Below are 72089 nucleotides of genomic sequence, written 5' to 3'. Positions count from 1 at the left end.
TCTCTTTTAATTTCAGTGGGACGGTACCGGCGGATGTACAGGTTGGTACTGGGAGGAAGAATACATTGAACACATTAAGAAATCTTTTGCACAGGTGGTTGAGGCTGAAGGTGGTGAGGCAGTGAGCCGACGAAAGGAGTTCAATGATGTTGATCAAGCGAATGATCTATCTATTATAGTTGGGATCGGACGCGAACTAATTATGTTGCTTAAGTGCATTTTAGTTTTGTTTTTTTTAATGCTAGTTGCGATTGTATTTGTTGTAGCCAAGCTTTTCTAAATTAATCAACTATGTATCTTAGACATGTTGTGCAATAAGATGAGAAACTATATGTGTGCATGGTTTTCATAATATATATGTTATCTTTAATGCAGATGGTAACACGTAATTGGATGTATAATGCCGATCGGCGCTCCGAAGAGTTCATTAATAGCGTGCACTATTTCTTAAGTGTGGCCGAGTCAAATAAGAGGGACGGTTTCATGTGCTGTCCATGTGCCGTGTGCAAGAATTTGATGGAATATTGTAACTCAAGAACTCTTCATTCACACTTATTAAAGTCTGGTTTCGTACCAAACTATATTTGTTGGACCAAACATGGAGAAAGCGGGATTATAATGGATGAAGGTGAAGAAGAAGAAGAAGAAGAATTGGACCATGCCAATATTATTGCTCAGTACGGTGGCTTCAATGATGTTGCAATGGGGGGAGATAATGAAGAAGAGGTGGCGGCAGAAGATGATCGGGGCGATGATGCTTTTGGTGATGCCATCCGTGATGCACAAAGAGAATGTGAAAGTGATAAAGAGAAAGCCAAGTTCGAGCGCATGCTAGAGGACCACAGGAAATCGCTATATCCCACCGCTGAAGAGGGGCAAAAAAGCTAGGTACCACACTAGAATTGCTGCAATGGAAGCCAATAGAAACAAAGAGAATGCCAGCAAAAAGGCATACCACCATCATATGGGATCAGGTGGTTATAAGAGTGCTGTTCCCAAGTGGGACCGAATGGAACAGGAGATGCTTGCTAGGGGGGTCACACCCGAGACAATAGCAAAGAATTGGAGCGAGCGCTCCAAGCATTGGTTCTACGGTCATGGGGGAAGCGTGGACCCAGACACCGGGGCGCTAGTTTGGGGCCAAGAAATCTCTAGAGCAGCAGAGAGACTAGTCCGTGCACGAGAGGCGGTTCAGTCTGGTGAGTTCAGGCCTAACAGGGAGAAGGATGAACTCACCTATGCGCTTGAAAATCCTGAGCACGGTGGGCGTACGAGAGGCTATGGGGCAGTTCCGTGGCTGCAATCATTCCAAGCCGATCAAGATACCTACAGAAGCCACCAGAGAAAGAAGGATGAGGAGGCAGAGCGGATCCGCCGCCTCGAAGCTTTTGTTCTGCAGTCACAAGAGCGCGAGAAAGCTCGTGAAGAATGGATGCAGGCAGAGATTCAAAGGCAAGTGCAAGCAGCACTTAGTCAAATGACGAAAGGGCAAGGTACATCACAGCCTGAGGTCAATGTTAGCCCCCCAGGCCAGTTGAAAAGCAGCTGCGCATCCACGGAAGTACCAACCATTCAGGATGACACGAAGCTACACTTCCCTGTGGATGATGTCACAGAGGCTTTTACTACCTGTGAGCTGCATGTACCAGATGGGAATGCCACCAAAAAGGTGGCTATCGCTGTTGTCAACCCTATCGACCGAACGAGAACTCCAAGAATCCATAATCGACCAGTACCTGGTGGATATGCTAGCGTCTCGGTTGATAGGGTTGAGAAAGGTTGTGGCAATGTGCCACTAGACATAGAAGGGGGAGACGGAGAGAAGACCTTAGGTGAAGCTGAGAAGACATTTATTTGTTGGCGCAAGCGCTTCATAATTATTCCTCAGCATAGGTTTGTGTGTGATTTTACTTCTTATATTATATATTATGTATTGAAATTAAAAAAAAGTTTACTCACAAAACTTGTAATTGTTTTCTTTGCAGGGACTCCTCCAACCTAAGTCCAGTTCTCTCCCCAGCGCATCATAGTGCTGCGGGCGGTGACAATGCTGGATCTCCTCCAACACCTGCGGCGGCCACACCGACCCCGCCACCGCCTCCACCACGGTCTCCACCTCCTCCACCGAGGTCTCCAACTCCTCCACCGCGTTCTCCAACGCCAAAAAGATCGGCCCCACCACCTCCACCGCCTGCACCGCCCTCTCCAAAGAGTGCACGGTCGGTCCCCTCGCCTCCAAAGCGAGGTAGTAAGAAGCGGTCCGCCCAAGAAGGACCGAAGTCATCGGTCCCACCTCTAAAGAAGGCTGCCTCAGCAAAGAGAGCTAAGACGCCAGAAAAATTACCTTACGAAAAGAGTGAAGAGGAGGTAATTGCTACATCCAAAGCTGAGGTCCAACAATTTTTTGATAAAATAAAGGAGGATAGAAAAAAACGGCTTAACCCAGAAAAGCCGTACTTTTATGTGAAGCCATCGGAACTGAGGCAGAAGGTGGCGGACCATCAAAAGAAGCAACGCGAAGCTCAGAAAAAGCCAGCACTTTCGGACTATGAGCGGTCTCTGGTCAAGTCTTCAAAGCCTACTAAGAAGAGAGTAGGAAAGGGGGTCCCACAGCTCGGAGAAGTATCAAAACCGGTGCCCCCTTTGATTGTGCCAAATCAATACGGCTCAAATGAAGACTTGATGCCAAAGAAATCTTTAGCGTTGTCTGAGCTAGACTCGCTTGAGCGTTACTTTGGACAGAGCGGTTTAAATATGGAAGAAATTGCCGCCATTCTTGGATGCCAAACATTTGAAAAAGCCGAGATAGTTGATCAATGGAGGGCAAGATATGAACCGGGCAGGAGTTTATTCGATCCTAAGCGTTTACACGAGCTCGGCACACAAATGTTTGCAATAAACAAATGGTGCATTGAGGCGTCTAAAAGGGGAGAGAATTGGATTTCTGTTCGTATTAGACAACATCACTACTTCCGTGGAGATGACCTCATATACGTGCAGTTCGAAGAATTGCACCAATTATGCCACCTCGACGCTCTTGACAAATCTCTTGTCAGCTGCTTTTGTCTGTAAGTATTTTTTCCTTTTATTATACTTCTAACTTCTTTAATTACATGTATATAATCCTTACACACTTAGGATTTGTATGTATATATGCAGGCACCAAATGAGAGAGCTCAGAATGAGAAATGACAATAGTATTGGGTTCGTTGACCCTTATATTGTTTTCAAGGCTCCGCAGGCAGTGTGGACAGCAGATCATGAGACAGAAGTCTGCACCAATCTTATGAGGTTCTTTGTGAACCAAAAAGAAAAACAAAAAATACTCTTTCCCTTCAACTTCGAGTGAGTTATATAGTTATTAAGTGCATGCATATTTTATTTTACATTATAGGACTGACTATATATATATATGTGTGTGTAAACAGCTTTCACTGGATACTCATGGTCATTGAAATTCCCAAGAACCGGTTGATAATCTTTGACTCAATGAGAAAACCACAAGAAAATTATCAACAAATGGTAAACATTATTCAAAGGTACGTAATGTCGATCTCAGCTACAAAAATATCATAATATGACTCTGTAATTATTAGTTCACGATATACAATGGCTGTGTATAGGGTTTGGGAAAGATTCATTGACCGTGAACATCTCAATGGATGTAAAGCGCCGCTTAACATAATACATCCACAAGTAAGTTCTACTAGCTAACAAAATTTCGCTAACTTTTAGCCTTCTTATTGTCGTGGTCGTGAATATTTTTATATATATATCGTACAGTGGTGTTTAAGACAAGAAGGGGGAACAATCTATGTGCATATTACGTGTGCAAATTCATGATGGCACAAGTCAATCAAACACCCACAGAGACGCTCAAAGTACGTTACATGTCTCTTTTCATTATCTCCTGAATTATATTGAATAACTTAGATAACTAATACCTTTTTTATTTATTTCAAATTAAAGACGGAATGGCTGAGGGAAAAGGTCCTACAACAAGACCGAATCAAAGCTATCCAAGAGACGATAGCAGGATTTCTCCACGACCAAGTGATCAATCCAAACGGCGAGTTTCACTTCAACGGCAACGAAACTCTTATTCCAAACAACGATGATCATTTGTATCGTTTGTAGACATTGGGAGAAAAAACTCTATGTATATATGTGTTACAAATTTTGTACATATAAAACTATATATATATAAAGCTTTTTACATATCTATTTAATTTTTGATGTGGTCTATTCATTTTATAATAGGCAAAGCTTAATTATTAAGCTAAGCCTATAATTTTCATTTATATATGCTTAATATGCGTGTAATATAAATATATTATTGTATCAGCAAAACATGTATTGAAAAACTTATTATTATATATTATATATAAACAATAAATAGAACCAAAGAAGTGAACCAAAAAAAAAAAGAAAAAGAAATCCTTTAACACCGGTTGGTAACACCAAAAGGGTCCTGCAACGTGGCAGCCCTGGCAGGACCCTTTAACACCGGTTGGTGGTGTTACCAACCGGTGTTAAAGGGGGAGGCTTTAGCCCCGGTTGCCCGAACCGGGACTAAAGGGTAGGCCTTTAGTCCCGGAAGGGCAGCACCGGCTCGGGAACCGGGGCAACAGGCCCTTTCCGACCGGTGCTAATGCCCGAACGTGTGGCAGTGATGAGTCGCTTCTAATTCTATATGCTAGCAAGGTGTGCCTGCTTTCTTTGTTTGCTGCCAACTCTGTTCGACTGAATGCATGATGATCCTACTTGCCCATTTTGACAACTACATCTCGAGCCAAAATACATGATGGGTTAATTTGTTTAGCATGAACTTGCAGCAAAACAAACATGAGTAGCATCCTACTACTATATCTGTTCAACACCGACAGCAGGATGATAGATACTTCCAGGTTCATCGTTAGAGCTTTGTAGGTAATTAATGCAGGAAAAACATCCGCATACTATAATTGGTGGGACTAGATCAAGATTTTTATTATTTAATTATATTTAGGTAAAACAGTGATTTCATTATCTTCTATTAGGGCACTCAAAATGCAAACTCTATCAGACTCCCTCCATACCTCAAAAACTAGATGTCCTGGCCTTCCACCCTATTTTCTTAAAACGTGACGTTATAGCTTGGCCAGCCTGGTTTTGGACTCCTTTGCCCCTAATTAATCTCTCATCCCATCGCTGCATTAACTCTTACCCGGGCAAGCGGTGAAGGCTCCCAGGCCGGAACAAACGTGGGCAAGCGAGCCATGCAAAAAAATCGTCAAAATATGTGTGGCCAAGGGAATCAAACCTTGACCGCCACCCTCAGACTGCTCAAGGCAAACCGATCAAGCTATGAAAGTTTTGTGACTAGAGGATACCCACAGAGCTATTTAATAAGGGCAAAGTTGGAAGATTACCCCTTCATTAATCACTCCTTGGTTACCACGCAATTCCTGTCTAAACGTTAGGTTTTTAGATATGGAAGAAGTAGAGTCTAAAGTTATTTATTACCTCGAACAACGTGGACTTAGAGTCTAAATAAGACTTGAAGTCTTATTTTTTCTACATCTTTCTTCAATAGATATGCTGCCACCACTAAAATATCATAAATAATATGTAATTAATTGTCTTGAACTCTGTTGAGTATCCTTAGGTAAAACCGGCGAGGGCCTTCGATCTGGCGCCGGTTCTAGCTAATGTACACCGCGATCGTCTCCACACATGACAAGGAGAGCATTGCTGGCGTGCGCCTTCCGGGTCCCAGCTAGTCTTTTCCTCCATCGGGTAATGCTGGCACGCGTCGTCGACCTACAGCTGCCGGCTGTGGGCGTCCATTAACGGTGTGAATAGCTCGTCCAGCGCCGCACTGTAAGACGGCAGCGCACGATGCCAGAAGACCAAGCTGTTGGGAGAATGGTTCGGCTGGGCTCCCAATGCAAGGCGAGCCACTTTGACGCTGCGGCTTGGACAACACGCCGGCCGGCGAGAAAGCAGAGCACGCTCACCATGATACGGTGAAGCTATATATATCTCACGCAAACGATACAAGCTGCATCCAAGAGCTAAATTAAAGCCATATATCGAGGAGGACGTACGTAGTTGAGTAGATGCAGGATATCGAGATATAGCTGTGGTCTGCAGGACGAGGTCGAGCTTGCGGTAGTGGCTTTAGAAAAAAATGTTCCCAAAAAATGTCTTTAGTGAAACTCTGTGTTGTAGTGGCTTTAGAAAAAATGTTCCCAAAAAACGTCTTCTTAGAATAGATCAGAGAACTTGTAACGTAACCAATCTACGTACTATATATGGGTCTCCATGTAATCATAAATAAAAAATTTATCATCTACATAGTTGTAGGGCTTATCGAGTTCTACTCTTTTAGTATAAAAAACATGTCTTGATCCAACTTCATAGGAGTCCCTGTGTATATGGATTTTTACAGTGGTCATCTTGAGACCACATTCAATAGAATATATATAAGGCTACTCGCTACTCGGAGTGACACTTTTCTTAACAAACATTTTCAGAAATTATTGTGGTAGTCCTGTGCCCTGCTCCTTGCTTAGAAGGAAGGCTGAACCACTTTAACCTTGACAAACAAGTCGTAGGAGCTTTAGTAAAACTGATTTGTCTTAAAGTAAACCACATGTTTTTTTTCTTTGTCACAACAAATAGACGCAAGCCTGACAACATTATCAAAACCATAGTGCGTAGATTGGAACGTACTATGGGTCTCCATACTTTATTAATTAATCATCATATCTTGGTTCCAATAGGAAGCCTTCATCGGCTCTTGTCAGTCACGCCAGCTAATATTGGCTTGCAAGGTTGCGGCGGAATGGGGACTGACTCTTGGCCAGCAGCAGCACTCTTCAGGATCGCGCTTAGTCACACACAGGGCTACGACACGCGGAAGGTGTAAGCCTTGGCATTTCTGCTGACATACATCATAATAGCAATGTGGAATTTCTGGGGTACATATCATCTTCGCATCTACACACTAATTGATTCATCAGTTAAAGATTAAAACTTTGCAAACTCAAGCCTAAACTATACACACATACCAGCATCAGTGGTGCAAGACAGGATCACCAATGTGAGGAAAATGGCAGCAGATATCAGTTGCAATGCCCTCGTCATATCGACACTGCTAGCTCTCAGTCGTACACAAAATGAAGATTACTCGCTCCTATATATCTCTCTTCTATTTTAGGCATTGGGTTCTCAACAAGCCCATTTGTTAATTCGTATATAAAGATCAGGTATCACTCATATTTATTATACCTATATATACATATATCTATATCTATACCTATATTTATATATGTATCTATATATCTTTATTTTTAGAATTATCTATATCTATGTATCTTACAATCCTTAACCTCAATATAGTTCTATATTGACATCCAAGCAATCCACCTTATCAATCCACTATCTCATGCAATTACAGCCCACATCTGCAATTATTATAATATACCAATCATCCACAAACAACACTTAGTTGTCCATGTTGGCATGCCACATCATCCACCAATATTGGTTCATAATAGTTTATTCCTTCATATAAATATTTATATGTAGTCTAATTTCATTCCAATGTTCACTATTAGATGCAATTCACATCTACAACTTATAATATACACATCAACAAGACACATCATCTGCTAAAATACACTTAGTTGTCCATATTGGCGTACCACATCATCCACAAATATTGGTTTATAAAAGTTTATCCCTTCACAAGTAATTATATGTAGTCTAACTTCAATCTAAATCATCTCCAATTCCTGTAGCAACGCATGCATGGTGTCTACTGCTAGTATTTTCTAATCGTTAACCCCACCAGCCTTCCATCTCACCAAGCTTACTATTCACATCATATCCCACTAACCATCCACATCATCTCCTACTAAATGTCATGTCATTCCTGCTTTACACTAACTTTAAACCTCTCAAAGGAAGCTATCAATGTCACCTCGACTCTGCGTTATTACTACTTTTGTTCTATCTCAATATACAAACGATCCACATCATCTTCCACTAAATTTCGTGTCATCCCCACTAATTTTCAACCTATAACCATGTCACATCCACTAAGTACAATTGCTACATTCAATATAATGATGGCAAAGTGGCTGACTTCACTTCCAATGTGGTTGCTCAGAGATATGAGAGATACTTGGACGGTTGTTTTCCATTGTTTGGTTACTATGGGAACAATCTGCAAGGCTTTTTTTTTGCCAAATATATTGATTAATTCACCAGAAAAATTTAGTAATCTATATGACACAATGTTGGTGCTACATTTAAGTATAACTAAAAGCTAATGATTGCTTAAAAATACGTTTTTCACTACTGCATATTATAGTCCTAAGTTTCACGTGTTATATTTGTAGCTTAGGGTTCTAAATCAATTAATTCAGGTACACAAACACCAACCAAGATCAAGACATCACTGCTGATTTGAAACCCTCCTTTAGTGCCAGATTTTGAACCAGCAGTGATAAACCGGCAATGACGTGGGGTTCATATCACCGCTGGTTCAGAAAACTGCCAGTGATGAACAACCAAGATCTAACCACCATGTAAACTGGATAATTATATTATTATAATAAAGATCTAACCACCATGTAAAAAAACACATTACAGACGTGCCTTCAGGATTATCGGAGACACGTAGTAGGAAAGACGCGTCTATAGTAGTTCTTTGCTAGAGACGTGCATTGTAAAGAAAGTGTCTGTAGTAACTTTCAGCTACGGACGGGTGTTAGAGCCTGCTAGCAATGATGTGTTACACCTTTGTTACCATGTGTAGGGAACATGACGATGTCTAAGGCCAGTCTCAATGCATAGTTTCATGCCACAGTTACCAAGACTATAAACTAGGTAACCGAGGCATATGAGTTTCATGGGGATGAAACTCCTTTCTTATCTGATGAAACTTCTTCATTTAATGACCCTGCCAAGTCAGCAATTTTGCTTATGTGGCATCCTATTTAATGTGCATGACACTCTCATGAAACATGCATTGAGACTGACCTAATAGAAAGGTGGTGAATTAGTCAACTTAAAAACTAAGTGGCGAACTAAAACCTACCCTCTCCGTTATAAATTATAATTAAGACGTTTTCCCTTTTCTCTAGATACTTTGCTTTTACTGATATAGTGTGTCAGGAAGGACTGTCCTTGTCAAGGTGACTCTATCGGCAATCCCTGTCCATATCAGTATTGCCTGCTGCCTGTCAAATTGGGCAATCGCACAGATTGACAAACGACGCAGGGCCTTTCTATGGGCTGGGACTGAGTCGGTAGCTGCAGGGCGCTGCAAGGTGGCCTGGCCAATTGTTTGTAGGCCGACTCATCTTGGAGGCTTGGGTATTCTGGACCTCAGATTCTTTGGCTTTGCTCTACGACTGCGCTGGGAATGGCTGAGAAGGACCGACCCGGGAAGATGCTGGGCTGATCTTCCCTGTCGCAGAAGCAAGCCGGTGGAGGCGATGTCAACTATCAGCACTTCAGTGATCATTGGTGATGGTGCGTCTGCGCTGCTATGGACAGATCATTGGGCTCCCTTTGGCCCCTTATGCACTTTCGCTCCAGATCTTTTTGCTGCAGTCAGTCGTGCAGGAAAACGGAGATCTGTCAAAGATGGCCTCGCCATGAATTGTTGGGCAAGGGATATCAAGGGAGCGCTTACAGTACAGGTTATCTGTCAATTCCTTCGTGTCTGGCACAAGTTGCAGGATGTGGTGCTTCAACCACTTCAGGCTGATCGATTTGTTTGGAAATGGTCTTCAGACGGAAAGTATTCCGCCTCCTCCGCTTATCGGGCCTTCTTCAATGGTTCAGCGGCTCTGCTTGGGGCAAGGGAGATCTGGCAAACCAAGGTACCACCGAAGGTGAAATTCTTCTTCTGGCTGGTCCTGCATCGAAGGCTGTGGACAGCTGAACGTCGGAAAAGACATGGCCTTCAGGATGATGACGATTGCGCTTTATGTGGACAAGCTCCGGAATCTATTGAACATCTCTTCTTGGGCTGTGTTTTCACTAGGGAGTTGTGGTTCAAGCTTCTGGCGCCGGTTGGATTACAAGCACTCGTGCCCTTGTCTGACGAGCGGATTGGTGATTGGTGGATGCAGCAAAGGGGTCGGTTCCACTACCAATCCAGGCCGATCTTCAACTGCCTTGTGATGTTGCTCTGTTGGTGCGTCTGGAAGGAAAGGAATAGGCACACTTTTGACAACAATTTATCTTCGGTCGTGGTCGTTGCTCGAGCGGCTGCTGCTGAGGCCGACGAGTGGGTTCAGGCGGGGTTCTCCTGCATCTCGGCGTTTGCTAGCTCCTGGTCGCACTTCTAACCGTTTTGTAATAAGTTAAACCTGGTTTCTCTTCCAGTAGCTAGGTCTGTCTTCTTTTCGGGCTTCTGCCTTGGTCTCTCGCCTCTGGCCGAGCCTGTTGTACTTCTGCTGTTTTCCCTAACCTCTTAATGAAACACGAGCCGGTTGGCCTCGTTCGCGAAAAAAATAAGCACAAAACAAATCATATGTATATATTAGAAAATCAAAGTGTCTTATAATTTGTAATTGAAGGAGTACTTATGAAAACCTATACACGATATTTATTTAGGACAATTGCATTAATGTCCTTGTTTTCAAGTCTAACTGCACGTTTGCCCCTGATTTTTTTAATAGAGCCTGAACATATATCCATAATAAATCTTTATATAAAAAATCCTATTGATTATTGTGTCATTCTTCTCAAGGGTATTTGTGTCTGTTCAACCTTCACTTAACACTGTTAAGTCTTCTTCACAGAATAGGGGCAGGATGAAGCTTCAGATTGAATAAACAGTGGCAAATATGCAAAGTTAAAAGAACAGGGCAAACGTATAATTAGAGTTGAAAACAAGGGCAGTAATGCAATTGGACCTATTTATTTAGATGTGCACTACGGCTTCGCTAAGTGTTTGTTATTTCTACTGCAAAAGAGTTTCATAGTCTTGGTTCTACTCTAGAGCCTTTTATCTGTATGCCATTATGAAAGATCGACCAAACCAACAAGCCACTAAAAAGTTGTTTCGCACCGTTATATCCAACTTCATCTTCGGCTATACCTGTGTGCCATTCCGTCCATTTTGAAGCCTAACGGCAGTTAAGTGGTCTGTTAATTGACTTGAATACCTCTGGCCTACTTGGTTTGTCCCCAGTGCTATTGACTCCAATTTTGGTGGATCAAATCAACGCATTAGAGGTGAGCACAAGAAAGCAACGGCAGCAAGAAGAGAAATCAACAAGTGCAAGCGACGGGGGCTCGTCTCCATGCGGAGGTCGCCTCCTTGGCCGCGGTGGAAGATGTAGAGCCTAGTTTCGCGCACGCCGGCCCCGGCGAAGGGAAGAATTGGAACCCGACGCTTCCGGTGGCGCCAGTGCGTGCCGTCTTCGCGGAGTGGAGGGACGCGGCTGCGCCGCTGCCGGTGGGCATCAAGGACGCCTCGCAGACGCTGGCAGTGGAGCCCATGGGCGTCAACGGCTGCTTCGGCGATGCCAAGAACGTGAGGCTGCTGGTGTTGGAGCCCCTGGAGCTGGGCGTCAGCGGCTCCTCCGGCGAAGCCGCGAACACGAAGCCACCTGGCGCTGCTGGCCGAGGAGTTCCCCGCGCTGCTGGCCGAGGAGCCCCCGGCGTCCCCGTCGCGTTCTCGGTGAACGCGAACATGTTCCCCGCGGAGGTCTGGTGGCGAGGGCGGAGTCCCGGCCCGAACGAGAACTCCGCGGCGCGCGGCTCCGTTCCGCGCACTGCGGCGAGGCGAGGCGACGCAACGGGAGAAGCAGGGGCAGCGGGCGCCGCCAGGCGCCTGGCGCAACAGGGCTGGCTGCGGCGCTTGGCTCGCCGGCGGGAAACGTCAAGGCGGCGCCGCGGCGGAGGAGGCCTTGGAGTAGTCTGTTGTTTAGTGGAATGGAGGGGTGATGGAGATGGCTGGGGCTACTGTTGGCGGCTGGGACGTGGCTGCGTGCTCGCAGCCGCAGCTCCTGCAGGCAGAGCTGGGTGACAACCCGGCTGCCCGCGCGCTGCCTGTGGCGTCCGGGAGGTGTGCGAGTGGCGGCGCCGGTCAGGATGCCCCAGCACCGGCTGTGACTGCGGCAGCGGCGCCCGGAAGAAGGAAGCAGCGCAGGTTGAGGCCGGTGAAAAATGAGGAGGAAGTGGAGAGCCAGCGGATGATCCACATTGCCGTGGAGCGCAACCGACGCAAGCAGATGAACGAGTACCTCGCCGCGCTCCGCTCCCTCATGCCGCCGGCCTACTCGCAACGGGTAACCGACGAGTTCCGATTTCCATCTCCCATGCACGCCCTCCCTAGTCCTGGCAATAAATCAATCTAGCATGATGCGATGCGGCCAAATAAACTGAGCGTGTGTGTGTGTGACTGTGTGAGTGGGGAAGAGAGGAGAGAGTGAGAGTGGGGAACGAAGAAAGGGTAAGAAGGACATTTTTCTACACAGGACCCACATGCCAGACTCCTTAAACGTCACAAAACGAACGGAATGGAGACAGAATGGCACACGGGTATAGTCGAAGATGAAGTTGGGCATAGCGGTGCGAAAGAACTTTTTAGTGGTCTCTTGGTTTGGTCAATCTTTCATAATGGCATACAGGTAAAAAGCTCTCTACTCTTGCCAGCTGACCTAGCAAGGTAGACTAGGGCCTTGTTTGTTTTGGCTTATAATCCAACTCTCCGTGAAAAAAGTTGAGAATCCTGCCAAATGCTTTGTTTATTTCTGTTTCATTTGACAACAGCTTCAAAACATTGAACTACCATAGTCAAGAATCAAAAAAATCTCCCACAATATGATGATTATAATCAAATTGATTATTAGCGGTCACAAACAGTCCATAAGATGGTAAATCACACCACCAATGGAATAACGTACAAGTGGGTCAGGTACGGTGACCTCTCCAAGACTGCATCCCATTGTCATCACTATCAAGCTTCTAGCTCAAACGGCGTGGAACTCTTTCCTTCGTACACCATAGGCGGTCATACCACAAAAGCAAGGAGCGTGTGTGGCAAGATTACAACCCTAGAGTGAAGTGCCAACTTGACACTCTAACTAGCCTAACCACTTGTCACCTAATGATCCTTTTAAGCACTTTTGGCGGCAAGAGTGCTTTCAATAATAGAGCCTGAACACTTCTAAAAGTTCAACACACACACTCTAACGTGGTTGAAATAGACAGCCATGGGGGTACGTGTAGCCTCCACCACAAAAATAGCCATTGGTAGCAAACTGCACCCATGAGCCCCAGAAGTTTCTTGTTGCTCCAAAACTCTTTTGTACAAACTCCAAACACATATATATTCTTCCAGTGGCTTTCCATTCAGCCTTGAATACACACGCATTTGAGCTGCTCTCATGATCTGCCACTATTCGAGCACCACGTGGCACTTATCAAAGCCATGGGCGCATGCACTGATAGGAGTCTGGACCCAGGGTCCATCAAGTTTCCTTCAAGTTGTACGGAGCAGACTGTGCCTAATAACACACCAGACCAGTCGGGTTGAGTTTGCCCAATCTGACTTCAAACAGTGAAACTATTTTAGGTTCCTGAATTTTAATTTTCATGTATCTGCAACGACACCAACCAGTATAGAACATCACAGGTCCACATATATGTATATATGAATCTTGCTAAAATTCAGGTGCCTGAATTTTAATTTTCTTTCATACGACGGTTATTGCATATCCTTTGCTCCGAGTGCGCTAGTCACATTGTTTGGAAAGTGAGGCTTTAGTTCCCTTTCTTTAATCCATGCCTTCTTTCAGTCTGTTGCATGGTTTCCTTCCCTGCACTTCAAGGCCGACAATGAAGTAATGTCATTGACACGCAGATGTTTTCTTTAGTTTTTGCACGTTACCCTTCATCGCAATAAAAAGCATCATTTATTTGATTGTCTTTTGTCCAACATAACAATAGAGAGTAGATGCCAAAACAGACAATCGAAGCAAGAAAAGAACAAGAAAAGAACGAACTAAAGGGGCGTTGTGCTTTGCTAAACAAACACTCCATGAATATAATCCTCCACGGGACAATACAAGCCTGGCATTTCAACATGCATTGTCGTTATATGCCATTTCTTGAGGAAACAAGAGCTGAAACTTAGCCAATAGCCTCTGATGCATCCATGCTGCCCATGCACATGCATGCAAAATGCCTTGGCTAAGGCTCCTTCCTAGTTCGATCACCCTTCTTCAGCTCCATTGACAGCTCATGATGAGTTAGCTAGTTAGCCACGGAAAACGAAACTAAGACTTTTAGCAGTTAACCCTGCTAGCTGGACATAGACACCAGCCGCGTGGCCGTGACGGTGACCGGCGAAGGGTGGTGGGTGGTGGCGCCGCTGCAGCTGCTGTCATGGCGGAGCTCGCAGCAGGCGCGGTGAACTCGCTGCTGGGCCTCATCCGCAATGAGGCACTGCTTCTTTCACGCGTCCGTGGCGACGTGCGGTTCATCAAGGACGAGATGGAGAGCATGAAAAGCTTCCTCGCGCACCTGGCGAGGACGAGGCCTCCCGGTGGCAAGCACGATGAGCAGGTCCTCACGTGGATGAAGCAGGTGGAGGAGCTCGCCCACGACTGCAGGGACTCCGTCATCGTCCTCTACCTGCATCGCGGTGACCCGGAGGTCCACTGAGCCATGGGCGGCATCCAGCGCTACGTGTTGTGGTTCCCTTGGTTCGTGCGGAAGATGGTCGATCAGCACCGGGCTGCCAGCCATCTGGTCGAGCTCAAGGAACGGGCTCGTGATGTCAGTGAGAGGAGGAAGAGGTACGACGTCGAGGTGCCCACCAAGCCGTCATCCTCTCAGGCATGGAGTGTTGCCTCAACTGGTGCTCTAGAATATGAAGAAGATGACAGTGACAATGAAGCATCGTCAATGTCCGCTGCCGATGATGATTGCCGTCAAAGACTCCTAGAGCCTCCCTCACCAGTGGATTACTGCACCTTGAAACTAGCCGACTGGCTCAATAAGCTTTGTGGCAGAACCAACATGGAGGGGTCGGTAGCATCCATTGCTATTGTTGCACCAGATGAAGATAACATGGCCCACACCATTGTACACCAAGCAGTGGCTATGACGTCCGGTCATTTCAGAAGGATATTCTGGATACACCAGAACCAGGCAGGAGTGCACTACTCCTCATGTGGTATTCCAGTGGACATACTCTTACATGTCCTGCGCAAGTGCAAGAAGGAAGGTACAAGTTCACATTTAAGTGATGTGCAAAGTGAAATCTCGAGAAAGATAGAAGAAATGGACGTTGACAGTAAGATTAGAAATATTGTGGCCAAGATTGAAGAGCTCGATAGGATGATCATAGGGGACAATGAGAACAACAAGACTGAACAAAGCAAGATATATGGAGACATCCCCTTAGAAGAACCCTTGGGCGTACTCCAACAAGCACTGACCACTTTGGTGCCTATAGTCTCCCACCAGTGCCATGGGGGAAAATATCCCTCGAGGCGGTTGTGGAGATGATGGCCTGGATGTTCAAGCGGTACATGGAACATGAAGCGGAACCTGAAACATTGGAGTTTTGCACTGAGCCCCCAATTTGTCTCGATTTATCTGAATATGAATACATTTTGCGGAAGGTGTTTCCTGCCAGCCGGAGGAAGCAGCCAGCTCAGGTCAAGGAAGGCAATGCTCGTACTACATTGGTTCAGGATGAAACCAATGATTTCGAGGAAGAAGCTATCAAATCTTCTGTGAACAATCAAGCCTTTGGAATCCTTGGTGGTGCTGCCAGTGGGATCCCCAATAAGTCTATCGCTGCTGCTATCAGAGAAACAAAGGATAACTTGGAGGCCATCAAAAGGATAATCAAGGAGCAGATGTGGATCAAAGAGATAGTGAGAAAGATTGAGAAGCAACTCAAGTATGAACATACCGTCATTGTTCTCCAAGATGAGACAGACTACATATCCCGATGGGAGGAGATCATGAATGCTTTGAGCCTATTGGCCCACACCTCCTGCTTATCAATTGCAGTTGTAATGGTCAGGAGGAAAAGCCAGAGGGCCATAGATTACTGCTATCTGCAGGGTGGGCCTATAGAATATCCTCTTGTTGAGTCCTACCATAAGATTGTTCTCCAGCTTACAAGGGAGCTAAGGAGTGAAGATGACAAGAAGAAACCCCGCGTTCTCCTTGGTATCTTGGAGAAGTGCGATCCTGATGAATTCTGCATGAAGATGTTGGCACATGCTCTGTATGCAAACCCAAACAGGAGCTACAGCGAGCTGCTGATGTTGCATGAAGCTCTAGATCTCTTAAAAGACTCAATGGGGGTGGGGGCTACTAGTAACTTCAAGAAGATGTTCAAGTTTTCATACAACGATCTGCCCAAAGATTACAAATCCTGCTTGCTTTACCTAGCTATCTTCCCTCAAGGTTGCATAATCAATCGGGCAACAATAGTAGGGCGGTGGGTTACAGAAGGTCTAATACAGAAGGAAGACTGGTGCACATCAGTGGATCATGCAGACACATGTTTTAGCACACTCATCAATCGGTGGTTCATTTGTGCTGCGGATATTGGGGCTGCAGAAGAGGTCAAGAGTGGTGTCGTAGGTGGTCAAGTTCATGGAATCATTAGCAAGATTGCCAGGAAAGAGCGCATTCTGGACAAACGACTGTCATATCACTTGGCTCACCACTTCTCCATTTTCAGTGGTCTCCAACTCGGCAGATCTGATAGCATTCAAAGTTTTGTGCACAAGCTTCCTGAATATTCACCACAGCTGCCATTGGTCAAGGTGCTACATTTAGAAGGCTGCCGTTTCCTTGAAAAGAACCACAGCTACCTCAAAAATATATGCAACAAGATGCTATTGCTCAAGTGTCTCAGCCTGAAGGGCACAGATGTTACATATCTACCCAGAGAAATCAACAACCTCCATGAACTAGAGATATTGGACATCCGGCAAACCAGGGTGCCTGTAAAAGAAACAAGGAATGTCCTGCTCCTTAAGCTAAGGCGCCTGCTGGCCGGTGACACTGATTCAAGTGCAAGCAGTAATGGCATAGGCACAGCTAGTAGGAAACAGAAGTCAGCATACACCTCCTGTGTACGTATTCCATACAGGATTGAGAAAATGCAAAACCTGGAGGTGTTGTCTAATGTCATAGCTTCGTTGGATGGAAATGATTTGAAGGACACTAGGAAGTTATGGCAGCTCAGGGAGCTCGGTGTAGTTATCAATGATAATGACAAACACCTGTTTTATTTGCTTCAAGCAATTGGTGACTTGAAGGAGTCCCTTCAGTCCATTTCGATCACTATAGCTGAAACCAGGAGCGAGGACCACACCAGTGATAAACCATTACTACCAAAGGATCTTTACATCCGCTTGTCACAACCATCCAAGGTTCTAGAGAGCATAAGCATAAACGGATACACAAACAAGGTGCGGCCTCTCGGATTGTTGGCCAAAGGTAGCAGTGAACTTGCCAAGGTAGATCTGGGTGGCACCATGTTGAAGCAAGTAAGCCTTGTGGTACTTTACTCTCTTCCCAAGTTATGCTGCATCAGGCTGCGAGATTTTGCATACAATGATCCTATGCTCATCTTCAACAAGGAAGAATTTGAACATCTGAAATGCTTACTTATCGATGGACACAATATGACTGACATCAATTTTGCAAAGGGAGCAGCTGTTGCGCTTGAGAAGATCGTCTTGTCCTCCACCAACATAAAGTCTCTTCGTGGTGTCGGCCAACTTCCAATGTTGAAGGAGCTTGAGTTAAAGGGCAACGAATTATTTGATTCATTCTCTGAAGAAGGAGCTCCTCAGGAAAGCACTGAACCTGTATCACCACCTCCTGAAGATAGAGCAGCACAGAAAAACACTGAACTTGTTTCAGCTCCTGATGATGGAGCAGCTTCTCAGAAAAAAACTGAATCTGTTCAGCCTCCTGAAGATGGAGCAACTCCTCAGAAAAACACTGAACCTGTTTCGCCTTCTGAAGATGGAGCAGCTCCTCAGAACAGCACTGGACATGTTTCACAAGCTGGATATGGAGTAGCTCTGCAGAAAATTACTGCGAGAAATATCACCTTCAAGAAGGAAGAATTCCAACATCTCAAGTGTTTCCATTTTGAGGACACGAGAATGATACACATCATATTTGAATATGGGGCTGCTCCAGAGCTTGAGAAGATCATCTTGTGCATGTCCAGCACAGAGTCCAAACTTACTGTGTCTGGCAGCCTTCCAAAATTGAGAGAGATCAAAGTGAAAGGTGACAAGTCAATCTTCCTTTCGCTATTCTTTAATGCTAGTAAAATCAACACGGTGACTCTTTGTGATACCTTATTCTACAAAGGTGATGCTCTATATAAAGTCCTTTCGGTGAAACCAAGCATCCGCTGCATGGAGCTCCTAGACAATTCTTATGATGAAAACCAGCTTACCTTTGACGAAGATTAATTCAGTAACCTAAACCTTCTTATTATCAAGTGCTCAAAGTTAACAAACATCAAATTCAACAGCGGTTCTTGTCCTGGCCTCGAGAAGATCATCTGGTTCTACAATGACTGCGCTATCCAAATCTCTGGAATGGACAACATTGGGAAATTAAAGGAGCTTGAGCTTAATGGTAACTATGTCCCTCATCAGCTGAGAAAAGACATCGAAGCACACAAGAACAAGCCTGTTCTCAGATATGAAGAACCACAGCATAAGGACGACAAAGCAGATGAAAATCAACAGGGTGCTGTGTCATGCCTTCCACATTTCACCACCAACTATTTCTCCAAGAAGAAGGATCAATGCTAGCTGATGGAGGATGCGAAGGTTTCCATTCTGCTTTCATCATCGTTGGCTTCGTATGTGTTTGTCTCTGTTATGTGTCAGTGAGTGTTTCTTTTTGCTTATTCTCATGTCAGTGGTGTTACTCTAATAAATGCACATCAGTGCATCAGCTGCACGTGCCATCTGAGTGCACGTGTGACTGAGGTGTGGAGCAAGATGCAGCTTCTAAGCTGTTACTCTTCTCATGTGTATTGATTTCGATTTCCTTGATCGTTGTGTACTTGTGTGTGGCCTTCCTCTACGGAAGCAGAGGCAAGCATGCTGATGCATGCCTGCCTCGAGTGGTTGCCTCTGTACTGTGAGCACGCGGGCGATTGTTTCCCATGCTCATGGATTTGGTTGTGTACTGTTGACCTCCCTCTGGACCATGTGGTGTGGCTGGCTCCATCCATAATAAATGTGATATTTGGCTTGTTAATTGAGTTCCTTCTGTTTGCTGCATGTTTATAATCATCTCACCGGATGGGCCAAGTGACAGGGCCATATGTTTCATATATCGCATTTGATGATGTCTGGGAGTGTGGCAGACCCAGAAACCAAGCAAGACGGGGTCTAAATAATAGTGGGCTAGAACCCATACTATAACAACGAATAGAGATGATAATATCAATTCAAAATGCTCAAGCAATATATGTACAAGTGGAGACCATACGACAATCAAAACGTCATATATGTCTTCAAAATTTTACACCATCTTGAACATCGTTTTTAATTCTACATTAAAATGTTAAATATGTCATGATTCTTGAAGAAACAAGATAACATTATGAATCGGGTTTTTTCTTTTTTCTGAACCCAAATCTCTTTAGTTCCAGCAGTACTCTTCGGTGCATCATTCTTACTAAAAATACCTTTTCCATGCCTACGATATGATTGAAATATTGCAAATTGGAATGTGGGTATTAGGAACTCGTCAAATAAAGACTCAAAATTGAAATTCAAAAAAAAAAAACCCTAATCCCATATCCTGTTCAGTATTCTCAGATCTAACCGTGAGCAGCCTGCAGCAGAGCAGGGGCGGTGAGTGGTGCTGGTGCCACTGCCCTCCCTCTCGCCTTCTGGAATCTGGAGCGCGGAGCCTGCTACTCTGTCTGGCCGCCTGGGGGAGTGCCGTGAGGGGGGGGGGGGGGGGGGGCGCAGGCTGCCGGGAGCCGGCTGCTGAAGGGGCGACCAGCCACCTGCGGCCGGGCGCCGCCGCGGGACAGGTCTGCAGTATGCAGAACGGGCTGACCACAGAAGCGCGGCCGGTTGGAGCGTGGAGCTCTGGAGGCGGAGGCGGTGGCGCGGAGCTATGGATCTTGGGCGCCTGGGCAGCCTCGCCGTGACGCCGTCGCCGCCGGGAACAGGAAGAGAATCGGGGAGCCGCTGGCCAGGCAGGAGCGGGAGTATGGATGTCTTGGGCTGGCTTATTTGGGCCTCGCCTCGGGCTGCAGCACCCAGCCCAGGGCCCATGAATGTAAACATTAAAGATTTATATGCGAAAAATATAAACACGGTTTCTTAAAAAAAACTGGCTGGTCATTTATCACAGAGCAGAAAAATAAAAGAGGAATACTTGAAAGAAATGAGCAGTATTCTGTGTTCCCTTTATTTTCTTAAAAGTGTTTGGCTGTTCCTTTGACGCATTAATGTTCATGTGTGATTTAGGCCTTGTTTTTTTAAAAAAAAAGGAATATATTGATATTCAGCCTCTGCATCGAATAATGCATATAGTTGTTCCTTATTACAAACTAAAGCAAAGAGGTCCAAGCAATTTTAAACACAAAACTTTGAAACACAAGGGAAGAAGGAAAAGTCTTCTCAAGTAACATCTAAACTGAAATTCTATTAACAAATCTCCAACCGTTTCTTGCAAACATCTCCAATGCGGCTGTCTCAATTTTCCTGCATCCCATCATTATTATTTGGTGATCCTCCTCCTTCTGAAGTAGGGACCAAAATCTGATCCAATAAATCCCTCTGAAGATAACCTGTAAATAAGATGGTGCTAGGATCTTGTCAAAGACTAAGTCATTTCGGGTTAACCATATAACCCAGCAAAAAGCAGCCGCACCCACAAGAATCTCAGGTATCAATCTTCTATTCATCCCAAATAACCAATCTGTAAAAAAATTGTATACACTTGTTGGAGGAGTTATGTTAAATAAAACATGAATAATCTGCCACACAAAACTAGCAAAATGACAATCAAATAGGAGATGTTGTATAGTCTCCTCCGATGAACAGAAACAACATTTGTTGTCCCCTTGCCAATGCTGTCTTGCTAGATTATCTTTTGTTAAAATTACTCCTTTATACAAATACCACAAAAATACTTTGATCTTAAGAGGTAGTTTTAGTTTTCATATTATAGTGTTATATGGTAACGCTTCAGATCCTCACAAAGCTCGGTACATGAAAAAGATCCATTCTGATGTAGCCCCCAAACAAAATGATCTCTCTGGTTTGTTAATTGTACATCTGCCACCATAGCAACCACCTCGTGCCATGCTTGTAAATTAACACCTACCAAAGATGTTCGGAATGGATTTAGGCCTTATTTAGTTCTAAAAAATTTGCAAAATTTTTCAGATTTCCCATTACATCGAATCTTGTGGCACATGCATAGAGTATTAAATATAGATAAAAGAAATAACTAATTGTATAGTTTATCTGTAATTTGCGAGACGAATCTGTTGAGCTTAGTTAGTCCATGATTGGACAATATTTATCAAATACAGACGAAAATGTTACAATATCCATTTTGCAAAAAAAATTGGAACTAAACATGACCTTATGTACATATTTTGTCTCATGTAGCATGAAACTACCTGAACCATCGCATGGTTTTGAAAAGCATCTGCATTGATCTTTCACAGTATGGTCCTAGCATAAGTCTAGCATCAGCAGCAGCTGGGGATTGGGTACCATGCATGGTGTGTGGTTGTTGCGAACCTTGAAGGTTAAGAACAACCTGTCCTTCGTGTCAATGGACATCATGGGTTTGGCATTCATTAAATAAAACGCATGACCATCGTGTGCTGTTACTTCCTACAACATCAATATGATTAGGTACCATGCATGTAAGTCAGTCTGGCTGGGCTTGTAATAATAGCCTTGGCCATCGCACAATAGAATTTTTCACTTCTCCTAATTGGTTTCTCCTAGTGTTTTAGTATTCAAAATTTAGTATAAATTTTCTCTAGTAAATGTCTCCTAGCTAGTGAGATTCCTATGTGCTATGACCAGTGGTAATATTTTACTACTACTTAAAAACACTAGGAGAAGTCTACCATCACTGGTACAGGACAGGCCTTTTGTCCCGGTCGAAAACCACTTGTAGTCCCGGGTGGCGAGCCGGGATTAAAGGATCGGGACTAAAAGTCCCACCTTTAGTCCCGGCTCTTCGACCCGGGACTAAATGGGGACATTTAGTCCCGGTTGGTAATACCAACCGGGACTACAGGGGGCACCAGGCAGTGACGTGGCGCCACCCCTGGCCACCCCTTTTAGTCCCGGTTGGTATTACCAACCAGGACTAAAGGTTTTTTTTGTTTTTGTTTTTGTTTTTGTTTTTCTTTTTCATTTCTTTATAGATTTTGGTTTTCAATTGTATATGTTCTCCAATTTAATCGTATACGCCGCAATTATCCATATACGTTGCACCTATATGAGAGCGTCATTATTGCACACAAATAAAGTATGAAACTACATATATATATATATATATATATATATTATCCGTATAATATATATATAGCTATACACATACGTACATACACATTACATTTACAATAATAATATTATGTACAAGTAATAATCAAGTGTGCTGCCACCGGTTAATGATTACATAATATTTTCCCGCCCACTCAAAGCTCATACAAGTGTTCGTCCTTGTTTGGAATGGGCTTGATGAAAGGTCCTAATATGGCTAGAGGGGGGGTGAATAGCCTATTTAAAAAATTCTACAAACTCACTAGAGCAAAAGGTTAGTAAATAACAAAGCGAAGCTTTTTGCTCTAGCTCTAAAGGGGTGTTTGCAAGCCACCTACCCAACAATTCTAGTTGCTAAGATCTCTATGCACACAAGAACTAAGACTTTACAAGATACACTAGAGAACTAAGCTACACAAGTCAAAGTAAGCAACTAAACTAATTACACTAGTTTGCGGTAAGTAAAGATAAGATGAGATATTTATACCGCCGTGTAGGGGATGAACCAATCACCAATATAAACAATCAAGCACCGGGAGAATGCCAATCAAACACAATTGAGACACCGATTTTTCTCCCGAGGTTCACGTGCTTGCCGGCACGCTACGTCCCCGTTGTGTCGACCAACACTTGGTGGTTCGGTGGCTAAGAGGTGTAGCACGAACCTCGTCCTCACTAGGACACCACAAGAACCTACCCACAAGTGAGGTAGCTCAATGACACGAGCAATCCACTAATGTTGCCTTTGGCTCTCCGCCGAGGTAGGCACAAACCTCTCACAATCACCGGGAGATGGCCACGAACAATCACCAACTCGTGCCAATCCTCCTCCGCTGCTCCAAGCCGTCTAGGTGGCGGCAACCACCAAGAGTAACAAGAAAACCGCAACCAAATCGATCCCCAAGTGCCACTAGATGCAATCACTCAAGCAAATGCACTTGGAATCACTCCCAATCTCACAAAGATGTTTAATCTATGAAGGAGATGAGTGGGAGGAGTTTGCTTAGGCTCACAAGGATGTCAAGTATATTAGAATGCCAAGAGTCTGAGCCCCAAGCCGGCCAAACACGTATTTATAGCCCCTCAAACAAATAGAGCCGTTGGCTCTTTCACTGGGCAAAACTCGGGGTCACCGGACGCTCTTAAAGGGGCACCGGACGCTCAACACCAGCGTCCGGTGCTCCAACAACAGCCGCGTGTCAGAGCCTAACGGTAACCTGCAGAGCACCGGACGCAAGCCACCGGACGCACCCTCAGCGTCCGGTGCTCACCGAACCCATGCGAAGAGAGTTCCGCAAACTCGCAGGTTCACCGGACGCACCCTCAGCGTCCGGTGCTCACCGGACCCATGCGCAGAGAGGGTCGCAAAACGCACACACACCGGACGCACACCACCGGACGCTCAAGCCAGCGTCCGGTGCCTATCGTCTGGTGCCTTACCCTAGCTGGGCCAGGCACTGTCTGCACACCGGACGCTCATACACAGCGTCTGGTGCCTCTGAGCCAGCGTCCGGTGAGTGTTTTCCCAGCGAGAAACACTCCCGCGACTTCACCAAATTTCCCTCCGGCGCAATAGAAAATATGCACTTCATTTTCTCGAAAAGCGCCGAATGTGCCAACACCACAATGTGTAAACCAACATGTGCACGTGTGTTAGCATTTTCACAATCATTTTCTTCGAAGGAGTTACGTTAGCTCACTAGGTTCTAAATGCATGGACATGAACAATGACACCTAGTGGCACTTGATAACCGCTTAGCCAAAGAATTCCCCTCTTTATAGTACGGCTATCTATCCTAAATGTGATCACACCCTCTATGGTGTCTTGATCACTAAAATCAAAACCCTAAGCAATACCTTTGCCTTGATCTCCATAGGGTTTGTTTTTCTCTTTCTTCTTTTCCAAGTTGAGCACTTGATCATCTTGTGGTCATCACCATCATCACCATGATCATCACTTGCTCCATCACTTGGCATGTACCAACCTTATTAAGTCTACACACACTTAGTATAGAGGTTAGTACTTAGGGTTTCATCAATTATCCAAAACCAAACTAGGGCTTTCACCCATGAGCTCTATAGCCCATTTGGCGATTCTTCCATTAGCCTCTCGGTTCTGAATCACTTCCCCCAGAGGGAAAGATGACACCACCGAGACCTGATGAGACTCGAAGTAGTGGCGGAGCTTGCGTCGGGCCAAAACTATAGCGTAGAGTAGTTTCTGGATCTGGGGGTATCGGGTCTTTGTGTCGGATAGCACTTCACTGATGAAGTACACCGGTCTTTGGATCGGCAGGGCATGCCCTTCTTCCTTCCTCTCAACCACGATAGCTGCACTGGCCACCTGATCAGTGGCTGCGACATAGAGAAGGAGTGGTTCCCCCTCGGCGGGGGGCACCAGAATGGGAGGGTTGGTGAGGAGAGCCTTGAGCTTGTCAAGGGCTTCCTGGGCCTCGGGGGTCCAGGAAAAATGCTCAGATTTCCTAAGTAACCTATACAGAGGTAGCCCTTTTTCCCCGAGACGAGAGATGAAATGGCTTAGGGAGGCCAGACATCCCATGACCCTCTTTACTCCCTTTAGGTTATGGATTGGGCCCATGTTTGTGATGGCCGAGACCTTTTCTGGGTTGGCCTCGATTCCTCGCTCGGACACAATAAACCCAAGGAGCATGCCTCGGGGGACCCCAAAAATGCATTTTTCAGGGTTAAGTCTGATCCCCTTTGCCCTAAGGCACTGGAATGTTTCTTCCAGGTCGGCAACCAGGCCGCTTGCTTTCCCGGACTTGACGACGATGTCGTCTACGTAAGCCTCTACTATTTTGCCTAAGGTTCCCAAAAACCTGGAGCATACATTGTTGATATGTAGCCCCCGCGTTCTTGAGGCCAAAAGGCATGGTTACGTAGCAAAACATTCCGAAAGGGGTGATGAAAGAAGTCGCGAGCTGGTCGGACTCTTTCATCTTGATTTGGTGGTAACCGGAATAAGCATCAAGAAAAGATAAAATTTCACATCCCACGGTGGAGTCAACTATCTGATCAATACGAGGTAATGGAAAGGGGTTCTTTGGACATGCTTTATTTAAACTAGTATAGTCTACACACATCCTCCACTTCCCATTTTTCTTTTTAACTAGCACGGGGTTGGCTAACCACTCGGGATGGAATACCTCCTTGATGAATCCGGCCGCCAGCAACTTATGGATCTCCTCCCCGATGGCCCGATGCTTCTCCTCATCGAATCGGCGTAGGCGTTGCTTCATGGGTTTGGAGCCGGCTCGGATATCCAAGGAGTGCTCAGCGACTTCCCTCGATATTCCAGGCATGTCCGAAGGACTCCACGCAAATATGTCAGCGTTTGCGCGGAGAAAGTCGACGAGCACCACTTCCTATTTGGGGTCGAGGCTGGAGCTAATCCTCAACGCCCCACCTTCAGAGGTTCCGGGGTCGAGAAAGACTAGCTTGGTCTCCTCCGCCGGCTCGAAGCTCCCGGCATGACGCTTGGGGTCGGGGACGTCCTGGTCGCAGTCGCCGAGGCTGGTGAGGATGGCCAGAGACTCAGCCAGAGCCTCGGCCTGCTCAATGCACTCGACGTCGCACTGATAGGTGTGCTGGCTGGTCGTACTGACGGTGATGATGCCTTTTGGCCTTGGCATCTTGAGTTTGAGGTAGGTATAGTTAGGGACGGCCATGAACTTGGCGTAGCAGGGTCGTCCCAGAATTGCGTGGTAGGTCCCTGGGAACCCGACCACGTTGAAAGTGAGGACCTCCCGTCTAAAGTTGTCGGGGTCCCGAAGCAGACAGGCAGATCGATCTGTCCGAGTGGGTGGGCACGATGTCCCGGCACCACTCCGTGGAATGGTGCTGTGTCGTTCCTCAGCCGGGACTTGCTGATCCCCATGAGGGCCAGAGTCTCGGCATACAGGATGTTGAGGCCGCTGCCTCCGTCCATCAGCACCTTGGTGAGACGGGTCTCGGCGATGATAGGGTCAACGATCAGAGGGTAGCTCCCGGGATTGAGGATGCGATCCGGGTGATCCTGTCTGTCGAACGTAATCGTGCTCTCTAACCACTTAAGGTACGAGGGCGTGACCGAGCTGACTGCGCAAACTTCTCGGAGTTCGCGTTTCCTCTAACTCGCAGTGAGGCGAGCCGCACGTCCCCCAAAGATCAGGAGGCAGTTCTTGATCTTGGGGAAACCTTCCCCCTGGGGATCGTCGTCCTTGGGGGGCTCGTCGGCGCTCTCCTTGGTGATGATGTCGGTATAGTACCGACGAAGGACAGTGCACTCCTCAAGGGTGTGCTTGGTTGGTCCCCTATGATAGGGGCACGGCTTCTTCAACATTTCGTCGAAGAGTCTGGGGCCTGCAGGAGCCCGCTTGGGGTTCTTGTGATCTGCCGCGGCGACCAAGTTGTCGTCCGATTGACCCTGCTTCCCTTAGCGACCCTTCTTCTTCTTCTTGGGGTCGCGTGAGCCCGAGGCTTCGGTGGCCTCGGCCTTCTGTTTCCCCTTGGCTGCACAGTCGGAGAAAATGGCGCCAACTGCCTCTTCGCCTGAGGCAAAGTTGGTGGCGATATCGAGCAGCTGGCTAGTGCTTGTGGGGGTCTTGCGTCCGAGCTCGTGTACGAGCTCCTTGCAAGTGGTGCCGGAAATGAAGGCTCCGATGACGTCGGAGTCTGTGATGTTGGGGAGCTCGGTGCATTGTTTGGAGAATCGCCTGACGAAGTCTCGGAGGGACTCATCGAGCTTCTGCCGGCAGCTCCTGAGGTCCCAGGAGTTCCCAGGGCGCACGTATGTGCCCTGGAAGTTCCCGACAAAGATCCTGACCAGGTCAGCCCAGTCGTGGACCATGTGCTCAGGGAGGTGCTCGAGCCATGCCCTGGCCGTATCAGCCAGGTGCAGTGGGAGGTTGCGGATGATGAGCAGGTCGTCGTCCGCTCCACCTAGCTGGCGTGCTAGGCGGTAATCCGCCAACCAGAGCTCAGGGTTGGTTTCCCCCGAGTACTTGGTGAGGTTGGCGGGCTGTTGGAATCGCGCCGGGAACTTGGCCCTGCGCATGGCCTCGCTGAAGACGCGGGGACCCGGAGGCTCTGGTGACGTGCTGCGGTCGTGATCGGGGTCGTACCTTCCGCCTCGGCGCGGTCGATAGCGTCGAGACTCGGCCTCGTCCCTGTCACGCCGCCTGGCCTCGAGGGTGGCCCGAACGTCCGCGTCAGCCCCGACGCGTTCGTGGACTGAAGGGGCTCTATTGCCCCATTGCGGATTAGGGGGCGGCGGACCCTGCACTGTTGGTGCCTTGTGAGGGGGTCGGTCCTCTTGACATCTCATGTCGTGTGATTGTGATGCAGAACTTTCTGCGTTCTGCACCACAGCCTGCTCCAGAAGGCCTCGTAGCCCTTGGCGCACTCTCCTTCCCTCAGGGGTCGATGGCTCGGGCATCGCCCTGAGGAGGAGTGCGGCGGCAATCACGTTCTGGCTGGCCGTGCTGAAGACCGGGGCGTCACCCCCCTGGTCCTCGATAATACGGCGGTTGACGTCGTGGGCGCGGCGTCTAGCCTCACCCCCGTCTCCGCGGCTGGATGGGTCTCAGACCAGGGCCTCGCGGAGTTGGCAGAGGTGTGTGCGTTCTACTTTGAGTCTGGCCTCCAGCTCATTGAGCTGCTCGAGGTCAGAGCGGTGACCTCCTACGGGGGCTGATGCTACCCCGCGGGCTCCAGGGTCAGTCCCGGGAGTAGGGTTGGGAGGTGGGGTCACATTCTCTTGCCTAGAGGGCCCTGCGTCCCCCTGGGCGTTATGTGGCATGCCTCCGACTTCCAGGTTGAAGCATTCTCGTGACGGGTCGTAACTCCCGTCGTCGGAGCCGGAGTAGCCGAGACAGTAGTTGCTAGCCTCCAAGAAGCGCATGAAGGTCTCCGGGTCGCCACACCCAGAAAAGTCAGCGCCGGTCCACTCGTCATCGCCCGAGGTGGGGTCCTCTGGGTATGATGAGACGGGCGGTGTGGAGATGAGGTCCAGGGCAGACCTCAAGTGGTGCCCTGGACGTTCCGTGTACGCACTTAATGTAGTGCTTACGGAAGAGGCGTAGGTAGTGGCAGCATTCCTGAGCCCGGAAGGGAACTCGGGAGATGCTGCTGTTTCTCCTTCATCCACAGATGGAGGAGGAGGAGGACGGGATGTTGATGCCCCTTTGTCCCCCTTGCGGGGGACGGGTGCAGGCCGTGCCTTCCCCTTCGACCGGGGCGGGACGGGAGGTCATGATGATCCTCTGTTGGTCCGGGGGGCGGAGCTTGATGCCCCGCGAGCCCTTCCTCTAGCGCCCGCTGGGCCAGAGGAACGGGCGATCTGATGAGGAATATGCGGGGGGAAGGCCGGACGGATCCTGGCCTCGGCGGTAGGGTTAGAGATCCTGGACCTCTGACGCCCCCGCTGGGGGCCCTCCGTACGGTGTCCCGAACGGCTCCCACGCACTGTCTGTGGTAGGATCGGCTGGGGGCGAGGCTCGACATTGCCACGTGGCAGGAGGAGGACCATGTGATAGCCAGAACCGAGGGACATGAACTCCAAACTCCCGAACACCATGATGGTGCCGTGGCGGAGTGGGTGAAATCCGTCTGCCATGCAAGCTTTCCCAGTAGGGATAGGTGAATGTCACGCAGAAGGCCCCTACCTGGCGCGCCAACTGTCGGCGTCTAGACTCGTGGTCTAGGCACTAACGAGTGTGAGTCTGCATGACTACCCAAGCTTGGATGGCGATGCAAGTGAGACACAGAGGGTTTATACTGGTTCGGGCCAAGAATGCCCTACGTCCAGTGTGATTGGGGGTTCCGTATAACCTTGCACCCAAAGGTGCTTGTAGTAGGGGGTACAAGCAGGTTGCGAGAGAGGGCTAAGTCCCAGGTCTCGGCTTAGTGGTGGACAGAGTGCTGATCGCTGCTCTGTGAAAGAGTGTGGTGGTCGCGTGTGTGAACCTTCTGAACCTGTCCTTAGTTGTGAGCCCTGGCTCCCCTTTTATAGCCTCAAGGGAAGACAGGTATTTACATGAGTAGATTTCTTCTGTTGAATGGTGAAGCCACAGTCCAGACCCTGTTGAAGCTGGTCCATCTCGTCCTTGAGGGATGGTTGACAGCATGGCCGCTCCTGTAGAGGGTTACCGAGCCCTGTAAGAGTCAGGGGGGTCGGATCGGTGATACTGCTGATCGTCCTGTTAATAGTGGGAGAAGACAGCAGACAGTGATGCTGGTTGACCTTCCCCATCCCCTTTTTTATTGTGAGGCAGTACGCCACAGTGAAAGAGGTAAGATTGCATAGTGAAAGAGGTAAGGCCACAGTGACCAGGGTGGTTGGAACAGTCGGCACCCTGCCCTGCTGCGGTATGGGAGTCATCGCGCGTGTCACTTCGTGGTACAGGCGAGACGGAACTTGCGTCCGAGACCCTAAGGGGTCGGGCGAGTCGGAACTTGCGTCCGAGGCCCTGAGGGGTCGGGCGAGTCGGAACTTGCGTCCGAGGCCCTGAGGGGTCAAATGAGCTGGGGACCATGCCCCGGTGATTATGGTTAATATGCTCTGTTTTTTGCGTTTTTTATTATTCTGATTTGGGTATCCCTTTTTATGGTACCCAACAAGTAGAGAGAGGATGGGTTCCTCTCTCCCTCCCGCCATCGCAAACTCGGCAGGATTCGGTGCTTTTCGAGAAAATGAAGTGCATATTTTCTATTGCGCCGGTGGGAAATTTGGAGAAGTCGCGTTGAGAAACACTCACCGGACGCTGGCCACTGAGGCACCGGACGCTAAGTCTGAACATCCAGAGCAGACAGTGCCTGGCCCATCTAGGGTAAGGCACCGGACGATAGTCACCAGACGCTGGCTTGAGCGTTCGGTGGTGCGCGTCCGGTGTGCGGGCGTTTTGCGACCCTCTCTGCGCATGGGTCCGGTGAGCACCGGACGCTACCGGTGCTTAGCATCCGGTGACCTGCAGGTTTGCGAAACTCTCTGCGCATGAGTCCGGTGTGCACTGGATGCGTCCGGTGCTAACTTGCTCAGCGTCCAGTTCACTGCAGGTGACCGTTAGATTCTGACACGAGAGTTTGAAAAGGCGACACGTGGCTGACGTTGGAGCACCGGACGCTGAGTCTGAGCGTCCGGTGCCCCTTTAAGAGCGTCCGGTGACCCCACAGTTTGCCCAGTGAAAGAGCCAACGGCTCTATTTGTTTGAGGGGCTATAAATACGTGTTTGGCCGGCTTGGGGCTCACTCTCTTGGTATTCTAACATACTTGACATCCTTGTGAGCCTAAGCAAACACCTCCCACTCATCTCCTTCATAGATTATACATCTTTGTGAGATTGGGAGTGATTCTAAGTGCATTTGCTTGAGTGATTGCATCTAGTGGCACTTGGGGATCGTTCTAGCTGCGGTTTTCTTGTTACTCTTGGTGGTTGCCGCCACCTAGACGGCTTGGAGCAGCGTAAGAGGATTGGCACGAGTTGGTGATTGTTCGTGGCCATCCCCCAGTGATTGTGAGAGGTTTGTGCCTACCTCGGCGGAGAGCCAAAGGCAACAATAGTGGATTGCTCGTGTCATTGAGCTACCTCACTCGTGGGTAGGTTCTTGTGGTGTCCTAGTGAGGACGAGGTTTGTGCTACACCTCTTAGCCACCGGACCACCAAGTGTTGGTCGACACAACGGGGACGTAGCGTGCCGGCAAGCACGTGAACCTCGGGAGAAAAATCTTGTGTCTCCATTGTGTTTGTTGATTGGATTTCTCCCGGTGATTGGACTTCATAATATTGTGATTGGTTCATCCCCTCTACGCGGTGGTATAAAGATCAAACACTCTCTCTTACTTTCTTGCAAACTAGAGTAGCTTACTTCTTGTATAGAAACTTTAGGTAGCTCTCTAGTGTAAGTAGAGACTTAGTTCTTGTGTGCATAGTAATCATAGCAACTAGAAATTGTTGGGTAGGTGGCTTGTAAACACCCCTTTAGAGCTAGAGCAAAAAGCTTCGCTTTGTTATTTACTAACCTCTTGCTCTAGTGTCTTTGTAGAATTTTTAAATAGGCTATTCACCCCCCTCTAGCCATATTAGGACCTTTCACATATGGATCGATGAAACCAATTTGATTGTCTTTTTTCAATCTTTGTTCTCTCATCATGTGTATGCACATCGTGAGCGTAGTTATTACGAATACATACATATGCTATAATGGGATTAATGATTGAAAGAAAGAATCACTTACAGACAGTAGCAGCTCATGAGAGATTTGTCGAGAGCATTCATATGGAGAAGTTGGTGTACTTCACTAAAATCTATCCATATGACGTCATCTCCACGGAAGTAGCGTCGGTCGCGGACTCGGACGGCAATCAATTCTTCTTCTATATGTTTTGAGCTGACTCTCAAGTAGTACTCGTGTAGCTTGTATATTTGCGTACCAAGTCCTTGTACCTTCTCAGGGTGGCACATACTCCTGTCGTAAATGTACCGACTCTGATAGTCATCGACACCTTCGTGGATTGGCGCATCGGTACGCCCTAGAAGTGCTTCTAGGGGCAGCCCAGTTTCTTCCATCCAATTCCCGAGCTCATCTAAGTCCACATTAGCAGGTATAGTCATTGCTAGCAAGTTGGCGTTTGAACCGTACTCATTCGCAACGACTAGTGGCTGAACTGATTGTTGCGCTTGTTCGCCGAGCTGTGCTACTTTTTGCTGGACTTTTCTTTTGTCTGCCTTGATTTTCTTTAGGACAGTACGGTCGTAGTTTGATATTGTTGACCCTGGTTGTTTACTCACAGCACGGTTCGCGTCTGTCATTTTCTGCACCACTTGACGTAGCTTTGAATGAGGATACATTAGGTATGGCGGCTCTTGCTCTGCTTTTCTATTAGCTTTGCATTTTTCAAAGAATGCTTTGACTTCCGCTTTGCTTGCAGCAAGCAGTTCCTCATCGGTCTTCTCATATGAAAGCTTGGTAGTCTTCGCGATCTTCGTGTTCAAAGCTTTCCTCTTTGCCGCAGGTGGTTGGAGTGATCTCTGTGTCTTGGCGGACGACCTCTTCCTCCTCGATGCAGCACCAGCCGGTGCCGATGAGGCGGCGGCCGTTGTCGTCGGCATTGGCGGAGGCAGCGGCGTAGGTGGAGCTTGCTGTTGTGGAGGAGATTCGACCGTGGGCGGCGTTGGATTCCTTCGTGGAGGAGATGCAGCGGCCGGTGGTGGGGATGCGGCCTTCTCTTGTACGTCGTCGTCGTCGTGTCCCACGGCACTGTGGTCATGCGGTGAATGGACAGACGGACTTCGTTGGGGGGAGGCCCTGGATTTGAAGAAAAACAAATAAGGTATATGTATACATGACTAAATGTAATTTGATACAGTATATAATTATAGAAAAAACAGTAGCGTCCACAGTAATCCGCACCTGCTAGGGTTCGGTTGTGGCGGCGGCACCCCAGGAATAATGATGTACCGTTTCCTCCAACATATGAATGTCTTCTCCGCTTCACCAAGTGTCTTCTCTCCATCACCGCCTTCGAAATCGAGAGGCACATTTTCACGGCCTCTGACCACTCTATCCACCGAGACACAAGCATATCTGGCTGGTATTGGGACAGAGTGGATCGTTGGTGTCTTGGTGGGGTCGATAGGAGATACGACACCGGTAGCCACCTTTACTGTGCCATCGCCCTCCAGAATATGGAGCTCACAAGATGTCAACGGAGCGGTGACGTCATCCACCGGGAATCGTAGCCCTACGTCATCAACTTGCCTCGCAGGCGCCTCCGTAGAAGCACAACTGCTCTTTAGATGAGCTGAGCAAGGGCTGATGTTGGCGGCCGGTGGCTGTGATAAGCTTTAGAGGCGGGAAGTTACAGCTTCCTCCACGGCCTTTTGGATTTTCTCATCCATTGTGGCCTTCAGCGCTTGCTCCCGCTCAAGGACCCGTTGAGCCACTTCTTGGGTCTTTATGAGTCCTTCCTCCAATCTGCGTATCCGTTCCCTGTCCTCTTCCTTCTTTCTCTGGTGGCTTCTATAAGTTTCCCTATCAGCAGGGAAGGCATGTTCCCACGTCACGGTGCCATAGCCTCTCGTCTGTCCACCGTGCTCAGGGTTCCCCAGGGCGAATGTCAACTCATCTTTATCTCTATTCGGCTGCCATTCTCCACTTTCAGCGATGGAGCGGGCTTGATGGAATCTTTCCGCAACAGCTTGGATGTGTTCCCCATACACGACCTTTCCGGTCTCAAGGTCCAGTGAGCCTCCGTGAGCGAAAAACCAGTGCTTCGCGCGCTCAAGCCACTCGAGGGATTCGGGCACCAACCCCCTGTCGATTAACTCTTTTTCGGCCTTTTCCCACTTAGGAACTGCGGTTTGGTAGCCACCTGATCCCATCGTGTGGTGGTAGGTCTTGCGTCGGGCATTCTCTTGGTTCTTTCTCACTCGTTCCTGAGCCTCTTCGGACATCTTGAACCATACAAAGTCGTCCCAAAACAGCCGTAGCTTCGCATAGTTCGGAGAGTTGAAATCTGGAGTCATGTTTTTCTTGATGTAGTCTTGATATAGACGCTTCTTATAGCCCTGGAACATTGGTGCCATCTTCTTCATAGACCAATCTCGGACTCTTTCCTTCAACTGTTCATCATTTGTCTCCAGTGTAAAATGTTGCAAGACATCACCCTAGAGTAGCTCCTTGTCACGTGTAGAGACATAACTAATTTCTGGGTCTTTCTTGTTCTCCTTCCATTCACAGACACTGATTGGGATCCTATCCCGGACAAGGTACCCTAAGTGGTTCACGAAGGCCCTTGAATGGGGTCCAAGTAGCTTGCCTGTTGCTTCCTCGAATTCTGAGATTACTAACCGGCCCTCCATAGGCTTCTTTGGGCCTCGTACTCTCCGGCTGGTCCCCGTGGTTGTCGTCGAGCCAGAGGGCTATGTAGAAAGAAAAAAGACAATTTAATACAAGATTTCGAATTATACCTGTAAAAACAAAGGAGACTGCCATATTACAGACCTGCTGGCCAGCATTGTCTTACTCATTCAGGTCGACCAAATACTGAGAGCAGTCATCGATTCCCTCAGGGTTCTCATCGCCTTCGCGATCATCGTGATAAACTTCTTCAGTGGGACCGTGGATCAGGTTCATCATTTCCTCTTCGTGTTCTCTCGGATCGGCCATTTCTGCAGAAATATGTGACACATCACTACTAGCACTACTGTGTATACTTGACAAGGAAACAATATATAAAACTAGGGTTTAGGGTTTAGGGTTTAGGGTTTAGGGCTTAGGGCTTAGAACATCACTAAATACATCACAGAACACTATATGTATACTATATGTTATTACGTGAAAAAAACTAAATACACCATAGAACATCACTAATTACATTAAAGAACATCGTATATATATTACGTGAAAATAAATAAGAAATTGGTGACACGTGACTACTATAATATACATGAAAATAAATAAATATATATGAATTTGAGCAGAGGCAATATTCTAGATTTATAAGAAATTGGTGACACATGACTACTAGCACTACTGTGTATACCTGACAAGGAAACAATATATAAAACTAGGGTTTACAACTTAGGGTTTTCAGCAACAGTTTACGGCTAAGGGTTTGGGGTTTACGGCTTAGGTTTCAAGGTTTAAGGTTTACGGCTTAGGGTTTACATCATTTGTACCACTAATTATAGCACTAATAATTGTACCACTAATAGATCCATCTCGACATACCTGTAGTTTGAAGGCGGTGAGACGGCGGAGAGACGGCGGTCGGTGCGGAGACTCGACGGGGACTTTGGTGACGACGGCAGAGAGACGTCGATCTCGAAGAAGGAAGAAATAGGGAACAAATATTATATCATATTTACATATTGTGGCACATGCATGAAGCACTAAATATAGAAAAAACAAAAACTAATAACATAGTTTGTCTGTAATTTACAAGACAAATCTTTTGAGCTTAGTTAGTTTATAATTGGACAATATTTGATACAAACAAACGAAAATGCTACAATACCAAAATAGAAAAATTTTTCGGAACTAAACAAGGCCTAAGAAAAAAATATATAATGTAATACAAATAATAACTAGAGCAAAGCATAAGAAAAAAAATAAATACATGTAACAAAGAAAAAAAATTTAAAGAACATCGTATATATATATATATTACGTGAACATCACTATAGTTATTTCTTTGTTTATTCATATTTTTTTAATTTTCATTTCTCAGGCCTTGTTTAGTTCGCAAAAATTGCAGTTTCTGGCTAGCACTTTCATTTTTATTTGACAAACATTGTCCAATTATGAAATAATTAGGCTCAAAAGATTCATCTTACAAATTATAGGTAAACAGTGCAATTATTTTTTATTTTGTCTATTTGCAAAATAGGAATAGTACTACTTTCGTTTGTATTTGACAAATATTATCCAATCATGTACTAATTAGACTCAAAAGATTCGTCTCGTCAATTCCGACCAAATTGTGCAATTAGTTTTTATTTTTGTCTATATTTAATACTTCATGCATGCGTCTAAAGATTTAATGTGACGGAGAATTAAAAAATTTTACAAAATTTTTTAGGAACTAAGGCCTTGTTTACTTCCAAAATTTTTTGCAAAATAGGAATAGTAGTACTTTCGTTTGTATTTGACAAATATTGTCCAATTATAGACCAGCTAGGCTCAAATTCGTCTCGTCAATTTCGATCAAACTGTGCAATTAATTTTTTTTCATCTACATGGATTTGCACACATAGTTTTCCTACCAAAACCACCACAAGAAATCATGTATTTCTATAGACGGTTTTCTTAAGAAATCGCCACTAAAAATCAGATTTGTTACGGCGGTTTCTTAACAAAACCATCTGTACAAATAAGTTAAAATTGATTTTTTAGTTTTTCAAATGACATTGTATGAAAAAACCACCAAAAAAGTTGTAGATCTCGAAAAGTTATGAAAATTTGAACTTTTTCATTTACAATTATCTTGTCATCGATAACAATGTTCGAATTTGTTAAATTTGAAATTCAAATTTTGTAAACGACCTCGGATGAAGAAACTACTAATAGAAAAGTTGCAGATCTTGAAATCTTATGAAACTTTTTAGTTGACAACTTTTTTGTTTGAATTCGTTTAGGGTCTCAAACAATCAATGTATGCTCGGTTTAGGATAATATGTGGGGAACCAAACTCTAATATAGACACAAGTGAGTGATGGGTAAAGTGGTAGAGGAGGTTAAGCGCGAGAGGGAGATCAAGGTTCGAATCATGTCAGCAGTGTAGTGCGCGATTTTCCACGAAAAAAAATGTGCGACTTACGTCTTCGATGGAGACGGGCGGCCGGTGGTTCTGGAAAACGGTTGTGCAAATGAGTTAGAAACTGCCTGTATAGAGCTTCTATCTACTAGTGAAAAAGGATTTGAGAGCACTAAGGCTGTCTCCAACAACTCTTACCCAAAATATAAGACCCATTTGAAGTTTGGGTAGCTCTACAGGTAAAATGTTCTATAGCTATTTTTAATCTTCGCTAACAACAACATTCAAAAGAGAACCCTTTCTGCAAATGGGTCTCGAGGAGAGAGGATACTCATATTTGGGTTATGCCTCTCCTGATTTGAGGCCCTGTTGTCGGGGCACCGCCCTACTAACAATATGACATTTCTCACTCCTACAATTTGGAACGCGGGGCTGCGCTCCCAAGTAGGCCACAATAGCAAATGAAATTTGGACCGTTTGATCTCCATCCTGTGCCTCTTGTTTCTCCCACCATCGTCGAGGTAGAGGTAGATTGATATCCAGTCGGCGCTCTTGTCGTGGTTACCATCAGGGTATAGTACCTGATGTCGCTGAACATGACGGAGTTGATGAACTTGCCGACGCCGCCCTTGGTTCGGGTGTAGCTCTCGACCTTGAGCTCGTGTCACCTGGTAGTCGTCTCGGTGGTGATGGTTCACGTCCTGCTACTGTTGTCGTTGCCACTGGTGGCAGACGACAACGAGGCAGACGCATAGTCCTAAATACTGGCTGAAAACTGACGAAAACCGGTAAATATCGGTCCTACCGGTCCCCTCCTGTATTGACCGGTATTGAGTGGTATGGTAAATTTTGATTAGAATTCAGCTAAAATTTGACCGGTATTCGACCGGTTTTAATGAAATTTCGCTGCCGCCTTTGTCCTGGGGGAGCAATGACGTCACTTACTTCCTCTGGTATGCCGTCTAGCGAGGGCCTGTAGGCTCCGTGCGTCCGCACCTATGTCAGATGTGGATCAGGTGGAGCGAGAATGACAGCGTGGGCATGAACGGTAAGATCAACTGTGTGGGTCCTTCTCCATCTCAGCAAGGCCGTGGGCCATGGATAAGGGATGCGCAAGGATGACAGCGCGAACGGTGAGCTCGACGGTGCGAGTGCGATGAGTGGCTTCGCAGCAGGGAGGGATGAGAAGTGTGGCTGTGTGGGCAAGGGGGAGGCAACGTGGGAGAGGATGTTGCAGCATTGGTGTGTGCGTGATTGGAGCGGGATCGCGTGGAAGGGGATGGAGCGTGAGTGGAGGATGGATGGGTTGGCGCGAGCGAGTGCACGTCTAGGTGCACCATGCGGCGGGCGGGCGAGTGGATGCCCTAGTCTTAGCGTCTATAATGAATTTATTCCTCATACTTTTTTAGTAAATGTTCTTTTTTCACAAAAATAAAAGGTATATTCAACTTTGAACTCAAATCTAGATCCTTTAAGATCCTAACAGGTCATTTAATTTCTAGATGCAAACTATAGCTCTTTTAGAAAAGTAAAGAATCCATCTTTTCGTGACACCTTGTTTGTAATCAAATTCAAGTTCAATGATAAGACAACATATAATGGGCATGTTACATCAACCACTTTAAATTAAACAAAACTAAAACTATGACTCAAATAGAACACAAACAAACATGAATAGTTCTATCATCATGAACTTGCTCAACAATGATTGTCAAAATTTTTCATTTCCATCTTAGCAACAAAACTCACTTTAGAAGGGTCAGATTCTTCGATAGTAAATGGCGAAAGAATCTATGAAAAATATGTGCAGACCAATACAATGCAAAGCTTGCCTTGTAATTTGCTACATTCTTCTTAGTTTCCTCAAACATCTCAATTTTCTATCTTAACAATGTTATCCCCATATTTGGTCTCAACTATAAAATCTTTTATATAGCTATCAGCCTCAATGTTGTCTCAACTATAAACTGTTTTATATAGCTATCAACCTCAATGTTCATAGGATGAGTTTCTGTAGATCAGATGCACACAAATGATGTTTCATGTTCACATGAATGATGTTTCATGTTCATCCATGCAGATTAGGCATGAGAAGCAATACCAAGCACTTAGTTCAACAAATGCATGCATGGTTTCTTCACCTATTTAAGGCACGAAGCAGATATCACAAGTTTCTAGCCCTAAGTTGGATATAACATTCATTTGTTGCCCTGATATTATAAATAGATAGTCTCGATGTGTCATTTTTTTAATTATCTGAGGTCATGATTGGTCATGCAATAGAGGCTTCAAAGGGGTCAATGGATTAATGTATTTTTCATCTAGAGTTAATTCATTACCATACTTCTATAAGTCAAACTGCATTTTTTACTAGCACAAAAGGTTTATTTTTCATCAGATTTGGAAATGAAATACAAACCAATAGAAAAATAAACAAGATATGAAGGGATTTCTTCATCAACTCTATACACTATGATAACCCACCTAATTAACTAACTTCTGAACAAGTGTGGAACATGAGAATTTGTGTGTAGCTAGTACCTAACCTACGTATGACAACACCAGAACCCAATTGCACTCCACTGAGGAAAATGTCATCTTCCTTTGCATTTGCATTGTTAGTCCTGATGCCTGTTTGGATTTATTTTCTCCTTTGGCTGCCATGCATGACGATGAAGATGGATGGACCAGGCACTAAAGACATGGTGACCAATATGCCTAGCTAGAGGTAGTAAGTAGCGGTCAAGTTCAAATTCGTCACTAGATGGGGTGTAATGAGTCACATATGGCTATATAGACATTACATGCAATATTTCCAGAAAGACCTGCATGTACAAAATCAAAACCTTATTACCTAGATACAAGACATGATATTTCAGATAGATATGTAAATTACATGTGAAAAGGAACAATATTCATTAGACTATCTTAACTTGGATTGACTGTAATCAAATTCTGTATGTTTTGAGCAATCACATTCATTGTGCAATCCCTTCAGTTCGGACTTAGACCTACATGGACAACATTGTCTAAAGTGGCCATACATTGGATGCACTCCACTGACAGACATGCATGAGATTCATTCGCACTAACATAAAGTGCTTCACTAGGATTGAGCTTAACAAAACTGAGGAAGAACACTGCAGAACACCAACATCTTTTTTTAACATAATGGAAGGAGCTCTGCAATTCAATTAAGTAGGCCAAATTTATAAGGGAAAGCAGACCTGAAAACCGTACAAGATGACACAGATTAAAACACATGAAAACTCACAAAACCATAAAACAATAGCCTTGATGACTATAACCTATGGCAACCAAATTACACATAGAGGTAACATAAAAACCAACGGTGCCCACCGCATGTCCTCAAAAAACAGCTCCTGCATCCCGCAGTGAACAATAGCCAAAGGCCCTGGTTTCCTGCTTGCCGACAAAGGTGGCACTGCTTTTCCAATGACAAAACTAGTCCCTCCATCTTTGCCAATACATGAAAGCATCATAAGGATGAATTAGACAGATTATAAGATTAGTCAGAACAAATTTCATGAATTATTTATTCAGACATTATATTTCTCTCCACTCAAAAAAAAGTATAAATCATGCCCTCACCCTACATTAGAGATGAGCAGTGCCATAAAACACAAGATGGAAGTAGCAGAACAAATGATGTAGTTGGCGCTTGGGAAAGATGATGAAGATATCATAGGACAAAGGACAATTCAATGCAAGTTGGCGTATAAAATTCGGTGATAATTATTACACCAGATTATGCTCTATTGCCCTCCTAAGGCTGTCTCCAATAGGACATGCATTTGGAAACCCAAACCCAAAATAGGTTTCCAACACAATACCTATAGCCTCCAACAGAGTACCCATACAGAAAACCCATTTTGGGTATCAGGAGAGGCATAACCCAAATTTGGGTATCCTCTCTCCTCGAGACCCATTTGTAGAGAGTGTTGTCTTTTAGGTCTTGTTGTTGGAGAAGACTAAAAATAGGTATGGAACCTTTTAACTGTAGCGCTACCCAAAGGACAAATGGGTCTTGTATTTTGGGTGACGATTGTTGGAGATAGTCTAAAGACACCTCCCACCCACCAAGCTAGCAAACATTTTTCAAGAGCATGGCTGCATGTGATTTAAACAGGACCTGTGTACAAGGGCCCATCAGCTAAGCTAGGTACCATTGGCCACACGGTATATCCAGAACACTAGAACAGCTTTAGTGGACAGCATAACTTGTCGTGGAACTAAAGGCCACATGGTCAGAAGTTGAGAGCCACAAAAGGTCTGTGATTAACCAGCATGTGCATGCTACTTATTTATAAACCTCTGCTGACACCATCTCAGAACAAGAATAAAAAAGTTCAGAGGGTCCACTCATTTGTTCAACGGTTAATCTGAGTATCTATGCCATTTATTACTGGTGCACCCCTGTATAACTATACCAAATTCAATTATTTGTGATGAATGGGATTAGTTACTTACATAATTCATTCATTCATTCATTTTCCTACTACTACACATATATGACATTAATTATTGGCATACTGACCACACACCCATGAGCAGACCCATCGTACTCACCAAACAAACCAACAAATTCAACAGCCGGCATCTGCTAATGTCATCCAAAGTCCGAGTCAATGTCACCACACGTTGGAGGAAAATCAATAAACTTTCTTGGCCATTAACAGAGGTACTGTTGCATGCACGCAATTGTTTTATATAGCTAGCAATCTCAATGTTCACAGCATGTGCTTCTGCTAATCAGATGCACACAGATGTTGCATCATTTTCGTTCCATGCAAATTTTACATGTGGAATAAAAAATTTCATTAAATTGTTCATCAAATACATGCCTTTTTCTTCACATACTTTTAGATCAAAACATTTACAAAGCAACATAAATATATTTTTAGGTACAGCATACATTTTTAGAAAAAAATGAGTGAAACAGAGAATCTCAATCTTTTTTTAAAATTTTGGAATTATTCAAGATCGCAATGAGTCATGCATGCAAAGGATCTGGACTTTGCAACAAGTCAACTTTCTATTTTTCACAAACACAATTTCAACTTTGAACTCAAGACTCAAGTACTGATAATTTAATTTGTAAAGGTAAAATACAGATTTTTAATGAACACCTTACCCTATTGATTGTGGATTGTGATCAAGTTCAAGCTCAATATCAAAGATAAAGGTTACATTGCAAGAACAACAATTTAAATATAAGGAAAACTATGATTCAAACTAACATGAATAATGATAAACATCACAAACTTGCTCAATAATGTCTGCCAAAGTGTCAGCAAAAAACCCTTTACTTCAAGTCAACGCTTCCTCAAAAATTATCCACGTTTGAAAGCTTCCTCAGAAACTCTTTACTTTCTTTTTAGCTTTCTTTGGAATTCTCTACTTTCTTCTCAGTTTCCTTGAACATCTCAAATTTCTATCTAAACAATGTTGTCACTAATTAGTTTCACAACCTTCATCATCTCAAATTTCTATATGAACAATGTTGTCCCTTATGGTCTATATAAAGTTTGAACACTACTTGTCTCAATTGTAAACTATATAGCTATCAATCTCAATGTTCACAAAATGTATTTGTCTAATCAGATGAATACAAATGTTGTTTCATGTTCATCCATGCAGTGCTTATAGATGCATACAAATGTTGTTTCATGCTCATCTTTGTAGACTAGGCATGCTAAGGAATAACTTACTCAACAATTAGTTTATCAAACACATGCCTAGTTTCTTCATCTCTCTCAGGTACCAAGCAACAAAAACATGTTTTAGGAGACATCACACATTTCTAGCCTTGAGCTTCAAACGCCCCGTGAGTCTTTTTTTCAATCATTCAAGGTCATGATTGCTCATGCAATTGAGGCTTCAATGGGATCCATGGTATTTGTCGTCTAGAATTAATTCATTTCTACACTAATAAGTCAACCTCCATTTTTTCATGAACACGAAAGGTACCACCGCTACATATTAACTTTTCACTATTGCCACTTTCGTTGTTGTAGCGATAATGTAATACCTGATTTTAAAGAACAAAGACAAGCCAGCCATATGTGTTCCCACGAAGTCCACACATACAATAACAAAAGGAACAATACCACAAACAATGTTATATAGCGGAAATATAATTGTAATTAACATTTACATTTGAGTACTATGGAACGGTAACTACTCTTCAGGCTCAATCTTCACAGGGATGATGGACTAGAGGCTACATATGCCAAGCATTTCTGATAGTTTTCTGAGAATGTCCTTTGTGACTCCATCAGTCTTGTGATTAACTCTTACTAGTAGACTGGAGGGGTGAGAAATAGCAAGGGTGAGCACATTTCGTACTCAACAAGTATAAATAGGAGTTTATGAGGCTCAAAAAGCTGACACTGGTTTGACTGTTTTAGCTTTTAAGTATGAAATATGTATAGCGTTAATAGCATTCAAGGCAGTATTCATTACCATGACCACATGATCAATGTATACAAGAATAAAGAATAATACATAAATAATATAATTAGTCATCATCCATCATTATTATTATCATTAAATAGTGAGCATCTATTCCATCAGTTTTCTAGGCCACCCATAACCATGGGGACAGCTAGTACACTAGATTGCTAAACTCTACGCAGAGGAGCACACTTTCACTGTGAGTCATGATTTCCATATGCACAGGTTAGCTAGGCCCATAACACTAAAAATTATATAAAGCCACTCAAAGGTTCGTGTAACATCCTAAAAATTCACATTCAAAGATCACTCGCATTAAAAATTATTTTCAAAATATATTTCAAAAACTATAAAATAATTTGAGCTCTATAGTATCTCCATCTAATCCATCCATATTTTTTCGCGCACAAATAAGAGCGAGTACCAGCAAGCTTACATGCAAGAAAACATAGCAGTGCACACACACGAATATATCTCATGCATGCATGCATGCATGACAAGCATGCACCGTCCATTTGCATGCACCTGCATGCAAGGACACGGTGATTAGGCACCGTCCATTTGCATGCATCGTGCATGCAAATTAGGCACCGACCATGCGCTACAGTAGCATTTTTAATGGCACGCAGCTGAGCACTTTGGCCTATAAAAAGCCAGCCTCGGGTGCTCACTCTCACCACCCGAGAAACACGTTCACTCACTCGCTCACTCGCTCTCACTTCGTGTATACCGTATACGGCCATACGCACAAGTCGAGCTCGACTGTCGTTGCAAGACGAGGTGAGCAGCTCATGAGCATCTCCTTGCTCTTCTCTGTCTTTCTGTAGTATTTTCCTATATTTTTCCTTGTATTTGTCTGTACCGATTCACTGCCAAGAACTCCACGAATACAACCATGACATACAGAAGAGCTCTAATGACCCCTGCTAATTTCTCTCTAACCATGCATGCGTGGGCCATAAGCATTAACTTCACCAAATAGTACATGCATGCATGCACTACCAGCCAAGCAAATGCCCACATGAAGCATCCATTCCTTAATCATCGTTAGCCTTTTTCGCATGATTAAATTTCGGTCATTTTACAAATACCACATGCTAACTCTGATTTCAATAATTCTTTTTCCTAAATTCATCTAAAATCATGGTCTACCTCCCATATTAATTTCATGATTTTTAGAGCTTATTTGAATTTATGTGATTATTTATCTGTGCTTGTTGTCTGTGTCGGTCGTCGTGTATTTTAGCTTACGGAGTGAACGAGACGGAAAACGATAACTTTGGAGACGAGTACCGCGAGTTTGACGCCGAGGACCTGGACTGTCAGCAGGAGTTTGCCGAGGACGCCGACGGAGGCAAGTCCAACCGATCCCCTTTGATGCATATTGATCCTATTTTTAAACACAACCCGTAGAAGCTGTTTTAAATATTGCATGTACGATATATGTACGAAGTATTTTCGCTGCTTAGTTAAAACCTGTTGAATAGCCATCCTTGAATTGATATTACCCGGTAATTGTCTTGTTCAAACCTAGAAACAAATAATATGCTATGACAGAAATATTATTATTTAGTATGCTTAGGACTTGTTACTCATCCTGGATACTCATCGCTATATTTTTCAAATATAATGATTTTAAAAGTAAAAGGTGTGAGTGGTGAAAATAAATTGTGGGTATTATGAAAGGGTTAATGAACAAGTTATAGATGTGATTACTATGGAGATGGGGCGGATGGGATCTCTTTTGGGATGCCCTGGTGTTGTGGCTTATACCTTGCGGGGTTAAGCGAGAAGATATCCGCCTTGTCTCGATTAAGGACTGAGTTGATGATTCATCTTGCCTAACTCATTTATCGTACAACCACTCGCCTTGCATGTGAAAGGCTTAGTCTAAATCCCTCTAATTAGTATGGCAATCACCTGGAGGCAGGTGTGCAACGGGACACTAAGTGATGTATGTGAAATTGTGGAAATATATGAAAAGAGCTTTGTGAATTATTGTGGTATCATGAGATGTGGCCTTAGTGTTCCCGTGGTGAGCGCCATTACTTAACTATGGAGGGTAATGACTTTGATGGATCTGTGCTTGCATGACGGTGTAAGTTATGGTATCCTACTTGTGGGAAAAGTGTACAACCTCTGCAGAGTGTAAATCTATCTGGATAGCCGTGTCCGCGGTCTCGGACGGGTTATGGTTTGGTTTCAACAACTAGATGGGTTTGGATGAGTGAAAATATGAGAGTGAGTGTGATTTTGGAAATAAATGGTTTACTGCCGTTGTGTTGTGGGAACAAGGGTTCAACAACACTTAAAATTGTGATCAAACCCCCATTTTCAGAAATATTATCATATATGGAAAAAGAGGTCTTTTACAACAGTATTTGTGAACTGAAACCTTGCATGTGTAAAAAGATAGCTTTATGCAAATAAAACTAAGCCTCATCCTTGATTTATCCATATGCATATATATTGTTATCCCCTTCCGTAGGGTAAGGTTGGATTTGCTGAGTACTTTGTACTCACCCTTGCTTTATTAAACAGAGGAAGACCCAGACTTCGATCCCGAAGTGGTGTTCGAGTAAGGTCGTGTCTGCACCCAACTAAGCCTGTGGCATTGGGACTCGTCAGATGTTCGATTGTGATATCGTTTGTTTCTGGGTCCTTTGGACCTATGTTGTATTTTGGTGTCTTATTATTATAGCGTGCTTTCCTTGTCCAAGCTTACCGAGACTACTGCGCTGAAACTTATCTGATGTAATAAATGTGTTACTAGCCTCCTGGGACTAGTATTGTATCACATTTGAGTTCCTGGTTTACCAGGGGCGCTTCAGTTCGTCTAACAAGTTAGGGCCGCTAGATTTCAATAGTCAGTTTGTGTGATACAACCACTCACTGGGATCCATATTCTGTTTTTCCTCATTTGCGCCACACGGGTAACCTCTAACAAGCTTGAAAAGGTCCCTTAAGCAACTAGAGCCAGAGCCATATAGCCCTCATATCTGTATGAATTGTCCCAGCTTTTGCCAAGGGATAAGTCCTTATGGAGGGTCAAAAACATCCAACAAAGGTCAGAGCTCTTCTCACCCTTTTTGTTCATATTGCTAAAAAGTATCTTTTAGTGTTTATTGCATATTCCAATACTCATGTTACAAGATCATGGTCATAAATTCAGCACTAGCAAATACTACCCACATGCACATATCCCAGGGTAAACAAGGTATAAGGTAATTCAATACTAAATCATCCTTAGAAAGGTATCAAAAGACACATGCACATGTATTCATTATATATAGTGAATAGATAATCAAGGAGGTCCCAAGCTATATGTCATCATCTTCTGATCTTCAGCGCCCACAAACCATTCTCATCTACTCGTAGTAAGCACCACACATAGGCAAACATACAAGCAACAAATAAAAGCAACTAAGAACAATACACCACACAAGAGAAAATAACGTATTAAAGGAGAACTAATTACTATGGTCATGAGAACACAAGGAACACCACGAGTAGGGCTATGATTGAAAAGAAACAACTACCGAGAGTTTCTATTATAAGAGAAACAATTTTAACCGGTATAAATAATATAAAATTATGTATGAATAAAATATGATCATCTCCAACACGTATCATGTATAATTTAAATAGATGTTCTCACACTTTCTTTGAAAAGTTAAAGTTTACCTTTGATTAAAATGATGTGTGCATGCTTATATTTAAAATATGATTATTGATTAAATAATAGACATGTTCATAAATAAAATATAACTAGTTCCAATTTGCTATCATGTAGATTGTATCGGCGAGAATCTAACGCGATAAGAAAGAACTAAATTGGAGTCCAAACAAATAAATGGTGGCTATGCAAATCTGTAAATCACTACCAAAATGGTGGAGTTCTCCTAGTGTTTTTAGTTAGTAATAAAACACTATCACTAGTCAAAACACTAGGGAATCCTCACTAGGAGGTATTTACTAGGGAAAGTTTATACTAAATTTTGAATGCTAAAACACTAGGAAAACCCCACACTACTAGGAGAAATTGAAAAATCTGGTTGTAAATTGCGTCATCTTCTACCTTTGACTGCAGATCGCGGCCTCCATAGCCGGGTCTGTTGGAGCCAGTGGCTGAGCGTGAAGACAAATCAAGGGGGGGAGGGGCAATTTCATGTCTAATGAGGTTCGTTGGCACTAACATAAAGTGCTTCACCAGGATTGAGCTTAACGAAATTTAGGAAGAACACTGCCGGAACACCAACATCTCCTGGCCACTGCTTCTCCAATGACAAAACAAGTTGCTCCTTCTTTGATAAACTTCTAGCCTGAATACATGGAAGCATCAGAGTATTAGATTAGCTAGAACAAATTTCATGAATTACTTCTTCAAACATTATGTTTCTCTCCACTTTACATAAGTCATGCCCTCACCCCGCATTAGACATGAGAAGTGCTATAAACCACAACATGGATGTGGCAGAACAAATGATGTAATTGACCCATGGGAAAGATTATGAAAATAACATAGCACAAAGGACTATTCTATGGAATGTGGTGTAGAAAATTCAGTGATAATTACACCATAGTATGCTCTGTTGCCTTCCTGAAAACACCTCCCACCACCAAACTAGCAAACATTTTTCAAGAGCACCGCTGGATGTGATTTGGAGAGGACCTCATCTATGGTACCATTGGCCACAGGTTATATCCAGAACACTAGAATTTTTAGTGGACAGTATAACTCGACATGGAAATAAAAGGCCGCACGTTCAGAAGTCGAGAACCTCACGAAAGGCCTGTGATTAACCAGCATGTGCATGTTACTTGTTTAGAAACCTCTGCTGACACCATCTCAGAACAAGAATAAAAATGTTCAGAGGATCCACTTGTTTGTTCAACAGTTAATCTGAGTATATATGCCATTACTACTGGTATACTTATATATAATTACCAAATACAATTATTTCTTGTGAATGCAATTAATTAATTGCATAAATAATTCATTCATTTTACTACTGGTACTACTTATATTGGCATACTGATCACACCCATGAGTACACTGCGGACTCATCGGACTCGCCAAACAATCTAACAAATTCAACAGCCGGCACCAGTTGATGCCATCCAAATTCCAACTATCCAAGTCAACGTCACAACACATTGGAGAAAACGCAATAGAATTTTCTTGGCCATTAACAGTGGCACATCGCATGCGCAAATTTGTTTTATATAAGCTATCAATCTCAATGTACACAAAATGATGTTGCATCATTTTCTTCCATGCAAATTTTACATGTAGAATAATAGTTTCAGCAATTTGTTCTTCAAATACCTGTCTTTTTCTTCACATATCTTTTGATCAAGACATTTACAAAGCAATGCAGCACACTTTTCTAGAACAGAGAGTGAGCAGAGAATCTCAATTGTTTTTTTCTTTTTGAGTCATTCAAGTTCACGATGAGTCATGCAATTGGTGATTGGTGAGGATGAAAGGACTTTGCAACTGAATTCAGCTTTGAACTGAAATACAAAGATCCTTTAATTTACAATGGTAAAATACAGCTTCTCTATTGAATACATCATTGATTGTTCTTATTGATCATCTTCAAGCATAGAAAGAAAGGTCACATTACAGACGTGAATAGTGATAACATCAGGAACTTCTTCACATCACAAACTTGTTGAACTATGGCTATCAAAGCTTTTATTTTTTTTCTTACTGAAGTTTCCTCAAAAATTTCCTACTTTCTTTTTATTTTTCTTTGAAATTCCATACTTTCTTCTCAGTTTCCTTCAACATCTCAAATTTCTAACTGAACAATGTTGTCCCCTAACGGTGGTCTATATAAAGTTGGAACACTAGTCTCAACTGTAAGCTCTTCTACATATAGCTATCAGTCTCAATGTTCACGGAAGTCTTTCTTCATGCAGTGCTAATCAAATGCATACTAATGTTGTTTCATGTTCATCCATGTGGACTAGGCATGATGAGGAATCACACGTTTCTAGCCTTGAGCTTGAAACAGATAGTCTCAATGGGTCTCTTTTTCAATCAAGGTTATGATTGTTCATGCAATTGAGGCTTCAATAGGGTCCATGGTATTTGTTGTCTCGAATTAATTCATTTCTACACTTCTATAGGTCAACCTCCATGTTTTCATGAACATGAAAGATATATTCAATTCTGAACTCAATTACAGATCAATTTGTGATCCCAGCAGGTCACTGAATATTTGAAAATGTAATACAGCATTTGAGAAAAATAAACAGGATATAATGTGATGAAGTTATTCTCCATCTTTCCTATACACTATGATAACCAACCTAATTAACTAACTTTTGAACAAGTATCAAACATGAAAATCTTGTGTAGCTGGTACCTAACCTACAGATGCCAACCCTACAAACCAGTTGCCCATCAACTCAGGAAACTACTGTTTACCCCAGCCCTGTACAGCTGCATGGACCTGGGCAACGAAGTGTAGAGCTTGACCTTGGTGTGAGCCGGCACAAAGAAAACGTCACCTTCCTTTGCCTTTGCGTTGTCAGTCATGAAGCCTGCCTGGATTTCTCCTTCTCCTGTCACGACGATGAATATGGATGGACCAGCCACCGGAGACATGGTGACTGACTTGCCAGGAGGTAGCAAGTAGCGGTCAACTTCAAATTCGTCAGTTGATGGGGTGTAACGAGTTACATAAGGCTGTACAGGCATGCCTTGCATAATTTCCGGGGAGGCCTGAATGTAGAAAATCAAAACCTTATTACTTCTGTGGCAACATGTTTCAGGGAAGATGTGCAAGTTACATGCGAAAGGAACATCATTAATTAGACTAAACTAAGACTGATTGTAATCAAACTCCACATGTTTTGAGCAATCATATTTCATCATCAACTTATCAATAATGGATGATTATAAGCTGGTAGTGGTAATAAATGAAGAATAGAAATTAATGGAGGGAGTAAAACAACTGACCTGATTATAAGTCAACATCGAGCAGAGAGTTTGCACATCTCTGTATTTCGGAGTTAGACCTGCACGGACAACGTTGTCTGAAGTGGCCATACATTCGATGCACTCCCCTGAGAGATATGCATGAGGTTCGTTCGCACCGACATAAAGTGCTTCACCAGGATTGAGCTTAACAAAATTTAGGAAGAACGCTGCCAGAACACCGACATCTCCTGGGTACTGCTTCTCCAATGATAAAACAAGTTGCTCCTTCTTTGTTAAACTTCTAGCCTGAATGGAAGCATCATCAGAATGAATTAGACTAGATTAGCCAGAACAAATTTCATGAATTATTTCTTCAAACAAACATTATATTTCTCTGCACTTTATATAAGTCATACCCTCACCCTGCCTTAGAGATGAGCAGTGCATAAACCAGAAGACGGTAGTAGCAAAACAAATGATGCAATTAACCCCTGGGAAAGAGGATGTAGATAACATAGCACAAAGGAATATTCTACCTGAACAGGCTTCTAATTTCTGTAGTTAATTCAAGCATGTAATGGAAAAAATTCATAAGAGATATCTAGAAGATGTCCTCAGAAGCAGGGAAGGGATGGATTCGATACCATGTTTTTCAAGGATACTTGGGACTTCCATTAGTTTCATGTTCAGAACTACAAGTGACAAATTGTTTCGTTCGCACCACTAAATGACTGTATTCAGTAAGCATAAATATCACTTTGTTGGCTACATTCAAACATATGCTGCCCAATCGGATCAGTTGCCTCATCTTGCTTCACATCTGTCATTTTGAATGTAGCACTTTTCAAACATACCCAGCCTATTCCAGAGGTCATTTTGCCACTGTAGCACATTTTGGTGCTCAGAGAGAATACAGACACCAAGTCTGAAATGAAAAACAAATGGTGACATGTTACCACCCCATTGGCCAATATACCATTCTCTCGTTTCCACCCTTTCTCTCCCATGGGCATCTTCTCACTGTCCATCTCTAAACATTCAATCTCAAGGCCTAAGTAGACCAACAACACAATCAAGGCATTCTAACAGCTAATCAAAGTTATTTCCCTGTAACTCATAAAGGTAACTACTAACTACTACAGAATTGGCCTGCATGGATCTTAAGATTGGGCAGCACTGAATTATGCTTATATAGCTAAAAAAATCTTTCAACCCCCCTGAGAATGTAAATATATATATAAATTGGATCAAAGTAGAGCACCACAGCTGGAAAGTCACTGCCATCAATCTCTAGGATTACACAAGTAACTCAGATGGCATAATACTGATACAGCAAGAATTTTTCAGAAAAGGTCTTTACCTTACTCTCACTGTTCAAGCGAGTCTTAAGGTTTGCAATTGCTTCAGAAATTGCTTCATCACTCGCTGTCATTAACTTGGTGAAAGCAGATTTCAGATACGACCTCACGCCAATCCCCCCATCCTGCTCTTTGACACTCAAAAGCTTCCTAGATTCTTCTTTGCCAACTAATTCCTGAACCTCAGGTACAGTCCTCAATACTTCCTTGAGCTCCTGGACATCAGTATAAATAAGTCACTAAATAATATGCACAGCTCACACTGACGATCTGCTGGAAATTTGAGTGTCTTGAACACTTTGTATTCCCTTCAGGATGGAATACGATGGATTTAAACAACAGAATTGACAGTAATAAAAAAGAGAGAGAATATGCTGATCATGTAAACTGAATATCTCCCAGAATATAGTATGCAGTAACCACTTCACTGTCCCTTACTGCCTAACCTATTATTAGTAATAAAAAAAGGAACATATTCAAAATATCTCAAGGATCAATCTGAACTTAGATGATCTAATTTGTCCATTATGGAATGTGTCATATAAGAGTCAGTGATAATGACACCAGACTATGCTCTTTTGCCCTCCAGCAAACGCCTCCCACCCACCAAACTAGCAAACACTTTTCAAGAGCACCGCTGGATGTGATTTGGACAGGAGCTTCAGGACCAACCAGTTAAGATACCATTGGCCACGGGGTATGACATGTGTATCTAGAACGGCTTTAGTGGACAGTATGACTTGTCGTGGAACTAAGGCCACACAGTCAGAAGCTCAAAACCTCACCAACGGCGTGCGATTAACCACCACGTGCATGCTACTTGTTTATAAACCTCTTCTGACAGACTGACATTAACTCAGAACAAGAATAAAAATGTTCAGAGGATCCAATCGATTGTTCTATGCCATTACTCCCTGGTATATATTACTACCAAATTCAGTTGCAACTTGTGAAGAATGGGATTAATTATTCGCGTAATTGATTAATTCATGCCGGGGAGATGAGATCCCACCCCACCTGACCGTCAGTCAACTCCACCCACCTAATAACTATCCGGAATCATCTGCGGGATCCTGCTGCCACGTTCGATTAAAGAATGCAACTAAGCCAAATAAACCAACCAATTTAGCAGCCGGCGGCATCAGCTGATGATGCAATCCAAAGCTCCAAGTCAACGTCACCGCAGATTGGTAATTGGTTGGAGACAAAACTAAAGCAATAATAATGATAAATTTTTCTGGGCCATTAACCAAGGGACGGGGCACGTCGCGCGCACGAACGCAGCAGGGCCGCAGGAAAATGCCGTCGTCGTCGTGGGTACAACGTACCTGTGTGGCGGCGAAGCCGCAGAGCGCGTGGAATTCGGTGACGGCGACGGCCATCTCGGGCTTGTGGTTGGCGTCGCGGTACGTGGCCGGGCGCAGCGCGTGCAGCGCCGCGGCGAGGTCCCGGTCCGGGTGCGCCTGGATCGACAGCGCCTTCGCCACCGACAGCACCTGCGCGTAGCAGCCGGAGGAGGAGCCGGAGCGGTCAGCGAGCGGACAGGGAGGGGGAAAAAATGTTCTTTTTAATTTGATTGACGGGGCACGGGAGAAGGGGAAGGGGAATGGCGGACGGAACGGAAGCCACGGACGGACACGGACCTTGAAGAGGAACGGGAGGTCGCCGCCCCACCGCGCGGCGACGGCGCGGCCGAGCGCGGCGGGGTTACGGGCGACCCAGTCGCGGAGCGAGACGTCGGGCGCGAGGGAGGAAGGCGCGGCGGGGTGCGTGCCCATCCAGAGCTCGGCGCATGGCCTTCCGTCTCCGCCTCCGTCGGACGCCGAGGCCTCGCCGGCGAGGCGGGCGACGAGGGAGTCGGCGCCGCGTCGGCCCCACTCGTAGTGCTGCACGGCGCAGCGCAGCGGGAGGAGGCCCGGGAGCGGCAGCGCGGGCATCGGCGGGGCCTGGTCGTCGGCGGCGTCGGTGGGCGCCACGCGCAGGCCCAGCCGCTCCAGCAGCAGCGCTGCCGCGGGGCCCAGCGAGGCCGTCGACGACGCCATTCCGTCCTTCCGCGACGAGGGGTGAGGGGCGGCGGCGGTTGTGTGTACGATGATGTACCAGAAGAGGAGGAGGAGGAGGAGGAGGAGGAAATGTGGAGTGGGTTGGGGAGCGGTTGGGTTTTATGTAGGCGGGTGGGGGAGGAGGACGGCGACGGTGAACGGCGAGCTGCAGGGGAGGGGAGGAGGTTGGCCGGCCGGTTGGGTCACCGCGGGGAAGAGCGGTTAGCCGGTTACGCGTAGCGCCTTGTGGGCCCGGGCCGTTTACCTTTTTCCCGGGTAGAGATAGACAGGTACTGGTAGTGCTGTAGTAACTATACTGGTTAAAAGTTCAAAAAGGGAAAAACTACTGGTTCTGTATTTTTCAATTATTTTTTTATCTCATTTTCCCTTTTTTTTTGGTTATTATCACACGGCGACAATGCTGTGGTCGTATTTGCAGCTCTGTTTTTTTTTTTTGTTGGTTTGGTCATCACACGGCGACAATGTTGTGGTCGTATCGTATTTGCAGCCGAGTAATAACTAGTGACATAGGTGTACGGTACGTGTATACGTACACAGCCCATCATAGTCGTCCGAGTAGACAACTGGTGCTTTTAGCAAGGAAAGTCGCCGCTTGTATTCCAGTCCACAATTTTTTTTGGAAGAGTACTCCCTCCATCGCAAATTAAATGATGCTATGATTTTTATCGATCTATCTAATGATATTAATTATATACAATAGATATTAATAATTTTATATATATTTAGTTAAAGTCAAAATCGATTGACTTTTCGAGGAGCGAGAAGACATCTATATATTTTAGGACGGGGAGAGTAGACAAGCTATATATGCTTTTTTAATGGAAGCCTGAGGTTCATATATATTTACAAGGTAGAACTTTTGACAAAATTACACGCACGACTAGGATGCGCCGGTTGGTAAAATATATTCCTTGTAACCTTTTCTGCAGGGAATATCCATTTAGGATCTCTTTTGAGACCGTACTATGTACATCATATAATTTTTGTACATTTCAAAGGAGGAAAAAAGAATAAGTAATACAATGCTAGTCCTATAATATGGTTACAAAGGGATTAATGAATGAAGGATTGAAGTGAATACAGGAATTACATCGAAAAAGAAGATGTACTCCCTCCGCTAAGGTACCCCAAGCATTCAAAGTTGTCCATCCTCGAGTATGATGTATCCAAGCATTTAAATTCATCTCAAGTTATAAGGCATTAATTTTATATGAACCAACCATCTAAAAAATAACATTCATACGCAGACGTACCATCAGTGTCGATTATCAACTCAAATATGGTAATCAACGAGGGTTACATGTATTATTTATTTCGTTGTATAATTCTGTATGTCTTAAAATTGCTAGGATATCTTGCATTTTAGGGTAGGAGGAGTAGATTGATAAATGATACGTATAATATAATTGATGGCCCCCAAACTGCAAATCTTTATCCGAGGTCTTGTTTAGTTCTTAAAAGATTTACAAAATTTTTTATATTCTTCGTCATATTAAATCTTGCGGTACATGCATAAAGTATTAAGTATAGATAAAAAAATAACTGATTATACAATTTGCCTATAATTTACGAGACGAATCTTTTAAGCCTAATTAATCTATGATTAGACAATACTTATCAAATACAAACGAAATTGCTACAGTATCGTATCCATTTTGTCAAAAAAAAAAACCTGAGACCCGATTTCATTTTGGCATGTATGTAGACGCGGAAGGGTGATGTATAGGTGCGGCGTGCCATGCGGTGCGGCCAAGACAAATGCATGGCCGTCATGCGCCACCTTGGCAGCGCCACGTGGGAGTGGTCCCACCCATAACCGAGGAACAACCGTCGCACATCTCGCTCCCTGCCTCCCGCCCGCACTCGCCGACGGCCGGACGGACGGCGTGGCCGTGCCTACGCCGAGGCCTTGTTTAGTTCACACTGAAAACCAAAAAGTTTTCAAAATTCTCCGTCACATCGAATTTTGTAGCACATGCATGAAACATTAAATATAGACGAAAACAAAAACTAATTACACAGTTTAGCTGTAAATCACGAGACGAATCTTTTGATCCTAGTTAGTTCATAATTAGATAATATTTGTCACAAACAAACGAAAGTGCTACAGTACCGAAAACTTTTCACTTTTCGGAACTAAACAAGGCCCGAGAGACAGGGCCGCGTGCCGTCGGGCCACGCTGCTGCTGGTCCGGTCCGGTCCGGTCACCTCCCACCTCCCACCTCCCAGCATTCCCACCCGGTAACGTGCTGTGCGTGCCAGCCACTGCCGCTGACGGGACTCCAGTTGTACGTGACGTCCACAACTGTTTCCAGGCATGGGTCCAAAATATTTTACAAAATGGTCACGTTAGGATTTTTATTTGTATTTAATAAATATTGTCTATTTATATACTAATTATGATCAAAAAATTCGTCTCTTAAATTATAGTTAAACTGTGTAATTAGTTTTTATTTATATATTATATTTAATGCTTCATGTGTCGTAAGATCCGATGCGATGGGGAATTTGAAAAATTTTACAAATTTTTTTGGAACTAAACAAGGCCTAATTCGAATCAATCAATATAATAAATTAAATAACGTCTTGTTTAGATTTCATGACCTAAAATTTAGCCACTAGATTTTAGATCCCTTTCTCCGAGACTATCCATACCGTTGCCCAAAGCGTAAGGGATTGTTTGGTTGTAGGTGTTAAAAATTAACATGTATTATAGCTTTTTCATTTTATAATATATGTATTTGCAAATACAAATATTGATATTATTAGATATATTTTTAATCAAGTGAAACATGCATTTATTTGTGGACAGAAGGAGTATATCCCTTTGCATTATATCGGTTTTGTTTTAATAAATAAACGACAGTACCATGGTGACGTAGCGCTATTTTACACCGTAAGTCAAAACTGAGTAAAAAAAATACGAGCAGTACTGGATAGTGTTCAGTATCATTTTGTCCAACACTCAAGACCACAAAAAACTGAACAATACTGAATTTTGCTCAGTATAACAGTTCCGTGTAGAATAGCACTACCGTGTGTGTATATATATATATATAACTTATTTCGTAGCCACTTCGAGTTTTAAATTAAAAAAACTTTTCAATCTTTTTTATCACATTGAATCTTAGGACACATGCGCATAGCGTATTAAATATAAATAAAAAATAACACAAAAAAACTAAACAAAAGACGTTTGCTAAAACTCAAACAGGACTGCGTGCCTTGCGGCGACTATAAGAGATTGTTTGTCCATCGCGATGCGATGATTCCTCGGACAAAGATGATGCAGGACGTCCTGTTATTATCCGATCATCAAGGAGCTTTTGCCGCCGTGCACCGACGATCATCAGCCGTATACGTACCTTGGGCAATGCGACGGCACGAGTCACGTGGACCCGTTCCGGTCCGCTCCCATCACGCGATCCCAGGAACCGACACATCCCTCTGCTGACCTGACCCCAAGTTCCCCACGGAGACGTGGGCGTGGCTGGGCCGAGCGACAGGGGCGCGTGCTCCCCAGATCGGACGCACCCTGCCGCTCCGGGTCCGGGTCCCCGGTCCGGGCACCTCCCAGCTCTACGACACCCGGTGAAGCTCACCGCGCCGAACGTGTCGTGCGTGGCACTGCCACTGACACTGATAGATTTGACTGCAGCTACGTGACATCCGCAACTGTTTTTTTTTTTCAAGGGTTGGGATCTCGATAGGTACATAATTAGGTCTTGATTAGTTTCCAAAAAATTTTACAAAATTTTTCAGATTTTCCGTCACATCAAATTTTTAGACGCATGCATAGAGTATTAAATATAGACGAAAATAAAAATTAATTGCACAATTTGGTCGGAATTGACGAGATAAATCTTTTAAGTCTAGTTAGTTCATGATTGGACAATATTTGTCAAATACAAACGAAAATACTACTATTCCTATTTTTGTAAAACTTTTTGGAATGCAATTCTAGCAATGAATCTGGACATAGAAAATGTTCAGGTTCATTGTTAGAATTGCGTTTTTTTAGGACGGAGGGAGTAGGCTTTATTTAGTTCCCCTCATTTTTTTTTTCACAAACTAATCAATCAATTATATGTCATATAACAGAGAACGGGTGCAATATGCCAATAACTAATGTAGTGGGACCTGCGAAGCTGCATCGCATCCATAGTACGGCCTTGTTTAGTTCCAAAATTTTTTGTAAAATAGGAATAGTAGCACTTTCGTTTGTATTTGACAAATATTGTCCAATCATGAACTAACTAGGCTCAAAAGATTCGTCTCGTCAATTTCGACCAAACTGTGTAATTAGTTTTTATTTTCGTCTATATTTAATACTTTATGCATACGTCTAAAGATTTGATGTGACGGGGAATCTGAAAACTTTTGTAAAATTTTCTAGGAACTAAACAAGGTAGTCTTTCTGTCCACCAAAGGGTACAAGATTTGTACATGTCAAAACTATGTTAACTTTGATACAACGAATAGTGTTAATATTATAATGTGCTACTAAGGAAAATATATTTTATAACTAATTTTGTTATGCTAATCTTGTATATCAGAAAATTTATTTTTTTTATGTAATGCAAATCGATTTTTTTATAAAAAAAAATGAGATTGGGTTTGCATCCTATGTGCGCGTCAAGTCGGCCATCAGTTTTAGAATGCACGCCCTCGGACATTGCTGGTAGGCAGGAGATTGATTTATAGGCCTTGGGCTGGTAGGCAGGAGGTTCTATCAGCATCGACACATGAGGTGTTTTGTTTCACAAATGAACTAGTACATCTTTTCAATTTTTACTTTTTTATTTGGTTTATTACGGAATTCATTCATTCATTACCATCTCATTCTTCACGGGCTAAGCTAAGCTCATAATTAGTACTGATATGAGAAACTCGGTTATTCCACCAAATTTAACAAATAGACTCATAATGCATCATCTCATCTTGAACCAAGTTTTTGCTCAAACCAAAACACCATGTTAGTTCCCACAATGAACATTGGAAGGTTTCAATTTCCATACACCACATCGTCCACATCTATCAGAATAAGCTGGCGACACGTCCACAATATATTAGAAAACAAATAGTATTATGAAAGACTGTACATTACGGTACATATAAAAGTTAATATTCACGCCGCAGCAATGCGACGAAAAGATGCAACAATGAATTTACACTACATTGGTATATTCTCAGATTACACTCGGTCTAAATACAAATTACAGAATTTCAGGCGCAACGAATTGTGGGTGACAGACACCCAAATTGGGACGGGAGGCAGAAGCCCAGGCTTAACATTTGCGAGTCAGTATGATGCATGACGGGGGCATCATCAACAACAAAACGAACCAGAGAAGTATGGTCAGTAGTCGTGAGGAACTACTGGGGTTGTATTGTTAGCCACTATTGCTGTTGCTGCGGTGCTGGCTCGTGCTGCGGGGTGGCGGGGGAGTCTGGAGCGATGGCAAACTGGAGGGCGCGCCCCCTGGCTGACTGTAGGATGAAGGCCACCTCTGCTGCAGCCAGTGCAGCCTCCTCCTGCAGACAAAGGAAGAAATTAAGCACATGGAGCAGTTAGATGGCGTGCCATATCAGCAACAGAAGTTTCGGACCAGTAGCTACAGAATGGTTTATCTAACCACCAACAGTTCAATGCTATGGTGATCTTCCTATGCCAAAGAAATATTTGCTTGCAATTGGTTCAAAAGGAAACCCACCTAAAGTTCAATGCCATGGTCAAAAGAAATATTTGTTTGCAATTGGTTCAATAGGATGCGTATATTATTACAATGATGATTTGGGTCCAATTTTTTACATGGCCAAACACATGATCACTTCAAGATTGCATCAAATTGGGTACCTGTCTTTGTCGCCTGCGATGCAAAATACTGAATATCCATGCCATGATGTAGCACGGCAGCAGAAACCCAGCAGCTCGCAGCAGAAAAAGCTGCAAAGGATTGAGTCAGCACAAAGCACTATCTTGATCACTAACATCCATGTAAAAATGAAGCCTACAACACTCACTGAGAACATGGTAGAAGCATCATCATCATTTCCTTCGTTGTCTGAGATGGACAATGCATGTCGTAGAAGCAACAGCGCCATTAACTGCAAAACCAAGTAGGATTTTAAGGTAGTCTACCAGGACATACTCGAAATCTGTTCCTTGACATTCAGTAAATACTGGAGGAGAGCTAAGGTGATTAGACTAGGAGCAGAGCAGAAGAGGATTGCTGTGAAAAGCAACAACATTTTTCATATTCTCTAAGCAATTAGGCAACTAAAGGCACTGTTTTTCCATCCACAAACAAGTTGTGCCTTGTGAGCCAACTGTTAAATATATAAAAGCATTATCCTTCACTCCTTCAATCCAAAAACAAAAACTGTCCTGAAATAGCTACTCCCTCCGTTCCAAATTGCCAGTGGTTTTAGCTTTTTTAGATACACAATGTTTACCATGTATCTAGACATAAGGTATATCTTGATGCATAGCAAAAGCTATTGTACATAGAAAAGCCGAAACTACTTACAATTTGGGATGGAAGGAGTAATATTCATACATCGGTTCAGCTAATAAAGGGCAATAAGATCAAGAATTGCTGGACAGTGCTTACAATAAGTGCAGCTGAACGGCAGAATGCAGCACCACTAGCATCTGTAGTAGCATAACCATCATACTCCGCCTCAAGAAGACGACGTTGGGCAGCTGCTACAGCGAGAATTCTTGGGTCACGCAAATCCATAATCAAATCACCGCTGCAAAGTGATGCCTTTTGCTCAGATATGTTCTAATTCTATTCACTCAAATTAAAATAGCACCAAATATCCAAAATAACTTACTCGATGTCTATGGTTGTCTCATCTGGCTGAGGACGAGGGGGCGCAGTGTAACCAGGCTTGTATTCCTGCAGGTTAGCATAAAGCCTGGAAGGAATCAGTATACAAGAAAGGAAACATTAAAATGCACATAGAGAGGGCCAAAGCATGTTCTCCAAGTCTAACACACTGGAAAATTTAGAATCTTCCATAACAGTACGTGCAAAAAAAAAAATCCTTGAACATTTATATTATCTCTTTTTTTGTGGGTAGAATATTCATATTATCTAAGAGGTTAAAAAGAAAAGTGTGTGTCAGGAGAGGGGGGCGGGGGTGCTGAAAAAGTAGGTAGAATCAATAATAATAGAACTTAGAAGCGATGAATATACTTAAATAAGAATATCGATCGTACAAATCAGATTGACCAAAATTGGTGAACTAGATAAATACCATTTAAAACACACATAAATGTATCATATGATTAGTTAGTTTCTTAAAACACCATCCAAATTAAATAACTAGCCTAAACCACTAAAGTCTAATCACGCATGGTACCATCCCTTCTAGTACAAACCCAGGTAGATAAGCAAACCAACTGCACATGGTCATGGGCCTTCAACCATTTTAGTTCTAGTTGTTTGTAGTGCATAATACAGTGAGGTGATCATGAGAACAACCCATTGAGTAGAAGAAACATGGGAAAAAAGATTCAGAGGTCCATATATGTGCAGTTGTTTGGTCATGGGCCTTCAACCATTTTAGTTCTAGTTGTTTGTACTATGCCAATTTTGTATCAGCACTAAAAAAAACTAGAACCTAAATGAAACATCAGTGGAATGAACTAAAAAAACTTAACCGACCTCATGGCAAATTTCACAAGTAGTGTCTCCTTTCTCATTGCACCAGCGTTGCACGCAAGCTCTGTGAGCATACTGCAGAAGATAAGTAGAGCTATAAGTTCTTGATTGCATCAGAGTATCAAGCAAAAGAAAATATTTAACTATATCACTCAGCATGAATAGAAAGAAAATAAAACTTCTTAATCACAAAAAGGTATAAAATAAACCCCAAGATCTTTTTTCTAGGAAAAATTATATAAAAGAATACAAAGTTCTACATTGACAACATTAGAAGGCTTTCTATATTTGTGGTAGAAGTTGAAAAATGTCCATGAATAAATCATTAATGAAAAAGGAGCTAAGTGACTAAATACAAAGAACAAGAAAAATTGCAGCGAGGATAGTCAGTCCAGTAGTCATTAATCACTATACTCTATCCAAAGAACAGTCCAGATCACAAATTCATATTGATCATGATAATAAACTTAAACTGATAGACCATAAAATTCAACCAGCTACTGGTACAAGACTGAAATGGAATCATTTTGTTGCAAATGTGTAGTGATAACATGCCTAATTGCATAACATGTATCCACGGTAGCTGAACTGGTTCATTCCTGTTAGCAATGTGGTAGAAACATAGTGCAACTCTACTATATAGAGAACATGCTAAAGTGAATAAATGCTTGGGTGCTCTCCCAACTGAGGGGACATAAACAGGCAATATTATAGATATGGTGCACTAGCGATTGGGGACAGGTGATTTGAGCAACCTTGTATAGACTATATTCCCACAATGGTGTCCGATATTATGAATGGCACCATATGATTGTTTTGTGCTTTTTAATCAAGAGAACATGTCAATGGAAATGATAGACACATGTTGATGCAAATTTAACTTTCTGTGCACCTCGTGAACAACTGTGAGGCTTAAAGCTGTACAGAGATAATAATGTCATGCAATAATAATTTAATTAATAGAGGATCGGATGTAGACCTTGAGGCTGCCGCTGCAAGCACAGGGTTTCTCGAGATTCTTGACACTATCTTCCTCCTGGCATATGCGGCACTCTGCAGCCTGGATGAGCGGCTCCTCCTCCCCACCGCCCTCCTCCTCGTCATGGACCAAGTCAACAACAGCTGACGGAGATGCAGCAGCCGCAGCTGGACTGTTTGCAACCTCAGACGGTTTCTTAGTAACCTCGGCCTCCTTGGATTTCGCTAAGCCGTCCACATCAACCACAACATGGTCATCGCCGGCCATCCCAAATCCCTCCTCCTCTGCAGCCCTCGGTATCGCCTCTACTCCCAGAACCAATCTCCTGGAAGCAAAATACATGAATAATCAGATGGTACTCAGTGCTAAAACTCGACAATCAAGATGATGGTATGGTTGATAATAGCATCGACATGTAATTGATCAGATGTAACACAGCTATACAGGGCAGTGCTGGTGACCCATGCCTAAAAATGGAAGAGCCTCCGTTTCGAACGAAGGGCACGGTAGCAGCAGAACCCCCTTATCCCTCTCCCCCCCGTTTACTGAAATTGGACTAGTACTGGAGCCGTAACTCGTGAGCCGCGACAACTCCGAACCCTAGCAACATCCCCGCCCCTCCAGGCCCGTAGCGGCCCCAGACCTCTACAGGCGAATCCCACGAGGCGGCGCGCCCGGGCCCCCCGAGCCGGCGGGCGGGCGGGCGGGCGGGCGGCGAGAACGAAGGGAACTCCCCGTCGCCCACGCGGGAAGCCGCAGCAGCGAGACAGGACCCGAACGGGACAACAACCCCCCCTCCTCCCGCGCAGCGCCGCCGGTCGCGGGCGCCGCGGCGGCGGCGGATCTAGCGGCCGGGAATGGGGGGGAGGGGAACGGGGACGTACCTCGGCGGCGGCGGTTCCGGCCGGGTCGTCTCGTCGTCGCACGGCTACGGCTTGGAGACTAGAAATTCCGAGCTCCTCTTTTTTTTTCCCGTGGGGGGATTTCCTTCTCTCTCTCCTCTTCAGTTCTGGTTTTTCCTCCTCTCGTCTTTCTATTTTTCCCCCCTCTTGTAGTAGGAGAATAGGGTTTGGTTGGAAAAAAAGAGACAAAAAAAAAAAAAAGAGGAGGAGAAAGCGTCTGCGCGCAACGGTCAAACGCGGCGCGCGTCTTCATTAGCAGGCCCCTGTGGGCCCGGCCCCCTCGATCCGTCCGGCGCGGGTCGGATCCCCCCCTTTGCCGTCAGAAACGGGCCGTTGCCTCCGAGTCCGTGGCCGGGCCGTCCAACACGCGCGGCGCGCGCACACGGCCTCCGGCCGGCTGGCCGGCCGTGCACCGTCTCCGGGCTCGCCGCGGTTCTCTCCTGTTTTCCCCCCCTTTATTAATGTTTTTTTTTCCTTTTTTCAGTTCATCCAAAAACCAAAAACTTTTTTTAAAGATTTTCAATCACATAAAATATTACAACACATACATAGAACATTAAATATAGATGAAAACAAAAACTAATTACACAATTTTTTCTTGTAAATCGCGAGATAAATCTTTTGAGCTTAGTTAATCTATGATTAGACAATATTTGCCAAACAAAAACGAAAGTGCTACCGTTCCTAAAAATAAAAAACTTTGGAAACTGAATAAGGCCTTACTATACGTCCGTTGAGGTCATGACTGAGCCGCGCATTTTATATATTTGGGTTTATGTGCAATTTATATAGAAACTATTAGTTTATGAATTAGCTGAACCACACATATATAAATTGAAAATGGTACCATACGGAAGTATATATGGCTAAACAAGGGCGACAAGTCGAATGTATGGGCCATGCATGCTCGTTCGGTTTCCCTTAGCTTGTGCAAGGTGCACATGACAACAAGCAACAACCATCTGAAAAATACACTACTACTAGTATTATTGGTAGTGTATTATTACCTTAACCAATTCTTGCACGCAAAGGTACAGGCTATAGCCAAATGACCGACAGTACGTACCTAATATAACAGACAGGTACGGAGCTAGGGGGTAATAAAATTAATGTACTGTACGTGGAAAATCCTATACAGATTTACTGTTAGCTATAGTGCGTTTAATTAGGTGGTGATTAGTGGAGCTGACTCTGATGGTAATTTCGCTGTTTGGCTTCACCCCTGCTAACAAACACGTACACCCGTCAATCCCAGCGGCGTAGAACCGATCAAAACCAATGTTTCGGGCACTCCTCCTACCTTGTACTTACGTGCCTAATGATTCACACCTATGACACAATTAAATTATTAGCTGGCAATCAGCATCAGCTGGCATGAGAAACATAAAAATAAAGTACAAGCTCAACGGGGTGGAATTCTATATTGTGAGAATACATATCACTAACATATAGACACAGGTGAGTCGCTACCGGAGAGCCGGCCTTTGCCGTGTGTCCGCAAGTTTGCCTTGTGCAACACACGGCAAAGATCGAGTTTGCCGTGTGCCCCAAAAAAGCACACGGCAAAGGCTAGGCACATGGTATACATGGCCTTTGCCGTGTGTTACTCACGGCAAACACCAGGCACACGTCAAACTCAAACCTTTAACGTGAGCAACACACAGCAAAAACATGGTACACGGCAAAAACTAACTCCACACTAACGTCCACCTCCAGTCGTCATTGTTTGCCGTGAGCAGCCGTGAGACACACGGCAAAGCCTGGGTTTGTCGTGTGCTTGGGTCTGGCACACGGCAAACACAATCTTTGCCGTGTGCCAATTGTGCAGCACATGGCGAATCATTTGTCTTTTTTTCCAGATGTTGCCTTCCACATTTTTTCTTGTCTACACACTCACCATTTGTAACTCCATACTCAAATTTCATAAAATTTGAAACATGTTTGCTATATTTTTGCAATTAACAACATTTAATTCCATTTTTCCGGATGCGGTCAAATTTGAACTACGACTCAGTGAAATTGTTGGAAAAATATATGGGAAAAATGATATTCATGTTACCCAACCCTGTCTAAGAACACACATTCGAAACGGAAATGACTTTCGAATGCCGTGGTTAGGAGACACGACGCCGAACATGCGTCGGTACTTTTCAAAATTTCTAATAAATGTTATTTAATCCCGTAAATCCTGAAACTTGTACATATGTCATGTTATCATACATAGAGGCCATAAAAAAAGTTTGGGAAGATTTCGAATAAGTTGCCTTATATGATGTGTAGAAACCAAACAATCTTCGAAGAAGTTTGAGAGAGTTATGAGCGAAGGAGTATGAGTTGGAGTAGATTCGACTTTCATATTTGAGTTTGATTACTTTTTCTATAGGCAGTACACCACATAGGTTGTGTCGTGTCCACATTTGGGAATTTTTCAGAATATTTTCCTATTTTTATTTTCTCTCTTTCCTTTGATTTTAAGTTGTTAAGATATAAGAGTACCCAAACACCAAACTGGCATGCAAAACCAAGATTATTGTAGGGGGGGTGTTTTGACACATTTAATCAACTTATTTATGTGCACTTGCAATCTGGAGTTTCAAGGTTTACAGTCAATCAACGATTTAATTAACATGACAAGGACGTACACCAATTAACACAAACATCCATCACCATCACGCCCAGAATTGATCAAAGCGGGAGTACAAGTGAGGATGACACCGGCTAACCCAAATCACAAACAACAACAGGCCATGACCGCATCACACCTCTTCCCACAAATCATGGTTAGGCAAGACATAAAAAAGGAGATAAATAAATTTAACATGGGCATTAGTTGCCTCAACAACTGGCCTGAACGGCTGGCTCCCCGACTGCGGCACCACCAGGCCATATGTCGTGGCTAGAGGGCCTAGCAGCAAAAAAAGGTGACAATGACATGACACCTTGCCAAAGAACATTGTAAGATCAAATGACCTCATGAGAGGTGAATTATAGCTCTAAAAATTTGAAAACAACAAAATTTTGACCTTATTAAACTATTTCATTTTCTTAGACAAGAACTAACTCAAAACTGCTACAAGTTAAAAGCGAACTAAAGAAGGTCTTTATGGCCAACACACTAAATTCATGTCCTTAATTAGTTGGAGCACACTAGCTAGCAAAGAGTTCTCAACAATTTGTAAGAATGAAATCTAGCTATATATTGCATCACACTAAGACAAAAATCCAGTCTACCAGAAGATTCACATAGTGTCTCAAACAAATAAAGACATAGGCAATGGAGGTAATGCTCATGAAGGAAAGAGTTGGACAAGAGACAGCCAAACCTTTCCATGGTATCTACTAGTTGCCAATGCCCTAGTCCACATTGGAGCACCCACATGGCCGCTATGGTTTTAGTTCTCTTGAATCATCTAGAGTCAGCAAGGCTAAGATCCACTAAGAGTACCCGTCTCCAGTCTCAAATGGCATGTCCTGAACCAAGTACAAAGTTAGGAAAAACAATCAACTCCACCAGGGGTGGGCAAACTTCAAGAGTAACAAGTCTTGATCTTCACTTGATCAACCTCTAAGTAAGAGCAAAGCATTCTCCTTGGCTTGAAGTGCTCTCACCTCCTCTTAATGACTCTCCATATGCGCAAACCTTCAAAGGATTCAAGAGAGACCCAATGAACTAGAGAAAACTTATACATATAGGCCACCCATTGGAAAAAGTTTGTTGAGAAAGCCAACCCCGGATGATACGCAAAGCCTCACTAAGTGGCACCTAATCTATTGACCAAACCAAGGTGCAATCAGATTATACTGTGCACTCTTGTAAAAATTCCCATGTCAAACTCTTCCAAGCACACTATCATCGGATCATCCATCGGTCCACACATAACCCTTCTCCGTGTTGTCTAGTGAGTTAGTGGCGAAGCTATATACAAGATAGTGGGTGCACATGCACCATGAAAAAATTAAACACCACTGAGTAAATCAATTTTTCACCATGATTATAGCCCGAGTTTATCTATCTATAAGAGAAATGCACCACCCTCTTATTTGCTCTAGCTTCGCCACGGTGAGTGACATTATTGCCAAACACTTACTATGACACAAGGTCACTAGACTATCTGGTGTCCTTGACCAACTAATTTGCTGCACTTTATAATTCAATTCTTACTTCATCTAAAGTTTGATCTCATCCATTTTAACTTCTTTGAGACTTATTCTATATCTGTTCCAATAGAACTTTTCTCTCTGAGTTGCTCACATATTGGCTTGGTGGTTTGCGACAATGTCAATGGGTAGCACAAAGCAAGGTTGATGATGTGCAGGCTATATGGCTTGTAGTGGACTGCGATCGCTTGCTCTACATGTTAGTGCTTTGGAATAGTGCAAAACTATCATTGGTGACAATGGCGCAAGCGATGATGATGACTTGATGGATTTGTCATCTAGACAACTAGTGGTGGTGTGGTGCTATGGAGCAAGAGTACCGGGTGTTGAGTCATTAAGTGGAGCGTGAAGAGTTTGTGGCAAGACAGTGTTATGTGGCGTGTGTTGAGGTCCAATCTAATCGACTACTATTTCTATTTGCTTATAGTTGTTAGGTTATCTTGTAAGTAGTAGTTGTTAAGGCCTAGTTTGAATTTCTTCTTCTTTCTAATATAACCATTAGATCTCTTCCCTAGTTTTTTTATTCAACATACAACCTGACTTTGCTTGCTTCTTCATCTGAGTAAAAAGTAGGTACTTTCCTGAAATTTTAATATGACTAAATATCCTTCAATAGTTCATTTGTTTTTTCTTTTCTTTTTGTTGTGTTGTGAACTTGTTTACCTTCCTATTCAATATTATATTTAATCAGTATGGGCGCTGATCTTTTATTTATCCTATAAATGGTTTGTTTTATTGCACTTAATGCTTATTTGATATTTTTTTTGTGTTATGCAAGTCCTGTTTTTTTTTTGGGGGGTGGGGGGAGGGCTATAGGCCTATAGCTTTTCCAAAGGCACCTTCTATAGAGAAGTTTTTTAGAGAATCTCAAGAAGCTGTTCTGCTTTTAGTACAAAGTGCAGTTTTTATCCGCTAAAGAAACTACCCTGTTTGAGGATGCTTTACCTTTTTTAAAAAATTAGCTTCTACTACCTTTTTAAGCTTTCTAAGAAGCAAATGTTGAAGCTCCACAAGCACTTTTGTATTAGCTAAATTGTCTTGAAGCAAGTCCACTATAGTCTCCTCCAATGCAAGGGGTTTCGAGGAAAGCTAAAGAAGGTATACATGCCACGCGTATGACAGCTTAGGCTTAGGCCTGGTTAGTTATTATACTTAGGTTTCAAGCTGATTATTTGTACATGCCACGCGTATGGCACCTTGACCGTACTGTCTGGTGGATCCAAGTATCCAACCGATCCACTTCCACAATCCAGCTTTCACAACCCATTTCCAAGGGCACTAACTAACTAACGAACGAACGGCTCCATCACATAAAACAATCAACGAAAGGGACGGGAAATCATAATGCATCCACACCCCCACATGAAAATTGGTTAATCAACCTGTGGGGGTATAAACCCCTATACCATTACGGCTAGACTTCAGCTAGGAAGCTGGGCCCACTACGAGACGAGTTCAAGGCTTGATCCGACAGCCCGAGTTTCGCGCAAGGAAACAAGACGTGGAGATCAAGCAGGATTCTAGTCGGTTAGAATAGGAATTGATATCGAATTATCTATGGCAATTGTAACCGGCTAGGATTAGTTTCTAGATCTGTAACCCTGCCCTCCAGACTATATAAGGAGGGGCAAGGGGACCCCCTAGGACAGATCATATTCTCTCAACACAATCCAATACAACCAGACGCAGGACGTAGGTATTACGCCAACTCGGCGGCCGAACCTGGATAAAAAGCTTGTCCGTGTCTTGCGTCACCATCGAGTTCGTAGTTTGCGCACCGTCTACCGATAAACTACTACCGTGGGTATACCCCAAGGTAGACTGCCGACTAGCTTTCGTCGACAGTGGCGCGCCAGGTAGGGGGTGTGCGTGCAACTTTTCCGGCGAACAAGATGGTCACGATCCCAGCTTCCGCGACCGTGCCCGAAGGCCTCACGTTTACCGTCGGCCAGATCACGTGGACGACGTGCAGCGGCGGCTTCCCGACCACGGTCCCGAAAGAGATCCAGATCCAATCTGAGATCACGCCGTCTCCGACCACACGCATGACGGCACCAAACTCCCGACCACCGTTCCCACTCTACAAGGGAAAGGAGATCGACTGTTCGGACCTCCTCCAAGCGCTCGATCGCGCTGACTCCAAGCTACTCGAAGTCTCCCAACTAATAGATGGAGTTCTGCGCCAGCCCGACCAAGCCGCTCGAGCGGATTTTTCGAAATTCCGCCGGCCAACTCGTGTCGCTACACACGAACGGCTGGGAACGTCCCTGACGATAACCTCAACCCCCGCAGGACGATCCGTCGAGCTCAAAAAGGAAGACTATCCTTGCGGCCTGAACAACTCGGCCTCTGTTTACTCACAGCATGTCCAATCCGTTTTCAGCAAAGCGGGCTGGTCGCCGACAAGGAACAATCGTCACCACGTCAACATGGTGACCATCCGAGAGCTACGGGACGGCCAGGTGTCTAGCACCAACTCAAGCACCGGCTCCGTCCCCACCGAGGTTGTGAACACCGAAGACGAGGACTACGACCTGGATTTCCCTTCACACCCTCCGGGTTTCGACCGGTTCCCGATATTCCCCCCCCGGCGAGGGGATATTGTATTCAATGTCAGCGCCGACGAACCGGTCGTTGACGGAGAAACAGACGACCAGAGGCAACTCCGCGAACAGCGTAACGCCGATCGCGCCCGACGGCGTGCGGACGGGCAACAACAGACGCCACCGGGTAACCTCAACGATGCCTTTGACATGGTCGGGGACCAGCCGGTCTACAAAACGCCAAGCGCCAACGTGGCTGTCGCCATGGCCAACCTGGATCGGCTTCCTGACACACCCGAATGCCAGGGAGTTCGGACCAGTATCCGAGCACACCTGATCGCCGCGATGGGACAGACAGCAACTCTGCTTAAGAGAGTCCAGGACGTCTCTTATACGGAAGCCGCCTCCGACCAGACTCATCGTAGCCTGGCCTCGCCCAGCAGGCGTCGCCGCAGCCGCTCCCCCGACAACCGTCGAGGGGACTCACGACGCGACGATGGTGGTCGAGACGCCGATGGCCGCCGCCAGCAGAACCGCGTACGCGGCCAGGAAGAAGAAGATCAACACAGGGATCTTCGCCACAACATCCCTCCCAAAGATGCCCGGGACCGCATCAACAGGCGCGCCGCAGAGAGAGCAGTCCACGAAAACCTGCGCCGCATCGAGTACGATGCGACCCATGGTCCCCCGGGCCTAAGGCAGTTCTCCTCACACCTCCGCCAGGTCGTGTGGCCCAGAAATTTCAAGCTCGAAAAACTTAAAAAATACGACGGCAAGGAAAATCCAGAGAACTGGATCACCCTCTACGAAATCGCCGTCCGATCAGCGGCAGGAGATGAGCACGTCATGGCTAACTACTTCCCCGTAGTCCTCGACCAAGCTGGTCATCAGTGGCTTCTCGGCTTGCCCGAGGACTCCTTCGACTCTTGGGAAGAGCTACGACAGGCTTTCATTGACAACTTCATCGCTACATGCGAACAGCCCGGAAACAAGTATGACCTTGAAAGGATAAGAGATAGGAAGAATGAACCTCTGCGTGATTACATCCGACGATTCTCGGATATGCGTCTCAAAATCCCGAAGATTTCTCATGACGAGGCCATATCAGCCTTTATCAAGGGCTTACGTTTCCATGAAGCGCTAAGGAACAAGCTGTTGCGTAAGCGTCCATCAACGGTAGCAGAGCTCCTCGCCACGGCTAAAAATTATGCCGATGCTGATGACGCAGAAAAACTAATCCGAGACGATGCGAGAGGCACCGACCAGCCCTCCCGGCGAGACGACGGTCGTGGCCGCTACGACAACAGAAATCACCGTCGCCCTGACAACCGCGATCACCGAGAGGGTTGGGATCGGCGGCGCGACAGCCGCGACGACTTCAGAGGAAAGCGCCCTCGCGAATACGACCACGAAGTAAACACGGTCAAACGTCCCAATGGACGACGGGACTACCAAGACGACTACAACAAAACGTTGAAGGGACCGTGCCAGCTACACCCAAAGTCTAACCATACCATGGAAGAGTGCCGCGTCCTCAAAACTATCTACACACGGCGGGCCGCCCAAGAAGACACCGCCAAGAAAAGTAACAAACGCGACGGGCACGACCACGAAGATGAGGATGAGGACCAAGACAGGGACCCCCGACACCAATACGTCAGCCCCACCGACGTGGTCCACTCCATTTTCGGGGGCAAGGTCTCCACTGAGTCCAAGCGAGAAAGAAAGCTGTTGAAGAGAGCCTGCCTCAACATAGACAGCACGGACGGGCTGATCGCAGATCCGAAATTTCCCACCTGGTCCCACAGGGAGATCGCGTTCAGCAGGAAGGACCAGTGGGCCGCTATCCCAGAGCCGGGTCGTTTCCCACTAATTCTTGATCCTTGCATCAATAGCATCAGATTCGAGCGCGTGCTCGTGGACGGGGGAAGCTCCATTGACATCCTCTTCCGCAACAGCCTGCCCGCCCTCAAGATATCACCAGATATTCCGTATTTGCTCTACTGGATCCACCTTCTTTGCCGAGAGCCGAGAGCCCTCGGCAAAGGCCTAAAAGCCCTCGGCAAAGGCTTTGCCGAGAGCCTGCCACGTGGCTCTCGGCAAAGGCTTTGCCGAGAGCCTGCCACGTGGCTCTCGGCAAAGAGTTCTCGGCAAAGAAGCTCTTTGCAAAGAATTCTTTGCC

At 44.5% G+C, this 72089-nt stretch overlaps 4 protein-coding genes across 5 annotated transcripts; 1 reads left to right on the top strand and 3 right to left on the bottom strand.

Moving 5' to 3' along the window:
- Positions 11958-12371, top strand: LOC8074346. The gene has a single exon (XM_021462141.1). The coding sequence runs from the start codon at positions 11958-11960 to the stop codon at positions 12369-12371; it is 414 nt and encodes a 137-aa protein (XP_021317816.1).
- Positions 12842-20321, bottom strand: LOC110436003. Its single transcript, XM_021462140.1, has 2 exons — positions 19861-20321; positions 12842-13840 (listed from the first exon to the last, which is right to left on the bottom strand). The coding sequence occupies exons 1-2, from the start codon at positions 20319-20321 to the stop codon at positions 13780-13782; spliced, it is 522 nt and encodes a 173-aa protein (XP_021317815.1). The 3' UTR covers positions 12842-13779.
- Positions 49396-53955, bottom strand: LOC8074345 (mannose-6-phosphate isomerase 1). The gene is made up of 5 exons (XM_021460621.1): positions 53232-53955; positions 52917-53084; positions 51591-51803; positions 50270-50536; positions 49396-50032 (listed from the first exon to the last, which is right to left on the bottom strand). Exons 1-5 carry the CDS (start codon positions 53628-53630, stop codon positions 49712-49714), a joined length of 1368 nt encoding a protein of 455 aa, XP_021316296.1. The 5' UTR covers positions 53631-53955; the 3' UTR covers positions 49396-49711.
- On the bottom strand, positions 58701-63431 carry LOC110435737. 2 transcript variants are annotated; one of them, XM_021461716.1, is made up of 8 exons: positions 63189-63431; positions 62305-62629; positions 61329-61400; positions 60493-60557; positions 60267-60408; positions 59677-59760; positions 59510-59599; positions 58701-59187 (listed from the first exon to the last, which is right to left on the bottom strand). In XM_021461716.1, exons 2-8 carry the CDS (start codon positions 62569-62571, stop codon positions 59053-59055), a joined length of 855 nt encoding a protein of 284 aa, XP_021317391.1. In that variant the 5' UTR covers positions 62572-62629; positions 63189-63431; the 3' UTR covers positions 58701-59052. The 2 variants fall into 2 exon arrangements, with proteins under 2 accessions (XP_021317391.1, XP_021317392.1); XM_021461717.1 differs by lacking the exon at positions 63189-63431 and adding an exon at positions 62772-62936.

Source organism: Sorghum bicolor, chromosome 5, assembly GCF_000003195.3.
Source record: "Sorghum bicolor cultivar BTx623 chromosome 5, Sorghum_bicolor_NCBIv3, whole genome shotgun sequence".
Taxonomy (NCBI): domain Eukaryota; kingdom Viridiplantae; phylum Streptophyta; class Magnoliopsida; order Poales; family Poaceae; genus Sorghum; species Sorghum bicolor.
Note: the sequence above shows the minus strand (reverse complement) of the source record. Positions and strands in the feature narration are given on the sequence as shown.

What these genes read in the sequence shown, in the direction of transcription:
- LOC8074346 (XM_021462141.1), top strand. Translation starts at nt 11,958, where the DNA reads ATGGAGATGGCTGGGGCTACTGTTGGCGGCTGGGACGTGGCTGCGTGC.
- LOC110436003 (XM_021462140.1), bottom strand. Translation starts at nt 20,321, where the DNA reads ATGGGCCCTGGGCTGGGTGCTGCAGCCCGAGGCGAGGCCCAAATAAGC. An exon ending in TCTGCTGCAGGCTGCTCACG is followed by an intron (nt 13,841 to 19,860) that starts GTTAGATCTGAG and finishes TCGGCCTTGAAG; the next exon opens with TGCAGGGAAGGAAACCATGC.
- LOC8074345 (XM_021460621.1), bottom strand. Translation starts at nt 53,630, where the DNA reads ATGGCGTCGTCGACGGCCTCGCTGGGCCCCGCGGCAGCGCTGCTGCTG. An exon ending in ACCTCCCGTTCCTCTTCAAG is followed by an intron (nt 53,085 to 53,231) that starts GTCCGTGTCCGT and finishes TGCTACGCGCAG; the next exon opens with GTGCTGTCGGTGGCGAAGGC. An exon ending in GCGGCTTCGCCGCCACACAG is followed by an intron (nt 51,804 to 52,916) that starts GTACGTTGTACC and finishes ACTGATGTCCAG; the next exon opens with GAGCTCAAGGAAGTATTGAG.
- LOC110435737 (XM_021461716.1), bottom strand. Translation starts at nt 62,571, where the DNA reads ATGGCCGGCGATGACCATGTTGTGGTTGATGTGGACGGCTTAGCGAAA. An exon ending in ATGCTTCTACCATGTTCTCA is followed by an intron (nt 59,600 to 59,676) that starts GTGAGTGTTGTA and finishes AATCCTTTGCAG; the next exon opens with CTTTTTCTGCTGCGAGCTGC. An exon ending in ATCGCAGGCGACAAAGACAG is followed by an intron (nt 59,188 to 59,509) that starts GTACCCAATTTG and finishes CTTTGTCTGCAG; the next exon opens with GAGGAGGCTGCACTGGCTGC.